Below are 72,089 nucleotides of genomic sequence, written 5' to 3'. Positions count from 1 at the left end.
CAACAGAATAAGCTGTAAGTGTATGACAGATTTGAGTTGGGGAACAGGGGGAGCTCTGTAAAGGTGGAAAAGAGGGAGTTTGTACAAAAAATAACAGATAATTGGGTTTAGCCATTGCAACTATTTAATTATAGGAGGTTAATCAGTGATGTAATATGTACCTTCTTGAGCCCTCCATCATGCTCCGTTGCTAAGACAGCTTCCGGGTTGGTGGTGAGGTGTGCAGGATATCAAGGCAGGTCTGTAAGTGAGGGTTCACGGTGGAATCAAGTTTGAGCTGCTGATTAGAGGGGTTAATGCCTGCAAACTTTGCAGCAGATAAGTAGGAGATTCGATGTGTATGTACACGCCAAACCCCGTGTGTGAATACACTAGACTATATGTTTTTTTTGCAACTAGCTTCAATTGTCGGTACGATATTGGAACCCAGTGCTCTCTGATTCCTGGCTTCTCATCAATTCAGTATGGTTAACAGACTCTCCCACAACTTTACTATTTTTTTTGCTTCCCCTCTGATGTGATCCTTAATCCTGTTTTCGCATTTTGGCAGAGTGCTTTGTGGTCTACATACACCCCTGGCCTTTTTCATTACCTGATATGCAGGGACTTAATGAAATATATTTATTCTTGTAGCAGCCTATCTCTGTTTAGTATATTGTTCCTCATACACATTCTCTTTAAAACAAAGGGCATTTATTTCCATGAGTCTGAAATTTGTGATATTCCATGGCACATTGGTAAGTTTGTATTAACGAGATGGGTTATGCCTAATTTTTGCCTCTTAAAAGATATTTATGTGCTTTTAAGAATCTGTTTCAACGGATTTTCTTTTATGTTGTGATATGTTTGTAACTTATTATTATTATTCTCTTTTTTTTTCTTCATTTCGGTGGATGTATATTTATGCATTTAGCAGTGCCTCATGCGCCCATCCATAATGGTCCTGATGATGATCCTCACAATTTGAAAGGATCAAAACTTCATCAACATTGCATGAAGACCCATTTTTTCCTTTCATTCAAAATGCATTGGTCTGCTTTGTTGATATTTTGATTGTGACATAAATCATACACTTTTAAGTTATGATCAAATCACATTTGTAATCTTATATATCAATACTTTCTGTCAAATATAAACTGATTTTGGTTATTCAAGACTAATTTATTGGAGACTGATGTTTCATAAACACATTATATATCCTAAGTCCTTATGACCCGTGGGTCTACCTTGTTACTGGATAAGTATGCACAGAGCACTTTGCAGCCGATTTGTGCCAAATCGCGAAATTGAGGTGCTTAATTTGCATTACTTTGTGTTACACTGGTAATTAATTGATAGAACATTTAAATGTTTGACCATCACTTGATCTAAGGGGCTGTAAGGGGCAGATTAAGGAGGCAAGAGTGGGATAAAGTCCGCTTTGGATACCATGGGTGGCTGCGGAGGTGGTTTGCATTTCAAAAAATGAAAAATAATTGAGCTGTAAAACTTTTGCACATCCTCCAAAGACATAACATATTCATACACTATAATATACTTTTGCAGAAAAAAGTGGATTACAAAAAAAGTCCAAATGTTGTATTTCATTTAATACCACCCATGACCTAAAAGAGGTTTTGTTTTAAAACAACATTTACCACAGAAACAGTTGTTTCATGTACCAGTGACCTGTACTGGGCCTACTGGTTGGATGACCTTTGGGCAGACTAGGCCACATAGTAAAATAAATGAATAGTGCAAATATGATGAATGGAGCAAATGTGCTGAACTGTGCAACCTTTTCCCCTTACATTAGATAAAAAAAAATGAAATAAAATAACTAGGCCCCTACTGAAACTCCAGGCCATCTACCACAATCAAATAAAAAAATGTAATAACAGTACAAATAAATACTGGTCTATGCCCTCTATCAAACAAACCGTACCCTTATACAGAGGTTTATCAACTTACTTGTGATATCACATAAACAAATTCCTTAAATACAATGGTATATAAGCAGCAGAGAAAGAGAGTAATCCTTCCACCTCGATATCTAAATGGAAAGCGACCAGGAGATGGACAAAGCATTGGGAGGAGCCTGTTGGACAGAAAGAGAAAGTTGGAGTCTCTGGGACACTTCCTTCTCCAGGAAAAAATAATTTAAATTAAAAAAAATGCATCACGCACTAAAAACAACCTGAATGGTCCGTTGGAGGAAAGTGTTTACCCAAAAATTTCTTTTTGACTAGATTTAGCTGCTTCTCGAGAAGACAATCTGCCCGAGATGTAGTCGCGGCAGCGCGTGCCCACCAGCGTCATGAAACTGGCACAGGAATGCTCAATGGTGATTGGAGGCCTCTCTAGCAGGCAGCAAATCTCATGTGTGCTCACTAGCATTCAGCACCTCTCATGGCACTTGCCAGCACATCAAAACAAGACTTGAGCATGCCAAAGAAAAAATTATTCTACCATGCGCCTTATGGCAAAATTTAGCGGGAACTCCGCCCAGAGTTTTCAAATTCCTCCACCTCTGCGATCGGAATTATATGTCTGCCCAAGCTTAAATAACATGTGAACAAAACATTCAGAATACTGTGCTTCAGACGGCATGGCAAATAAGGTCAGCTTGAGCTGCAATGTGAAAATCCAAGTGAACAGCTCCTCACAGGCAGTGATACAAGGCAGTCACCTTGCCCCTCTCAACCAGCCGGTAGACCCTCAAAACAAAACTCATGATCAGTAACTACCAGCTGTATCATCCATAACAACAATCATTTCCTCATCTATGAAAGCTGTTTCCACAGAATTAACGATGCCCAAGCAAAGGAAAAAGGCAATGAAAGCAGTTCATACCCCTCAAGTCCCAGACAAATGAAAAATTGGGATTTAATACTCTTCCCTCAAGGTCCAGTAGCTCACAAGGATACCAACCACAGATGCTGCACCAGCAGATACCATATATATGGCAACTTGCAAACATCATCGCTCCGCCAATAAGTGCAGCTCAATTCACCTTAATGCCTAAAGATATATTCACAGATCCATCCATGTCTTCTTCATCTGTGATAGCCCAGACTCTGCAACAAATCTTAGTGGAAATCCATGAAATAAAAGCCTCACAAGGAGTTCAGTGAGCAGCTAAGTACTACAAATGCACAACTATCGCAATTCAATGACTGAATGGAACAAGCTGAGCAAAGAATTTCAGACTTGGAAGATCATTAAAAATGTCTAACCTAACAACGAGATAAAATCCAACATAACAGAGTTGCAATTTAAATTGGAAGAGATGGAAAATAGATCTTGTTGATCCATTCTACAGTGTATATGGATTCCTGTGGGTAGTGAGAACAACATGGTGTGATCAAGCTTATAATGAATGTGATTAAAACATATGTAATTCCAGAGGAGCTCTAAAAAGACACAGATCTCACAATTAGACATGCCCATACAGTTCCTAGCCATCAGATTTCCAATGTAAAATATACTTGCACTATCCTGTTCAACTTTGTAGACTTTCATACAAAGGAGTGGATATTGACCAAAGGAAAGAAACCCAAATCCTTTCAAACCTCGGACAACTATTTAGTGAGAATTGTCTCTGATATGTCCTTGACCACGGCATGTAGACGAAAGGAATTTTAAACTATGATAAGTTCATTCAAGATGGCAGGCATCCAAGCCTGGCAGGTTAAAAAATGAAAGTAATCTTTCTGGACAATTTCAGATTTTCTTCTAAGTCAAGCAGGCCAATGAATTTCTGTATTCTATAAATTCATTCCACTATAGAAAATCGGAATTGTAGCTGCAAGAGAATATACATGGCCTTCCTGTGTGTTTCTTTCTTGCTAATTACTTATTTTAGCTTTCTGGGCATTCTTGCACTCTCTTATTTCTGCTTTGCCCTCTTTTTGCTACACCTTTGCTCAAGCTGTGTTCAAAATGCTTTATATTGCCATGTCCTGATGTTGGGAATAAGAGAGAGGACACTTATCAATATCACGCTTCCGCTGCACAATAAAGTAGTTGTGAGTGTGCTACCAAGATCCGCAATATGGGGTCCAAACAGAGGGCACTCTTTGGGTGGCTCTTTGAGGGTGGGCTAAGTAGATATACCACAAGTACCCATGACAGGTTAGAATCTGGGGACACCTACCCGAGCTAGGGAGGAGGCACAAGGTTTAGGGCGGGGTAGTGCACATTTGCAAAGAAAAAGTAGAAAAGTTTCATTAAGACATCTAGGGGCAATAGTTCGAATGGAAGTTAGAGGTTTTTTTCAAATGTTCATCAAAATCCATCTTTCAATGTCAAAGTGTCAAAGTTGTTAAGGTAGCTGTCCTTGTTTCAGCCCCCCAAAAGCTTCTATGGTGCTCCCATGTTTGTAGAGTGCATCTTTATGGTGCCAAAAGAAGAATCATGACTCCTAAACCTATAAAGGTAGTTTCATGTAATGCAAATGGCCTCAACAATAGGATCAAGTTTAGATCAATTATGGCTTGGTTAAAGGGATCTAATGCAAGTGGTTTCTTTTTTCAAGGCACTAATTTTAAAACTATCCCATTTCAGTCAAGACTTCCAGGTTATGTTACCCATGTCCTCTTTGCATCTGCAAATGCAGCAGTTAGGATCATGTCTGTTTCAATTTCAGTAGAATTCCACTGCTAAGTATAGGATGTTATAGGTGATCCAAGGGCAAGATGGATTGGGTCCGAACGTTGATGCAAAATCAGGTCATCGACTTTATAAGCTATTACAGCCCCATCGAAGATTCATCAATAGCGATGGAGGAAATATGTAATATTGCTTTGGGCACAACTATTTTTTTTTTTTAATGTAGATTTAAACCTTCTTCAAAATGTTATAATGGATTCTTTGTGAATAGATAAACAATAAAACAAACCAAAATCCATTATGATTTTAAAGAAGGTTAATACCCACGGTGAGTCAACCTAACACATGATAAACAATATACATGCTTTTTACAATGTTTTAAAAGCCTCCCAAATTGACCTTTTCTTAATTTCACGCTGATTTTGGCTAGTGCCTTTTCTGACAATTCAGCAGTAATGAATTAATTAATTATAGAAGAGTTTAATGTAATGCAGTATACATGCTGTCTCGATAAATCTCTATTAGCTAATTACACCTGTGTGGGAAGTACTCAGCTTGCTTTAGAGGAATTCCTGGTGTGAACTTTAAGTGTGGTCTCTTCCTCTTCCATTTAGGGTGCTTGGAAAGTGTCAGATGGGAGGAGATTTCCTTTAAAGTCAAGCAGAATCAACAAAAGAAGGTGAACCATAAGCAATTATAAATGTAATTAAATCTACCAACTCATTTTTTTATTATACAGAAAACTTCGGTAGCAAAGCTAGCATTAAGTCATGCAAGTCAGAACCTAAAAGACTACTTTACAGTAGCTGAAACAGGCAATCAAAATACCTATCTCCAAAAATGTTCAGAGGAAAGTTAACATATGGGCAAATACCTAGCCTGGTCTGTAAAACTAAAAAAATAATCAAAAATCGATAACATCTATTCTCAATGTAGACACAGTTTAAGTAGTTACTTTGACGGAATTATTTGCAGCGTTTTTTTATCACTATTCAAAACTTTATTCAGAATCTCAAAACTATTTACCAGGGACTATTAACTGGTTGGAAAGTATTACTCTACCACTCTGCACTAGTCTAAGTGAAACACAGAATTAATTCTTCCTCACATGCAAAAGCTTGTGGAAGTACGTAGGTCTGATGGCTTAGTGGACTAAACAGTCCATTGTGGGGACTTGTGTTTGGGATCATGTGGCCACAGTGACTGTGAATTTTTTTTCTTACATTCTAGCAAATAGATTGAACCCACTATCTTAAACGAAGATTCATGAAGATCAGAATGGATTTTTACAAATTAAATTGATATCTATTAACACCAATTATCAAGTGCAGGCAATTGTTTTCAATTCAGCCAATAACATTAAGGCAGCAATCATTATGTTCAACGCTGAAAAGCCTTTGCTTTGGTCCAGTGGGAAGGGCTATTCACAATTATGATTAAATATAAGTTTCCAACTAGCCTTGTACAATTACTAAGAAGCGTATATAAAAATACTGAAGCAAAAATCATAATCAATTGAAAACTAGCCGGAAACATTGTTGCTAGCAGTGGGACAAATTCTCTTTTCTTTACTTCTACTAATGTTTGTAATACAGTGCAATACATCAACACAGCTTCATTCTATCCCCAGTTGCAGGATCCACAAAATTGATATAGTTCGGACGATCTGATACCTTACTTTGGGCTGGAGGAACAGACCATTAAAATGCAATTTCCAAAATAGAAGAATTCTGTTGTATTGGGGGATATAAAATAAATTATTCAAAATCAAAGACCCTTTATTCAATTGTACCTCAAATGTCCTACCCATACAAATGTGAGCTTATTACTGTAGAGTCTTCCCAGCCTGGGTACTTGCCAATGAAAACCCCACACACAGTGTTTAGTATTACACATCTTAATTCTGCTGCATGTAACTGCGAGGTCAACATTGTAAAACTGACTTTCATGGCCTTGGGCATCTCCCCCTCTGTTAAATACATATTTTATTTTTTTACAAATAAATATATATTTATATGTCGAAACCAAATCGCGGGTGCTGGTGTGCTGCCCAAATGCTAGGGTGTCGTTAGCCAAGGCATTCGCCACGCCTAAAACAGAAAAGATTCCTGTTCATGTTCTGAAACAGAAATGGCACTCCACAGAGGTCTCCAAATTAAATTGTTTATTTTTCAAGAACTGAAATGTCCACGCATTTTGGATGCTGCCTGCAATTTTAATCACGACAACAAACACCATGTTCTATTTTCCTTAAATACATCATAGACATAGAGAAACGGTGTACATGTTGAGGTTCACTCCACATTTTCCAGTGTCATCTTTTAACCTGCACAAATGTATCATTCTTTAATCAATTCCCCTTATGGATTTCAGCACATTAGTGTATAACTGGATTGGTGTTGTTACCCCACAGTTCAGGAAACATAATATTTAAAGTAGAGCTCACTAGTGTGTTGTTCTACAAATCTTACAGTCGATTAATTACCATAATCCTAGGATAAACTGAAAAAAGAGAAATTTCCTGATGGTGGGAAAGCGTATCTTTGAAGCAGTATGTGCAGGTCAGACAGGTCCCTAAAGAGCTAAGGATCATGATTACCTCGACACATGAAAACCCCCAACCAGATCTCTTGAAGGAATGGGCGAAACATAATGCCCAAAGCTCCACGGGAATGATCCATAGCCTGATCAAATATGTGGAAATTGAGAGAGCAAATGTCCTATTAAAAATTTAAGATTTGAATACCAGTTTGGACAAAGAGTCTAACCAAACTAGGATATCCAAGTTTAAAGACGAGCTAAAGTAAAGGTTGTCGAAGTATGAACAAAGAATAAAAGAGAGGAAAGCAACAACATTTTTCTGCAATCGTTTGGACTACCAAAGAGGCCAAATATACACCTTTGTGAGAAGATCTGACGCAATAAGGTGGCAGAGAATACAAGACATCAACAAAACACAACAAGATGGGCCAGGCAACGAGTTAAACTCAGACACTGGTTCTGAAGTGGAACCTGGAAATCTTCTGAGAAGAGAAGAAGGAACATCATGCTTTACAGTTTCAGACAAGTGTTGATGTGAGACTCAAGGCTGTGGAAGGTAGGTTCAATTCTTTTATTTCTCACATCCGCCTCCACCACCACAGCTGCAATGAAGACAGGGCAACTGTCAACGCTAACTGACATGTGGAATGCTAGCAGCTCGCAAGGCCGGTGTGCGGCAGGAAAGAAGGGAGAATACATTAGGAAGGGAAAGGTGGGAGAAGGGACAAAAGGACATTACAAGAACAAGCTACATTTTTTACAAGTGGATCAGAGAACAGATCACTGAACGTTAAGAAGGCGAGGAAGACAACAAGGAGGAGACAACAAAGGGGGGAGACAAGGAAGGTGGTGGAACTCGAGAAGACACAACAGGGGGAGTAACTTAACAGAAGCAGAAATGATGGATCAGACTAGTACTATTATATATCTGCGCCAAATACAATTGACAGAGGAAGATACATCTACTTTGGAATTAGGACTATCCTATCACAATAGCAGATTTAACTATGCACAAATTAGAATAGATTTATGAAAATATGTGCAGAAGTTAAAGTTGACTAAAATACATAAAATAAAAGATGCGCATTTACAAACTTCCCCTAGAAGTCAGAAACTGAGATCTGGCATATTCTCAAATTTACAAGTAGCAGATATCGATCTGCTAGAAGATCTTTTGGCATTAGAAAGAGAGAGCGAACAAGCTCTGAGCCAACAAGAACCTTCAGGAAATCTAAATGAAGAACTGGCAAAAATAGATACTGAGCTAGGTGGCTCCATACCCTTTTGCCCAAAGTCCAGATACATACCACAGTTACCTGAGGATAACTTGGACATCTTCTCAGAAAGTGTTATTAAAGAATTGTGTCGTATAAATTGGACATCCATGAAAAAGAGTGAATGTATAAGCAATCGTACCAAGGCAATTTTTTCAGAAAAACAAAGGAATTCAGACAATGTTTTAGTAAGTCTTCAGATAAGGGGGCAACATAGTCCTGAGGGACAAATACATGTATAAAAATGAAGGATTATCACAACTTTGTGATAGTGGGTGTTATAAAAGTATTACAATTGAAAAATATATGAATGTGAAAGAAGAGTTTACTAGAAAACTGAACTCTTGCAAAGACCAGGAATTAATAAATTCGGAAAAATGTTGTTTTTTAAAGCAGAACCAACCCATTATTCCTGTGTCTTAAATGATACCAAAGTTTCACAAAGGTCTTGTTTGTCAGGGAGATTTATAGACAACCTGTTTGTGCTGTGGCAGGGCACTGAGACAGAAGCAAGTGACTTTATGTCTGATTTGAACAAGAATTACTTGAATTTAAAGTCATGGGCAAAACAAGCAAAACATTGATTGAATTTTTAAATGTCTCCATCAGGGTGGGAAATGAGAAATTGGAAATGACTAGTTTTAGAAAACCTACAGCGGGACACACCATCCTCCATGCCAAAAGTTTCCATCCAGCAACCTTGATAAAAAGTATTCCCTGTTGGAAATTTTACAGAGCAGCCTGGTTGAATGGAAAATGATGGAACGTTTTGTGCAAAGAGGAAATACCCAAGACATACTAAAAGCAGCCTCATGTAGAGCTAGATCATTAACTAGGGAAATGTCCCTTTTTAATCCCTCTAAGTCTATGATAAACAAAAAAAGATTGACCACACAGATTCCTCAGTAGATGGTCGGGGATGTTGCTATGTTGTTCGTGTCGTGAAACAGAGAACAAGCAAAAAAAAGGGGGAATATCGTGGGGCCTCTCTAGTAAATGTTGTGCTAAGCACAATCTTGTGCCAAGGAGAGAACCCTTTTTTCTTTTAATTACCCTCACACACCCTAGAGGTGTCATGCTTCATCATCGGGTCACTCCGACCCCTATTAGTCGGGGTGGGCTCGACCACAGTGTTGGGAGATCTTTTGATAGATAAAGATAGGGGGGTTAAAGATAAAATACTTCAGGCAGACCCCCGGTTTCCCTTTATTCTTGGGTCTGTCTGGGTCAGTAAAAAATCTAAAAAACAGGTCTTTATGGGGTATTATGGTCCTAAGACCCTAGTGCCGACATGTTTCAGTCCAGAGCGGCCAAAAAAGGTCCCGGACTTTCTTCAGGGCAGAAGGTAACCCCCAATGTGAGGGCTCTAACAGGAAGGGGACTCCCTATACTTTCTGTAAGGCGAGGGCAGAGTAGCTACTCCTCACTGTGTGTTTAGTGTATGTGTATCTGTATATAGCCAGTCTCCATCTGAAAAATTACAAAAGGGGATAGATACACCATAAAAACCATTAAAAAAGAGAGAACGTTCAATCAGTGTCATACCCATTAGGTGTATGGTGATTACATGCCGACCTTTATGTGCATGCCTCCGATGGAGGAGAAGTCCCCTCATTATACCACTCATCCTGTATAGCTCTGTGACATACTAATTATATGTGACAGATCTAGTGAGGTGGCGATTTTACTCGCATTCTAACACTATCTGCGTGTTAGTCGCAATTTCTTTATCAGTAACAGTATCGCACCAATGTAAAACAGTCTCAGATTGTTGTAGTAATTGCACCGTTTCTTAAAAATGGCTAGATAAACATCATTCATGTATAAATGACCAAATGAACACCATGCATATATAGGCACACTCATTCACTTGCGTTCACCATCTCTTCATACCATCATTCAGACTTACCAATTGCGGGAGGGCTGCGCGTTTCACATAGGACCGGAGCGATAATGTGGGTGGTCCTATTGTTAGTGTTTTAAGAAAATATGAAGGTGATGGTGATTGGGGAGCAGCATTGGGGAAGGATTCCCCGTTAGTAATAGCGTAAGATCGAGTATGCTGACACAGAGCGTGTCACAAGGCTGTTCGCGCACTTACTTCTATAGGAGTCCTCACCCAGCATTTCAACTTGTTGCGGTTCCGGTCCTCGGCTCGTGCGAATAAAGAGACGAGAGAGCCGGTATTTAAACATATTATTCACGCCATGGAGTGAGGGAGCGAAGTACGCCTACCCCGGGTGAACCGGAAGTGACGCTGACCCGCCGTGACCTTGCGTGGGGAGCGTCACAAAGCATGATGGGAAAAGTAGTTGAACGCTCAGCATTCGGCTTGAGCGTTGTAGTTTGAATGTCAATCTTCAATACTCACGCCGTGCCAGCAGTGTGGGGATCGAGCTAAAAATATATGATACTGACATTTAGTCTGGGGTGCCCGGGCAACCACATTTATTAATTAATTAAAACGGGCCAATTGCGGAGTTAATGATCAGCTTGAGGTAACAGAGGAAGTGGTGGGACTGAGATCTCGTAGTTAGTAGTTGGTTGAAGGGTGGTTTATGAATCAGATGATGTTCATTCAAAGTTACAAAAACACGAGAGATAGGAGATGATAGTGCAACGTGATTGAGCTATACGGTGCTCTCCTTTCTGTTCAAGATCAAGATCTGGAGTTCCTATCACACAACTAGCGAATGCCTCATTCAGACCATTGATTAAGCGGCATGAAGATGTATTTTTCAGATTCCATAGTGCTAGAGGTAGTGAACATGCCCCAGTTAATATCTAAGGAAAAAAGAGCTAATGGTATATCCCTAACGATAATTATATTTATTTTTCAGGGGAGGTTCGCTCTAGATTTTAATAATGTGCCAATGTGTGGATGGAATGTCTGATTCAATTGTTGAGTTGGCTCCACGGGATGCCGTTGTTCAGTCCCGTCTCATGGGTTTTCAAACGGTATACCCACCGTTGTTCTTTGTCTAGTAGTCTTTTTTGTAGGTTCCCACTCCCCTTCACTTTCTCAATTACTGTCCACCTTATGTCGGTGTCTTTGTGATGTTTTTCCACATAATGTGCTGTGAGTCTGGTTGTTGTGACAGCCCTCCTGATTGTACTTCTGTGTTCGCTTATGCGGCTCTTGACCTTGCGGCTGGTCATACCTACATAGAGTAGGTCACATGGACATTTTATCAGATAAATGACTGATTCTGTGTTGCAGTTGGTGTGGGATCTTTGTTCCCAAGGGGTGCGTAAGCCTAGGTCAATACTTTTGGTAGGTACAGTGAACTCACACACTACACATGTCGCACACGGGAAGTGGCCAGTGACTGGAACGGTATTCCACAGAGTCACTTGGCTGTCACTTCTTGGTTTGTCTGTGTCTGTATGGACAAGGGAGTCTTTTAGGGTCCTGTTTCTCTTGAATGAGAACATAGGTTTCTCATACGTTAACTTGTTAGATGTGAGTATTGTCCATTTCTTATTGATTAATTTTTTGATGATGTTTGATGAGGAGTTGAAGGTGGTAACACAAATCATTTGTTGTGGGTTTTTTTTTTCCGGGGTTTCCAAGAGAGCCTCTCTCGGGGTGTTTCGTGCTCTTTTCTTAGCGCTCTCGATTATTTTAGTAGGGTAGTTCTTTTGCTTCAGTTTTTCTGTAAGTACTTGAGCTTCCTTCCTGTAATCACGGAGTTCGGAGCAGTTCCTGCGAATGCGTAGAAATTGTCCCACCGGTAAATTCTCTCTCAGAGACCATGAGTGTGCACTATCAAACCTTAACAGGCTGTTTTTGTTGGTTGGTTTTGTGTAAAAGGAACTGCTCAATGTGCCGTTGGAGGCAATAATGTTGACGTCTAGGAAGGAGATCTTCTCCCTATCTTTGTTCAAAATGAACCGCAAATGCGGGTTCAGCTGATTGATCCAGTTCCCGAACTCTAACAGGGTCCCCTCTTCTCCAGACCATGAGGACGTCGTCTATGTAACGGTACCATTTGCAAATGTAATTGCTGTATGGGTTCAAGGCCCATATGTGTTGATCCTCGAAGTGGCTCATATACAGGCAGGCAATGCTAGGAGCAAATGTGCTGCCCATAGAAGAACCATGGACCTGAAGGTATAGTTGATCTTCAAATTTAAAAAAGTTTTCTATGAGTGCTAATCGTATCAGGGTGATGATCCACTCAACAGGGGCTGTCCATTGCCAGTCTTCTTTTCTGAGCACTTCTTCTATAACTGCAATGCTCTCATTCTGAGGTATACTGCTGTATAGGGCCTTGATATCAAGACAGACCAAGATGTTATCATTTGGATTGTACTCGCTATCTGTAAGGAGATTGAGTAAATGTTTGGTATCTTGTACAAATTATGTTATATGTTTCACTAATGGACGTAAGAACCAATCGGTGTATTTGGACAGTGGTTCGAGGATTGATCCGATACCGGACACTATCGGCCTGCCAGGTGGGGCTATTTTCCTTTTGTGAATTTTGGAGATAGTGTAGAAAAGGGGGGTCCGCGGTTCATCGTTGTTTAGGAAATCATGTTCTTTTTTGGAGATCCAACCTTTTTCAAGGGCATCTGTCTTCATGGAGGAGATGGTTTTCCTTAGTCTTTGTGTAGGGTCTCTATTGATCTTTGTGTAAAACTTGTCATCAGTCAGGAGAGTTAGACATGTAGTCCAATAGGTTTGAGTGTTTTGAATTACTGTGGCTCAACACACAGCGAGGAGTAGCTACTCTGCCCTCGCCTTACAGAAAGTATAGGGAATCCCCTTTCCTGTTAGAGCCCTCACATAGGGGGTTACCTTCTCCCCTGAAGAAAGTCCGGGACCTTTTTTGGCCGCTCTGGAGTGAAACATGTCGGCAATAGGGTCTTAGGGTCTTAGGACCATAATACCCCATAAAGACCCGTTTTTTAGAATTTTTACTGACCCAGACAGACCCAAGAATGAAGGGAAACCGGGGGTCTGCTGAGGTATTTTATCTTTAACCCCCCTATCTTCATTTATCAAACGAGCTCCCAACACTGTGGTCGAGCCCACCCCGACTCATAGGGGTCGGGGTGACCCGATGATGAAGCATGACACCACTAGGGTGTGTGAGGGTAACTAAAACAAGAAGCGTTCTCTCCTTGACACAAGATTGTGCTTAGCAAAACCTTTCACTAGAGAGGCCCCACGATATTCCCCCCTTTTTTTTGCTTGTTCTCTGTTTCACGACACAAACACCATAGCAACATCCCCGACCATCTACTGGTCAACTGGAGTATTTTTTGTGTGATAAATTTTGAAGGGAGGATATACTCCAAGTAAGGTTTCCTCTTTAGCCCCCCAGATACTGGGAATCGCTCCCGGTATCACAAAGGTGCCGATTCGGATCCTGGAAAAAATTTCCCCGTACGACTTGTATCCGGTCTTTTTACCGTACGAATCGTACAAGTGCCGTACAAACTGCCAAGTACGATTCGCATGGGAAAAAGTCCATACGAATCGCATTGGGAATAATTCCCCACACATCCTCGGGTCGCAAAATGTGTCCGACACGTCCCCGGACGATTTACCGTACAAATGTGAAAAGTGAAGTCCGACCGCGCAAGTACGATCCATCCCGTGCGTCCGATGTTACAACCGTATGGAAAAAACACTGTCCGCACCTAACTCCCATAGCAACCATGGAGACATGTGCCCACATACGCGCCGAACACTCCCCCAGCCCCTGTATGTACGCGCCGAACCACCCCCCAGCCCTCGTATGTACACGCCGAACCCCCACCTGTGCATGTACACCCCCGTACGTACGGACCGTACACCCACCCGTGTATATACACCCGTGTACGTACGGCCTGTACCCCCACCCGTGTATGTATGGAGCGTACCCCCACCCCAACAGTGGATGTACGGACCTCATCCCCAGCCACGTATGTATGGAACGTACCCCCACCCCAACAGTGGATGTACGGACCGTACCCCCACCCACGTATGTATGGAGCGTACCCCCACCCCAACAGTGGATGTACGGACCGTACCCCCACCCGTGTATGTACACCAGTGTATGTACGAACCGTACCCCCACCCGCGTATGTATGGAGCGTACCCCCACCCCAACAGTGTATGTATGGACCGTACCCCCACCCGCATATGTATGGAGCGTACCCCCACCCCAACAGTGTATGTACGGACCGTACCCCCACCCGCGTATGTATGGAGCGTACCCCCACCCCAACAGTGTATGTACGGACCGTACCCCCACCCGTGTATGTACACCAGTGTATGTACGAACCGTACCCCCACCCGCGTATGTATAGAGCGCACCCCCACCCCAACAGTGTATGTACGGACCGTACCCCCACCCGTGTATGTACGGAGCGAACACACACCCCACCAGTCTAAGTACGGAGTGCACCCCAGGCCCCAACACCAGCACCCTCACCCAACATCGCGCATGTGCGAGTCGTACCAAGCCAAAGACAAGGACAGCACTATACAACAAAATGGCCGATGTACGCACCGTACAGACGCTAAAAACACACGTACACAACCAGGACAAAGCAAAACAACACAAGAAGACTCCATTCGAATCGCACAAAGCCACAAAACATGTCCAACAAGCACAAATACAACCTATTCACTGACCTGCAACTGCCAAACTCCCAAACAGAGGCCCAAAACGCAACCACTCCTTATAACACACCCACCCAAAGTTCAAACACAGCCACACCCACCAATGGACCAATAAAAAGGCCCAACACACACAAACCATGATCCTTTGCAACAGACCCACTGCTGCCAGACCACACAGAGAAACAACTGCACCATACTTGAACCTTTACTACACCTTACACCTGCACACCTTCACACAACCACCTTCACAACCACCCCCTCATCACATTCACACACACACCTGCACAACCACACCCACACACCCACAACCATCCACACCCACACCCCCCACAACCATCCACACCCACACCCTTCACCATACCAACTAACAAGAATCCAAAGTTCACTAGCCGAGAGTTGGAGGTCCTTGTCGACGAAATCATCAGAGTCGAGCCACACCTCTTTGGAACATTGGTCAGACAGACCAGCATTTCCGAAAAATCAGCCATGTGGCAGACGATTGTCGATGCTGTGAATCCTGTTGGGTCCACCAGAAGGACCAGGCATGAATGCCAAGCCAGGTGGTACGATCTGCGGAGGACGGTCCGCCGCAAAATGACCGACGACCACAACCAGGCCAACACCACTGGAGGAGGGCCGCCCCGCAGGCGCGTACAATACCATCCCTGGGAGGAGAAGGTGATGGCCATGCTGCCGGTGGTGGCAGTGGAGGGAGTAGAAGGACTCCGAGAGCCTAGTGAGTACACAAACAACTCACCTCACATGGGGGGAACGTCATCCACAACCAAACTCACAATCATGCACGCAACCACCCCAAAGCTATCGCATGACTCAACCACACTCCATAAACACGCATATGCTACTAGCGCCACCATGCCCCATGCACCCAGCTAGACAATGCCAAGTCACAGGCCACAGAAAACACCAACACAAGACACGGTAACCCGGATGGAGGGAGTGTAGGCCTCAAAAATCACATAGTGCAACTCAGAAGCAGACAACAATGCCTTCAGCCCATATGGCCTAGGTCACAGCCAGACAAACAGTGTGTCCCCACACAGGAAAGACTTGCCTGCAAATGGCGGACGCCTTGCATGAAGACATGGGGGTGAAGGCACTTTTTGCACATGACAGCAGCTAATGAACAGCCAACACTGTGAAAGAGTGGCAGCACACACCACCATAGCAGCAGCACAGACACAGACACTACACCCAATGGTTGCCTGGAGATCAGAAACAAACTCACATGAACAAGCCAAGGGCCATTCAAAGATCTGCAAACAGTGTGTGCCTAGGAAGCTGGGCTGAGGTGACAGAGGGTGACACACAGAGGGAGGGAGAGGGGGAGAGAGAGGGAGGGAGACACAGGGAGACGGACAGAGGGAGGAGGCTGACACAGGGAGGGAGGGAGAGGGGGACAGAGAGGGAGTGAGAAAGGGAGACACAGGGAGACCAATTCAGCCTTGGGTGGTGTGGGAATGTCTGCTCGTCAGCAGGTGGACTGCGTGCATGTAGACAAGGGTGGCCAGTGCCTGAATCCCCCTCTCTTCTCCATGGCAAAACACTGGGCCATGTGTCAACCTGTGCACGAGTACAACGCCAGCTACCTGCATTATATAAGTGTGTGGAACAACTCCATTTGCCCACGTACAGTGCAACACGGAAGGCGCCAATGCATGGCTCGCCACACCTGCTCACTCCACTGCTGACTGCAGTCACAATTGACGCAGCAAGTAAGACTGTGTCACACATAGGTAAAGTCTCAAAAGCTGTGGCCAAGGGACATACCCATGCACAAGTGCACTGTGAGTAGAATGCAAGACATATCCAAATACCCAGAGGAAATGTGCCAACTTTGAAACGAATGAAACATGGATGTTGCATGGAACAAAAATAACATTGTCTCTCTCACACACAGGTCAACGTCGTGGATCACTCCCCAACACTGGGGGGGAAGACTCACAGGACCTGTCTCTGCGGGATGACGATCCCACCGGCAGCGATGACTCTCACCACTCTGTGGACGACCCCGACCAACCTGGCCCCTCTGGTGTCCAACCACCTGCAGCACCTGCGTCAGGTACAACTGGGCCAACCACCACCCCCACTCCTGCCACATCCCAGGAGACACCCAGGATCCCTGCCCCACCACCACAATGCAGCCAGGCTGACCAGGAAGGACACGGTGTACCGGGCACCCAGGAGGAGGCAGGCGACAACGCAAAGGCCACCCCTCAGGGGTCCCGGAGACCCGATGTGCCCACAAGGGCAGGCCAGGCGCAAGTGGGAGGGGTGGTGGGAGTGGAGGACAGCGGAGGCGCGAGCCTGACCAGTTGGCTGCGGAACCGGTATATTCCCATGTAAGAAACATCCTGGACACATACCGGCAGGACACCACGGGCATGAGCCAGGTTGTGTCCACCCTCAACGAGATGAAGGGGACCCTTGAGGAGATCAAGACCCAGCAGGCCCAGCAACATGCGGAGCAACATGCCTGTCAACAACGACACCAAGGACGGATGGAGGACAGACAGGCTGAGCTCGTGACGGTGCTCACGAGAATTAACCGTTCACTCCGTCGGATAGCCGACAACATGGGCAACCCTCCCTATGCCACCAGGCGAAGAACATCACCACCCACAGGGAGGGATCAGGCGGAGGAGGATACATCCGACGGAGCATCCCAAGCATCGTCACGGCCTGCTTCTGAGGGTTCCCGCATGAGGGCGGGTCGTCCACTGAAAAGACCGTGAGGGTCGGCGCAACAGCACCATCTCCCAGGACACCTGGCCTGGCACCTGGCCCACTGGTCCAACAGCAGCACATCAGCAAATGACATTCTCTGCCACATGGACTTGCTGGTCACTGTCTGACCAATGTTGACGAACACTGTGGCATGAACTCTGATGATTCCCAATGGCAAGGATACCAACTCCCCCTGTGAACTTTGGATTCCACACACCCGGAAAGCCCCTCTTGTCATACCCCCCAACACGTACCCCAACACAAATAAAAACTTACACGATCAAGAGATGATGCCTACATTTTGCATTATTACATTACATGTGTCTTGTAAAGTCTAACCATGCCTGAGTTCTCATATGACTTCAACCATCCATACCCTGGGGCCTGAGTCTGGCACAGGACACACATGGGTCACAATGTATTAGGCAAGACAGACATGGAGCACCATACACACCCGTGATGGGCCCAACCAGCTGAGGGGGTGGCCGCACAACCGTGCCGACAGACATATTGAGTACAGCAACAGTCATGCGCAGAGGTCAGGGATCATGTGGAGTGTCCTGGGGGGCACCCAGGTATGTGTAGACAGGTGGCAGAACCATGTCCTGCAAGCTTGAGTCAGGTGGATGCAGAGAATGGTGGCCTGGCCAACGTTGGATGCATGGGGATGGCACATGTCACAATACCCACACAGTCATGGACATCATGCACAATACAGAGTCTAATCCCAGACAAACAGCTTGCATCTTGCTACTCTACACATAGACACATAGCCACTATCACTGAGAACCATGCCAGACATGCCGTATGCACCGTGGCAACACACCAGCATTGACTGAGAAGAGGCACCTTGGAGGCATAGGGACACCTGTATTAGTCATGTATTCCGGAATGCAGAGGCAACTCGGAGTACACATACACAGGTCATGTGGAGTAACATGTGGGTCCAACACTGGCACCCCCCTTCTGCACCACAAATGCTTGATATCCATGGAACTGGCACACAAGTGTCGGGTAACAGCTAAACACCCCCTGCTGCTCACGGAGAGGCTGCCATACACCATTGATCCTCTGATGTGGAAGTCCCACACCATGTCAAGCCAATGCAAACCGTATGTGTCCGAGGGCAGTGTTACACACATTGATGGCTTCATCACAATCCACTATCCCATTACAGATGACTGTCAACAAGTCTGACCATCTATTCAGGTGAATCCAGCTACATGTCATGTGTCCCATGGTGATGCGACATGTCTGCAGAGGAACCAAACATCGACAGTGGCAGTGTGCACACATCGTAAACAACTGCCACACCCAATACACCCCTGATGCATCCCTTACCCTAAGGAGACTTCCAAACTTGTCCGTGCGTGTAACGCTGAGTCAGCACACGATGACGTGTCCATGAGGAATAGCAGTGCCACAACAATGCAACCAGCAGACGGCATGCGCAAGTACCTGGGAATGAGAGACACACAAGAAGTCAGCCACAAAAAGCTCATCCACTTGCATGTGCATGTACTCGACACATATAAGGATGACAACATGCTAGGTCACAATTATGACTGCGGAAATACACTCATCACTGGCACCATCACTCGAGTGACACATCCACACACACCTCTGACTCACGTGGCATACATGCAGATGGACACTAAGGGTGGGCGTAGTTCGCGAAGTAGCACTTCGCGAAGCTACGCAAAGTGAAGTTCGCACTACGCGAGCTACGCGTAGCACTTCGCGAACTGCGTAGTAACATGTTCGCACTGTGCAAGATGTTGTTTTCAATGATTGCACAGTGCGGACAAGCAACCGGCACTGTGCAATCATTGAAAATGGCATCTTGCACAGTGCGAGCTGTAGTTTTCTGCTGCTCGAGTAGATTTTTACTCGAGCGGCAGCTTTCTCAACGCGAACTGGTAGTTTCTCATCGCGAGCGGTCGCGAGCATACGCGATCCCTCGCAATGAGAAACTTGACCTCCTCGCGTTGGGAATCTCGCCGGGAGGTTTATTTTCCATGCTCGCGATCGCGAACAAGGAAAAAGTCTCGCCGGGATGTCATTTTGCTTGCTCGCGGTCGCCAACTTGACGTTGAGGACCGCGAGCAAGCAAAAAATGACCGCAGCACTACGCAATACTACGCTACCCGTGTTCGCACTGTGCTACGTGCAGTTCGCGTAGTGCGAAGTAGCGCGAACTTCGCAAACTACGCGAGCGTAGCGTAGTGCTTCGCCCAGGCCTAATGGACACACACATTGCAACACATGCCACACAAGGACCAATGCGTGCACACTCAGACACTGGTACTCACCACTAAGCAAAGAAGTCGCGTATGAGCCGACTCCGGATGTCCTCTTGCGGCTCCACATCCTCCACATCACTAGCCCCATTGTCAAGCCCTTCGTCCTCCACGGGTGGATGGTCCTGATCATCTTGATCCAGGATGAGTGGCACAGCTTTCTCAACTGCCATGTTGTGCAGCATGCAGCAGACCATGAAGATTTTGCAGACCTTCACCGGGGCATATGGGAGGGCGCCGCCGGTCTTGTGTAGGCACCTGAATTGGCTCTTCAGGAGGCCAAATGTCCTCTCTATCACTCGCATTGTCCGGCCATGGGCGGTGTTGTAGCGGAGCTGGGCCGGTGTGCTGGGGTTGCGGAGAGGTGTGATCAGCCATGGCATGTTGGGATAGCCAGCGACCCCTACATGGAAACCACATGGACAAAAGTAGGACAGGAGAAGCAGTCGGGCAGGAAGTCTACGCAAAATACAGGACAGACAGAGTGTACCCACCAACAACACATGCTCGTTCGTTGCGCAGCTGCGTCCTCATTTCAGGCACCCTGCTACGCCTCATGATGTAGGCATCGTGTGCTGATCCTGGAAAACGAGCACAGACATGTGAAATCACCATGTTGGACAGACACACCACAAGGGCATTGATGGCGTGGTAGTGCTTGCAATTCCTGTACGCTACCTCCTGTGCCTGTGGTGGTACCAAAGCCACATGTGTCCCATCTATGGACCCAATGACATGGGGCATCCCTCCCAGGGCATAGAATCCACGCTTGACACCTGTCAACTGTTCAGGAGTTGGGAAATGGATAAACTCATCCAGGTGAAGCACCATGGCCTCTAAAAAATCATGCAGCACACGGCTGAACATGGTCTGGGACATGCCACCAACATGAGCTAGGGTATATTGAAAGGTACCCGTGGCAAAAAAATGTAGGGCTGCCATTACCTTCAGCTTGGGTGTCAGTGCCGTAGGATACCTGTGCAGCGGTTGCAGATGTGGTGCCAGCCTTGCCGTCAACTCCTCAATCAACGGTTGGGGGAAGCGGTAGCAGCGTATACAGTCATTCTCCCGCATGTCAGCCAAGTCCGGAATTGGTCGGGGAAGAGGCGGCGCTCTGCAGTAATTTGGAAGTGACAAGGAAGAGTGAGTGCACCACAACAACAATTTATATGTACTGAGCACATGTTAATCTGTCAATACACATATGCTACATACGGAGTCAGGTATGTGCTACATGCCCTGGACACGTATGGCTGCCAGGTGACACTCCTACCAAGACCCAGCTACACACGGGGATTGTGAACCTCCACATCCCATGGCATGGGACTAGCTGTGTCCCAGTGTAAGTGAACAGCCAGACGCAATACAGGAGTGATATACATCAACATATCAGCAGATGTAGGATGTTGATTGCAGAGACAGGTAGCGGAACACTAGAGCCACAGGTCACATGACATAACACTAGGACAGCCCACACACCTTGCCATGAAGGTGTACATGTCATGACTGATCACACATACATTGAGAGTATGCAGACAGGTCCTTGTTACGCTACTCCGTGTCCCATGCATACATACACACCTTACATCCGATACCACATGTGGCCTGGTGTGCGTAACAGTGTGCCATGGCCATTTACACACAGACACATGTTGGTTGCAGCAACTGCAGATGCATTTGAGGGAACACCAACATCAAGCTAATGGGAACACACCACACATACATGACATAGTCACATCGTGCAACGTGGGTAGTCACATGTCAGGTGTGGTAACCCCTGTAGCGGGCATCAGGGCACAGTTGCGTGTGTTGTTGACTGTGCCATGCCAGTGACGCTTATCTCAAGTGTTCTGTACGACATGCACACATGTCAAAGGAGTGAAGGGCATGTCTGGCACATAGTGCACCATCACACATAACATCTGTACACATCTCATCATACATCTATTGCCTTCACAACTCAGGAGTAATGTGCCACGTCACAGCCTTTCACACCTGTGCCCCACACATGTAGTACTGCACAGACAATACCTTGATGTCCATCCATGGACAAGTATGTCAGCTCTATTCCTTTCTGTGTGCTGCCTGTCACCACTGTTATGTGTGAAAGGCACCGTACATTCGCTCTGAGGGCGTGTGTACGTTCCCTATCACTATGGGAGTGCTGCCATAGGCCTACCCATAGTGATAGTGAGCGTACACGCATGTGTATGGTCCGTATCACTATGGGTACGCATATGCGAGCACACCCATAGTGATAGTGAGCGTACATGCGTGTGTACGGTCCGTATCACTATGGGTACGCATACGCGAGCACACCCATAGTGATAGCGAGCGTACATGCGTGTGTACGGTCCGTATCACTATGGGTACGCATACGCGAGCACACCCATAGTGATAGTGAGCGTACATGCGTGTGTACGGTCCGTATCATTATGGGTTTGCTCGCGTATGCGTACCCATAGTGATACGGACCGTACACACGCCTGTACGGCCCGTTGCTATGCATTTGGGGTGCCCTAGGGCCCCGGAACGCACCGTACCTGTGTGTGAATCTCCAAATTACATAGGGGACACATGAGGGACAAGTATGAAGCCAGAGATGCATGCTGGTTGCCATGGAGACCGAGTTTAAACTTTGAATTTGTTGAATGAGGTGGCCTGCAAAAGTCGGTTTGAAATAATCTACTTTGTTGCAAAGTTGTTGTTGAAATGACATCATGCTGAATTCTAAAAACATCTAACCCCCTCACAGGGGTAGGTTTAAATGGATTGGAGGAAACATAGGATGCAAATGTGAGTGACCAATCACTCTGTACTCCTGTGCATGAAACAGGCCAGCAAGGCAGATATAAGGCAGCCAGGTCCCATGAGAGAGCACTTGCCTGCACATCTTTTGATTCCACAACACTGCTGCTGCTCGTGATTCCCTGGCACCATATCAAGGTCTGTGGAGAGGGCCCAGCCTTTCACCCTGGAGGAGAATGTGGCATTGCTGGATGTCATCCTCCCACAGTACCCCATGCTGTATGGCCGACCAGGGTTTCAGGTGAGTGCTGAGTCCACTAGCACAGACTGTGGCCCTTTTTTGTGACTGTGACTTCTGGCATTGTGTCCAGGTGTGACACACATGCATTGTACTGTAGGGTGGGTCCCAGGGGGGGAATGCCTAATGTCTCACAATAGACAGACGCACGGGGTATAGGGTAAAGACAGATTGCACCAAATCCTTTTAGTCAGGTCAAAAAAATATCAAGACTCTTTGGGTGCCCAGGATCATGAGGTTAAATACCCCTAAACCTCCTTAGGGCCAAAGACCCTATGACTTTCAAATAATTCACTGTGATCCAGCACTCCATAAAATTATATAATAAACGTAAAGTATGACTGTCCATACAGCAGGTGTTATTTTAAAAGATTGTTTCTTTATTAGATTCTTCTTTTCTTCACAAATAGCAAAGGTACATACAACGTAGCCGACGCGTTTCGTCCAAAAGGACTTCTTCAGGGCAATTAGAGTTGGTTTTTTAGATATGGGCCGGATAACTTTCTATTCTCCTCCACATTGGGACAAGTTAGTAAGTCTTCTTCTAATATGTCGTATTGTATCAAGCACCTTTATTATTCTGTATGGTTTGAGTTTCTTCCCGTTAATCAGATAATTGATCACCGAATGTAAAATCCCTAGAAATATCCACTGCACAATTTTTCTTTTCGTAAGTTACACCAGGTTTACTATCCTACCTGATTGTTCTACGTTTAAATATTGTGGTAATGTTGTAATTTCTTGTTCTTCAATTGTAATACACCCATTATACGGTTTATTTCTGTGAATTCAAAAATTCCAGGAGCCGATTCCCTCCATGCTAGGGTCCATGCAGTGGAATGCCTATTGTCTCCCAGCCAGAGCATGCTGTGGTGCATGTCTGCCGTCCTCACTTGCATTGTGTTTACTGTGACAATCATTGCATGGTGCATGCCACATTCTGCCTGTCTAATCCTCCTGGGAATGTTGCTTCTACAGTCCTCATGTGATTCTGTGGTCACCCCAGTGTGACAGGTGACTGTACCCACAGATGTGTGTTTGTTCAGTGTACCTGTGCTGAGAGTGTCCACATGATGTGTTCGTACCCTGGACATCGGTGTGTGTGTAAGTCCCCTGTCATGTGGGTGGGTGCATATGTGGAGTGTAGCACCCCAGCTGCATGAGGGATGGATATACCCTGCCCATCTGATGTGAGCAGGGAGCAGTGCTGTGTGTCTGACGTGCAGAGCCAGCCCCACACCTGTGAGCCCCCCCAGTCTAGTGGCTCATGTGCAGAGTGAGGTTTGTAGCTGCATTTGGCAATGGCAGGTGAATGTCCTGTGCCTGTGTGTGTCTGTGTGCTCTGCTGAGGTAGCGTCAGTGGCCTGTGGCATGTGACTGCTTTGAGGTGCTGCACATAATCCTGGTGTACCTTCTGATGCACAGTGTGAGTCTGGATCATTTATTGTGTTGTACCCCTCATGCCACCTGTGTACTTTCAATGGCACGTGGTGCATTTGCCCTTACACAGAGAAAAATGTCCCTATGACAAAGGTGCAATGCTTTGGCTGCATACTATGCCTTGTTGAAACCAGCAAAATTGTTCTAATGTGTGTCTCTGTGACATGTGGCAGGTGTATTGATGTAGTCTCACTTTTTCAACCCCACAGGTAGGCTCCTCTGCCAAGGAGCAGATCTGGAGGGACGCCGTCAGTGCCGTGAGGAGGACGGATGGTCGCAAGCGGCGCCTGGCCCAGGTGAGAAAACGCTGGCAGGATATCCGGTGCTGGACGCGGAGGATCGCACGGGTCCTACTGGGGGACTCACCTGTGGGCCCTAAGAACCATGGGCGTCGCCGTCTGACCCACATCCACAATCGTGTGCTGGCGGTGGTCTTTCCAGACATGGACAGGCGCTTACGGAAGAAGCAGCAGCAGGAAGGGGGTAGGTACATGTGTGTTTGTTGTGTGTCACCAGCATTTGTAAGTGCGCAGTTGCATGGATACACTGCCAGTGTTTAAATGTGCGGTGCAGGTCCTGTCACCCACAGTATAGCGGTGCTGTCCTTCCTCCCTTCCCCTCCTTGCCATGTGTTCCCTAGTCTGTGTGTAGTCACTCTTTCACAAGGTCATCTGGGCTGGCAGTTAATCCACGTGACCAATGCTTGCAGCATCATGTGTGGGGGTGGTGTGTAACAGGTTTTGGGACCTTGCCTGTGCCCTGTCCAGTTCAGTACTTGTGGGGTCCATGTCAATTGGCACTGATGCTGAGTCCAGATATAGGAGTATGTCTCTGAAGTGTAATGCCTTACAGCAAGCATGTCCTATGTTGTGGCCTGTGACATGATGTGCATGAGTGTGCGATACGCAGAGTGCAGGGATGGTGGCTTGTGTTGCAGTCATTACCATTCAGGACCATGGAATATTGTGGCCACTACTGTCCCCTGGGGCATATTTTGCTAGGTATCATGTGTGTCATCACAATATGTGGACACTCTCAGTGTCTACAGCATAGGATGTGCTCTGTGCATTGTCCCCTGGCACCATGTATATTTACGTAACGTGTTCTACAGGTGTCCACTGTACAGCCTGACCTAATTTTCCTCGTTCATACTCACGGTGGCCAGTGCCTGTGTGTCTTGTTACAATTATCTGATGATGGCCATTTGTAAATGAGATCGTTGTACAGGTGCACATGGGGTATTTTGGGTCCAATATGGGTTTCTGGCAGCCCATGTGTATTTCTCCCAGACTAAGAGATGCAAGTGCTTCCTGTGTCTCATCAAATTGTCTCATGTAGGGGGTGGTTGGTGCGGGCAAGGCCTACATGTCGACACCTGAAATCTCATTGCTTGGTCTGGCCAGTGTGTGATGTTTGTCTGGATATACACTCAAGGTGCAGTGACCCATTCATGTTGGGCATGTCTTTAAGTATTACCTTTGCAGCATGTGCCTCAAGTTCATGGAGATGGTCCCTGCTCATCCCTAGTTACGGCAACGCTGTGTGGTGCAGATGCAGTGCTGGATTGTCCCCAGAGCCTGGCTCCTCTGTCCAAATCCATATCATGTCATTTGCAAATGTGTCATACTCTCAATAGTTTCTCAGTGGCATGGTGGGTTAACCAACTGTGTGTTGCCTATATATGTACCTTGTATTGTAGATGTTACTCAACTTTCTTTTCAGGCTATGCACTGTAACCTATGTAGATTTGACTCATGTGACATATGTATACAGGTGTCTGATTAATTCCTGTTTATTCACCTTGCCCACAGCATCGTCGGGGGATACGGATGGAGACACCGGCATGGACCGTGCGGAGGGACCGAGCACCAGTGTCAGCAGTGACATCTTAGCTGGCACATCGAGTGGAACTGAGGCCGAGGGGAGTGAGCCGGAGGACCTGTCCACTGCCACCACAGAATAGGAAGCTGACGGGTCCGAGGCTGAGCTCTCCGAGGGGGCAGAGGCTGCTCCAACAGCTGACAGCAGCTCAACATCTCTCCCCGCCCCCTCCATTGCCATCACCGGTCTCCCACTTGCTCGTGTCACTTCCCGGCGTGCTAGGTCACCACGTGTCTCCTTCCTGCCAGGCACCGCACCCCCTGCCCCTGTCTCCACTGCTGCCGCCAATGCCGAGTCTGTGGACATCCTGCGGCAGTTGCAGGTTGGTCAGGCTGCGATGCTTAATGTCCTCCATGGCCACAGCCGAGTGCTCAACAACGTGGAGGCATACTTGGAGGGCATTTCAGCATTGCAGGCTGACCAACGCAACTTGCTGCGGTCTATTGACTCGACACTGACTGCAGCAGTGGGTCTCCTGCAGCACTTCGTCCCACCCCCTACCCATGCCCCATCCACACTTCCCACTCCCATGCCTGTCCCACGTACACCCAGACGTCAGCATGCACACACCCCACCAGACACAGGCACCACACCAGCAGGGAAGGACAAGCGCACACCTCCTGGCACGCAGACACAGGGTGAAGTAGGCACACCCACTGGGTCGGGGGGCAAACGTAAGACGCGCAGCCAGAGTGGGAGTCCGCATTCTGCAAAATCCACTCCCTCCAAATCCACTCCCCTCAGCTCTCCTGGCCACAAATCCAGCAAGGACTCCTTCATGGCCGCCCTGTCCCTGAGCCCCACAGTGACACCACCCCGCAAGTGGTCAAAGGAGTCCCCGGTCAGGGTGGTTGAGTCCCCCCCTGTCCACACCCTCCCCGGGTAGCGCTGCGACCCATCCCTGTGACCCCCCCTCCTTGGGGCCTGTGGTTCCTTCGGGTGCAGGGGAGATGCTGGGCGGCCTGGCAGTAGTGTGCAGCGCCGTGCTCCAATCCACCTTTGGCGCTGCCCCACCCCCTGTGTTGGGGTCGTCCGTCCCTGCACCCACAACACCTCCCCTTGCCCCTCCTGTCCCTGCGGTGCCTGGTCCTTCCCCCCAACATGATGCCCCCCCCCTGTGGAAGACAAAGGAGTCTGACTGTGCAGGCAAGCTAGGGGACACACGTACCACTGTGTCCCCATCCGGATTTGAGTCATGGACTGCCCTATGGGCCTTGTATATATTGACATTTATGATGATTATTACTTACATCCTGCTGAATAAAGCAATTTGTTTTTTCCATGGAACACTACTATTTATCTGGTATTGCTGTTGGTGGACCTGCTCCATAATTTTGGGTGGTGATAATGTGTTGGGTGTGTGGGAAATGTAGTCTTGTGCTGGTCATAGGGTGGACCCTGGTATCTGTGTGCCATCACAAGCTGTTGGCTAAATTACTTTGTTCATGTAAGCAGTTACTGCATGGTGACATCGTCCCAAGGTGTGTTCCTTCCTCTGTGTAACCTGACATCTTCCCTGCAGGGTGTTTCCAATATGTGGTGCTGAGCTGTGTCTACATCAGCTGGGTGTGTGACGGACTCCTTCAACTTTGCACATGCATGCTGAGCGATGTCTCCACCTGCATCATTCGTGGCATCCTTGGTGGTCACTGTACTTGTGTATGTAGACTGTTGACATGACTTCATGTGGACATGTTCTCTTTTAGGTGCTATGCATGTGTGTACTCCCAGCCTCGCACTCATGTGGTACATGTACTGCAGGGTCTTTGTGCACCTGACTGACATTTATGGGCATTGTATCTGTGGGTACTCCACCCTTTGCGTTCCATGGGCACTGCTGGGAGGACTCTACACCCACCCTTCCTGTGTCTGGGCACTGCTGGGAGGAATCTGCACACACCCCTCCTGTGTCTGGGCACTGCTGGGAGGACTCTGCACACACCCCTCCTGTGTCTGGGCACTGCTGGGAGTGATAGGCACCCACACCTCCTGCGTCTGGGCACTGCTGGGAGGACTCTGCACACACCCCTCCTGTGTCTGGGCACTGCTGGGAGTGATAGGCACCCACCCCTCCTGCGTCTGGGCACTGCTGGGAGGACTCTGCACCCACCCCTCCTGCGTCTGGCCATGTACGCTCCATACATACACGGGTGGGGGTACGGTCCGTACATACACTGTTGGGGTGGGGGTACGCTCCATACATACGCGGGTGGGGGTACGGTCCGTACATACACTGTTGGGGTGGGGGTACGCTCCATACATACGCGGGTGAGGGTACGGTCCGTACATACACTGTTGGGGTGGGGGTACGCTCCATACATACGCAGGTGGGGGTACGGTCCGTACATACACTGTTGGGGTGGGGGTACGCTCCATACATACGCAGGTGTGGGTACGGTCCGTACATACACTGTTGGGGTGGGGGTACACTCCATACATACGCGGGTGAGGGTACGGTCTGTACATACACTGTTGGGGTGGGAGTACGCTCCATACATACGCGGGTGGGGGTACGGTCCGTACATACACTGTTGGGGTGGGGGTACGCTCCATACATACGCGGGTGAGGGTACGGTCCGTATATACACTGTTGGGGTGGGGGTACGCTCCATACTTACGCGGGTGTGGGTACGGTCCGTACATACACTGTTGGGGTGGGGGTACGCTCCATACATACGCGGGTGAGGGTACGGTCTGTACATACACTGTTGGGGTGGGGGTACGCTTCATACATACGCGGGTGAGGGTACGGTCCGTACATACACTGTTGGGGTGGGGGTACGCTCCATACATACGCGGGTGAGGGTAAGGTCCGTACGTACCCGTGCCCACGCTGTGGAATGCTTGTGCGGCCCGTACCCAGGCCTTTGGCACATGGGTACGGGCCGTACCGCCATTGTTGGGGTGACGTGGGTGTGGGCGTGGTACGACTCGTACCCACGCTCTTAAGGCATGGGTACAGTACGTACCTGTATTGTTGTGTTGCCGGTTCGCGTCGTCGCCCACTTCCATTGTGGCGGACGCTGGTGTTGCTGGACACGCCCCCACCCCCTCGAAGTGACCAGGGCCTGGAGGTCAGGTATGTCCAGGGCATGTGTGCTGTGTGACTTGGGTGGGGGTTTTGTGTCCTGCCCCTGCCCCCCCCCCCTTTGCCCCTGGGTGTTGTTCTGACCTTCTGCGGCATCTGCGTCGGTACCTGTAGAGGAGGTCGACTGCTATGAGGGCCGGGATGACACGTAGGTTCGGGTCCATGTCTGTCCGTTGCGTACAGGTTCTCCTTGTGCGCGTCGTCCTGATTTCCCGGCAGTTTTTGGCTGCCGGAAAATATTCTCCGTGCGGGATGACATCGGTGCGAATCGTACTTCCTGGTTCGTGGAACGCAGGCTGCATGCGTCCCGACGTCACGTCGGCGCTTTTCCGGATGTCATTTGTATGTTTATTTTCCTCGGTTGGTGTTTTGAACGAATCGTACGGAAATAGTGTTTCCGTGCGAATCGTACTTGCATGTTTGTAAAGTTTTACAACCGGGTACGAGTCGGACGGAGAAAACCCTCCGACCGACGGTTCGTACCCGGTTTCTCCAGGATCCGAATCGGCACCTATGTGTTAACACACAGATTCATCCCCACGTATAACTCTGAACATGCAAGAGTATGCTAAGCAATACAAAAGAATTGGCATTTGCTGAGGGAGGATCCCATTATGGGCACTCTCATGACTAAGTGCCCACCGATTTTGTATCGTAAATCAAAATCATTGAGGGGCTATTAGGTCAGGAGTGATTTTAATGTGGATAATATGTCTAATGTGAAAGGCACTAGGAATACATGGCTTATACCTAGAACTTGGTTCAAGAAATGCTCTAAGTGTAAGGCATGCTAAAATGGGGAAACCCTGGCAACATTTTTTACACCCTTTCACAAAACCATCAAAGTCAAAAGCAGTGTTACCTGCAAATCGAGCTTTGTAGTGTACACTCTAAAATGTCCATGCAAGAAAATATATGTAGGCAGCACAGCCCTACCAGCACACAAAAGTATATTACAGCACATAACAGCCTTTGTGAACAATGACAGCTGCTATCCAATAGCTAGGCATTTTGAAAAACAACATTAAAGTGATCCCAGAAACCGGAGCTATAGCTGCATAACACAAGTCCCGAAAAGGATAAGAGGACGAGACATGGTAAGAAGAAACTCCGCAAATGTGAAACATTCTTCATTTTGGAATTAGCCAGCAAGGAGTCCAATGGCTTTAGCATTGATGGGGAAGTGTACACAAGCCTTTACTAAAAGTTTAGACTCCTGACCAGCACTTCTTCAAAGTGCCTTGATCAACATTGTGCTTTTTAATTAGTGTTGTGTTAGACCTGGCACTTTGGCGTGAGTCTCCCTTCCACTTTTTTGTCGCTGTGCCTCATGTGTTTTGCTGGTGTTAGCTGCTCAGAGCACTGTGCCACTGCCAACCAGTGCCACAGTGCAAGTGCTCCCTATTTAAAATGTATATGTTGGTTGGATTCCATGATTGGCTCATTTGGTTTACTGTCAGACCCCAGTAAAGTGCACCAGGAGTGCCCAGGGCTTGTAAATACAAATGCTGCTGGTGGGCTTGCAGCACTGGTTGTGCCACCCACAGAAGCAGCCTGGTAAAATGTATCCAAGGTCTGCCATTGCAGAACCTGCGTGCAGTCTGGTACTGTCATGCTGACTGGGCAAGTGCACCCACGTCCCAGTCCCTAAACCTTCTCTTAAACTTCATATTAGTCACCCCTATGGTAGGCCCAAGGGCAGGGTGCATTGTAAGCTTAAGGTAGGACAAGCCCTGATGTGTGTGGCATGTCCTAATAGTGAATTACAGCCATTTTCGTTTTTCACTACTGCAAGGCTACCTGTTCCCATAGGCCAGAATGGGCTGTCAGAATTGTTACATCCTATGATCCTAACAGACCCAGGGAACATGGTAGAAAATCGAGTTTAGTATGCCTGAACTCAGAATAATAAAATACATTTTTTAGTAACGTTTATTTTAATATTCTGTGTTTGCAAATACCACTTTTAGAGAGTTGGTATTTGTTTGCCTAACCATTTCAGCCCGCCTCTGCTATGATGTGTATCTGCCTGTCTGGTTTGTGTGAGTGACAGGGCTGGGGAAACCCAGAGGGGCAAGACTAGGTAGCCTGGTGGTGAATAGAGAGATTGACATCCAGATGGGTGAGAGGAGTGCACCTGGACTCTGAATAGGGTTGTGCTCTGCCACCACAATGCTGGCTCCACCTCCTGTGGAGCGGCTGATGTATCTACCCTGAATAGAAAGTCAGAGTCATGTCAACAAAGTGCTCAGGAACTGGTTTGGACTGGGCAAAGTCCCCTCTACCCCAGAGGAACAAAGGAATTAGGGGTATAAGTATTGGGACCCTGCTCCCAAGAAATTCGATCCTGCTTGACAAGAAGAACCTCTGCCTGAGGAGAAGGAACCGGGAAAGCTGTAAGGAGGAGTACTGTCCCTGACCTGGGGAATTGGCCTGCAGTGGTTGCCTTGCTGCTGAAAGGAGAGGAGAAAGACTACAAAGACTTTATTTCAACTTGTGCTTCAAAAGATCTCCAAGGGCTTGGAATAGAGCTTGCCTCCTGCTGAAGTCTCAGGAACAACAGACTTCACCCCCCAGCTCCCCAAAGTTCTTTGGAAGTGCCTGCTGCTGTTGTTGGGCCTTCTGAGGGACTGCGTGTCGCAAGGAGCTGGAAGCGCGACTCAAGAAGGAGAAGCGTGCCGCCGTCGGAGCTGCTGTCGTCGCATCTCGTAGAGTGTGTCGCCGCTGCAGCATCGCGCGGAAGCGTCTCGCATCATACAAGAAGTGTCTCGCAACGCCGAAGAAGCGTGTCGCCATCGCAGCCATCGTAGCTGATGCATCGCACCGCATCAAGAGAAGAGTCTTTCATCGAGGAAGAAGCGTGTCGCCATCGCAGCCATCATAGCTGTCGCATTGCACCGCATCAAGTAAAGCACCTCGCATCCATGGAGAAGCGTGCCGCCATCGGAGCTGCTGTCGTCGCATCGCGTAAAGGGGTGTCGCCGCTGCAACATCGCATCGAGCGGAAGCGTCTCGCAAACGTCGGAGAAGAGTGCCGCTGCCAAGGCCGCTGTAGCTGACACATCGAGTCGAGTCTTCTCGCAACATCGGAAAAGCGTAACGCATCTGGAAGATCTTCACGCCTTTATTTCTTTGCACCAAAAACTTCATCGCATCAGCATCGTTGCAACACTTTCGTTGCCCTGCGTGTCGCATTAAAAAGGTACATTGACTTAAAGTGTTGCATTTAAGAACTTAAGAGAACTAAGCAAAATTCTACCATCTAAAGTAACAGTATTGTGTATTTTTGTCGTTTAATGGTCTTGTGGTAACTCTGTATAAAGAATCCTTATTTTTAATATAAAACCTGTGTGGTGTCCATTTTTAGTGTTGTCACTTGGTTACTGTATGTGTTCACAAATGCTTAACCTATAACGCTCGGAGATAAGCCTTGTCTGCTCGCACCAAGCTACCTAGTGGGTGAACAGGGGTTATTTTAGGAGTGTACCCCCTTATCCTGACTAGAGGAAAGGTTCCCTGCTTGTCACAAGCACCTACCTGTGCCAACCAGAGAACCCGGATTCTAACAAAATGTATTTGTATTTGAATTTTTAACATAGTTATATATTTGTTAATTTATTTAGTTTTTTAGATATTTTTATTGTTGTTAAAATGTTGTTTGTTTTTAATTTTGAACTGACCTGAGTGTGAATATTAATTGTTATGGATGGAATAGTAATTTGTACCCCTCCGCTATCCAACACTTTCCCTACTTTTACACTCACTGGAGTGGGAAGTAATTTCTACCCCTCCGCTATCCAACACTTTCCCTACAGTTGCACTCACTGGAGTGGGAATAGTAATTTTTACCATTCCGCTATCCAACACTTTCCATACTGTTACAATCACTGGAGTGGGAATAATAATGTTTACCTCTCCGCTATCCAAGACTTTCCATACGGTTGCACTCATTGGAGTGGGAATGGTAATTTTTACCCTTCCGCTATCCAACAATTTCCCTACTGTTGCACTCACTGGAGTGGGACTAGTAATTTCTACCCCTCCGCTATCCAACACTTTCCCTACTGTTGCACTCACTGGAGTCGGAATAGTAATTTTTACCCCTCCGCTATCCAACACTGCCCCTACTGTTGCACTCACTGGAGTTGGAAATTTAAATTTGAAGGTTGTTACGTAGTTTAATGTTTTAATTTATAATAGAATGTTTTTTTAAATGTGATTTTATGTTATATGTACATATAAATGGTTCAAGTTTTTATTTGCTTTAGTTCTCTACTGAGAATAATCAGTTTTTAAAAATACATTTGTTATAAAACATTAATAGGGTGGTAATTTCAGAACAGTTTTATAAAGCTCTTTAAAAATGTGAACAAATTATGACACACAAATTCATCAGGCGGCGATTTGAGTAGCAAAATAAGGCCGTGGATTGAAATAATGCCATATCTGATTCGAATTGGTTTTAAATACCGGCATCAGGCCTCGACTAGTGTCGGGTCTTGGTATTCAAACAGAACGTGCGGTAAGTCTTGCACTCCTCTGTTGCATAAATCACAAATACTGGTGACATTTTCAATGAGGTTCCATCTGTAAGTAAGTGTTTTTAAAGGGAGAATCCAGAGCCGTAATAACATAATACAACGTAAGACTCCATGCCCTAAGGTAAAACAGATATACTGTTGCTGATATTTGTATTCTATTGACTCTGCAAATTGTTCAAAATGTTTCCAATCCAATCCAAAAAAACTTTATTTCGGCCACAAAGGCCATAAAAGCAAGAATACAATACAGCAATTATATATCAACAAAAGCAGATCACATTTTAACCACCATAACAGAATAAAATAATCAGATTAAAATATTCACATTATTAATAATTGGTGGAAAATTTCCTACGCTGGAACCATACAGCATTTAAAAAACGTGAAACTGCGAACACAATTGGGGGATGGGTGTCGTATTTTAAAACTCGCAGGGCATTAGCGCAGTCTCTAAAACCAAGGTTCCTACAAATTGATTTTACCCAACGTTTCCTGTGGGTGAGGTACGCAGGGCAAACAAAAAACATATGGATTTCATCCTCCAATTTGTAGCCACATGCTGGGCATGAAATGCTTTTGTTGGTGTCCCATCTAGAAGTAAAAGACCTGAGTGGTAAGGTACCCATTCTAAATTGAACATATAATTTCCTGGCAATGGGAGGGAAAATCAAATCCAAAAATAACTCCCTCCCATAGTTCGGTTTAATCTGAAGGAACTGCTCAGTCAGCCTGCCTATATTTGGATTCATGTGCAAGCGTGTTAGATGGAAATATCTTAATTCTTCAGCAAGATTGGTTTTGGAAACAGATAGACAGGAACCTTCTGGGGTATCCCAGAGTTCCTGGCGACCAATCTTGGAACAAGTATCCCTTATGTGGGTTAACCAGGGAATCTTCATATGTTTAAGTGTGGGCCAGAGTTCCAGAAATTCATCTCTAAAAATGTCCAGGTCTGGGTTAGACCATAATCTCTTCCAATAGTGGACAGGCCGTGCCGCCACCACCTCTTCAATAGGAAGCAGTCCCAAATCTAGTCTAATTGGGACCAACGGGGTGCTAGGGGGTAAACTTAATAATTTCCTAATAAAGGAGTTTTTAACCCTCGATAGACTATCTATTTTGGAATGACCCCATAGTTCTGCTCCATAGGTTGAGGCAGGTCTGGCTTGGGTTTTAAAGATTTCTACCACTGGAGCCGCTGGTTTGAAAACCGTGCCGCTAAACAATCTAGCCATACCTCCTGTTGTTTGGGTCAACTTGAGTGTGGAATTAACCACCTGACCTCCCCAGCCCAGATCTTCTTGGAGTGTAATCCCCAAGTAAGTGAACGTTTTCACCCTTTCAAGGGGGATACCATTCAGAACTGGGCTGGGGCGAGTACGTTTAGGAGGATTGAGGATCATAAATTTCGTTTTGGCTAGGTTGATCTCAAGACCCCTGTCACTACAGAAGTCAACAAAGCCATCTAATATTCGCTGGATTCCCATAGGAGTGAGTGACAACAACAAAGTGTCGTCAGCGAACATTAGGGCAGGAACCTTGCCCGAGGCGAGCCTAGGGACATCAATATCTTTTAGGGCTAAAAGGTGTTTTATAAGCCCATTGATGTATAGACAAAACAACGTAGGCGCTAAAACGCATCCTTGTCGGACTCCTCGGCTAACAGGAAACGTTCACCATACTTCCCACATCTAACCTGAGCGAAGTTGGTCTTGTGTAAATTCTTCAGAACATCTAAAAGATAGGGGGGAACATTGAGCATTTGCAGAACGGCCCAGAGCTTTTCTCTCGTGACCAGATCAAATGCTGACCTTAGGTCAACAAAAATGAGGTAGAGGCTGCCACCCTCTACACTCACAGTCTTCCAGAATATAACCTGGAGACGAAATATCTGATCAAGGGTTGAAGTACCCTTCCTGAAGCCAGCCTGCAAAATGCTCAGAGCGTTATTTTCTTCTTCCCAGGCCTGTAATCTGTTCAAAATTATACGCCCGAATAATTTTTGAGTCGTATCAATTAGACTTATCGGGCGATAATTCGAGGGCTGTAAAGGACAGCATTTTTTGTGAATAGGGACTATCTCAGCACCACGCCAGGTTACTGGCGGATCTGCGCCGTACAAGATGGAGTTAAAAAGGACACATAGGTAAGGAGCCCATACCGTTTCAATTGAGAGCAATGCTTGATATCGAGATCGCAACTTATTCTCGGTGTCAAGTGTTTTAAAAAAAGCCTCAAGTATGGAGGCGTTCAAGATTTCAAAAGTGTAGTTGTATAGTTGGATAAATTAAAAGCTGTAATTAATTTTGTCTGGAAGTGTGATGCGATGATTGGTTCCCAAAAGTCCCTCTTTTTAATAAAAATCTCAAGGTTCCTTGTTCAGCATGTATAAGATTGTAAGCCCATCATATGACATTGGTGATATCTCTGGCATGCGATCTAACTAGAGAGCGCTTGAGGTCCAGAGCTTGTGCAGGAACTGCTTGATGGACTTTAATCAATTTACGATGTATTTTTCCTTCTTTGATTTGTATGTGTTGCCACTGTTTTATTGGAATGAATTCCAATGCATATAATAAAATAGGTGGAATTTTAGAACTAAAAACCTCAAAACGTTAATGAAAGTGCTTGTGTCCTGAAGAGGAATATAAGCGTTGAAGTGTCCCAACGTGTACATCTGCTTTGCGGCCTAAGTGCTGATGATGAGGGGTATTTTGTAATGTTTTTGTCAAAATTTGCCCCGAATAAGTATATTCAATTACCAACACTAAAGATTTTCCCCCTAATGACCAGCTGAATGTTGTGTATTTCTTTCTTCCTCTTAACGGAACAATTTTTTTGGATGTGTTTAGAAGTATATCTGGTTAAAGCCTGTAAATTCCTCTGTAGGCCGAATGGTGTAAGTTCTAAAATAACTACGTCATAGGCGTACATCATAATGTGGATTTTACAGGATGATATTTTTTGGGGGAAATTAATAATTTGTGTAAGACAGTGCGGAAGATCACTTATGTATGAAGAGAATAGGAGAGGGGATAAAAGACAACCTTGCCTCAGGCCATTCGGTGTAGCTATTGTTCGAGTGAGTCCCTTCTCTCTCCCCATTTGTATTTTACACCATGTTGCTGTGTGTAGTGATATAATTATATTGAGAATTTTGTTAGACATTCCTAATTTTCTACATTTTTTCCAGAGTGTTGGTCTGTCTACTTTGTCAAACGCTGTTGTAAAGTCGACGAAAACACAATAGATTACATGTGATTTTGACACAATCTGTTTGTCTATAACTGTCTGTAGCACCACTATATTGTCAGTTACGGAGTGTTTTGGTCGAAACCCAGCTTGATTTATAGGGATCACTCCGCATGAGTAAGCCCAGTCCTTCAAATGTTCCAGGACGCTTACTGCAAAGATCTTCCCTGTAGCATCAAGCAAGGCAATTTGTCGATAGTTGCTGGGAAGCGACCTAGAGCCCTTTTTGAAAATTGGGATGACGATGCTCCCCAGCCATGAATTAGGCATTTCCCCTTTAGCATAATGATGAAAATATAGGGGAGCGTAAAACTTGCTCCAATCTTCTGGGTTGCTTTAGAGTACTTTTATCGTGTTCTGATCCCGACCCATTGCAGCAGAAGATCTGGCATTCTTTATGTGGTGTTCTATTTGCCGAACTGCAGGGGCGAGGATATCTTGGGAATTCTTTTCTTTTTTACTTATTGCTTGGTTCAAGTTTTCTTGCCTCATGTTTGATTTATATAGGTCATTGATATATTTTCCCCATTCAGAGGCTTGCAGATTTTCTTTGTTCCAGTGTCTTTGGCAATTAAGCTCCAGTATACCTGATGTTTTTTTGTTTGGTTACTATTTGGATATCAACCCAGTTTTGACCCTTTTTGTTTTTTTCTTTCACCCCCGGACAGAGATGATTTATGTTTTTGATTTCTTTGTGTCTAATCTCTGAAAAGTGTAGAAATTGCAATCAAATTAATTTATTCAATGAGATTGATCCTTGATCTAGGCTCTTTCATTTCAAAGTTCCCACATGCGTTTTCCGACATTTTGGAATATCTTGCAGGGATGCCACTACTTTGTTAAGGACTAATTCAAAATGTATTATTGGGTCTGAGGATTTGACACTCTGGAATACTTGGGCAATGATGATTGCAGAATTTTGGTTGTTAACTGTTGTTGAAATCCATATCAACCGCCCTTTAGCCTGGTTTACAACAGCAGTACCATGCAAGTGCGTAATGGACCATAAATAAATAGGTTGCAGTATTATTCCTGTTTTGAGATATAATATTGCATGATCACTTTCCTGTGTGAATTTACCACTTAATTTTAGAGTTCTCATGAATAAATCTTGGCAAGAGATCATTGTTGGACAGGCCTCACAGACGGTTTGCTCCCTCCCCGCACGACAGGGCCCGAACTCCGGCCCACCTGGCATACCCCCGCGACAAGCACCCGTACTCCGTCTTCCGACGGACCCTCTGCCCTCGGACCCCTACTCATCACGGGGTCCAGCCCCACCGGCTTCCCCGGCCGGGTCAAGCCGCCCTCTTGGGCCCTGCACCACGCGGCCGCATGGCCTCACCTCGACCCTAACCCCGGGCCTGGCCGGCCCCGACATCCCGGCACCACCATCCACCCAGGAGGTGAGCGGACCACTTGGCAGGTCAATGGGAGAAAGAAGTACCAAGGGCTCTCCCCCGCCAGGTGCCGATCACCCCCAGCTCCCCCAGGCACTGGCTCCACCCCCTGCTGGGTGTCTGGACACCTTCATCCCGGACCCTCCGACCTCCAAGTGCGAGGGTCCGGACATCAAAGGGCACCAGCCCTATAACTGAGGCAGCTCCGGAGCAGGAAGGCAGTTGTATCCTGGAGTCGAGAGACACCGAGTGAACTCAACCTTGACGGTCTACTGGCGCTGCCGTAGCCGCTCTTGTGAACCATCGTCCTGCCTGCTGGCGCTGCCGCGGCCTTCTGCAACATTCATCTTCCTGGGACCTGCTGGCGCTGCCGCGGCCCGTTGTAACGACCATCCTCACCGGGACCTGCTGGCGCTGCCGCGGCCTTCTGCAACCTTCATCTTCCTGGGACCTGCTGGCGCTGCCGCGGCCCGTTGTAACGACCATCCGCACCGGGACCTGCTGGCGCTGCCGCGGACCGTACCACCTAACCACCAAGCTCGAGGATTGTGAGCTCATCATCCTCTCATCCGAACTACCTGATTGGTAAATAGACTGTCCCGCTACCCCCTTCCCTACCTTGCGAGACTCTAATCGAGGGGACCCCTGAGTCCAGACCTCCTTGTACCCTTCAACCGTACCTTAAATAAGTGCTTATAAAGAACACTGAACCTTATCCGTGTGTGATATCTGTCTGTGGGGGGGAAGTTACTTGTCTGTACGATCACTGGAGATGGCTCTCCCCGGAGACCTCTCCCCCTGACCCCGGCCGGCCCTCCCGGTCCGTCTACCTTTTCTAACATTGGTGGCCAGTGGCGCGATCCGAATCAACGCGTAATCGTACAGAGAGTAGCTCACCCCACGACATAAGCACGATGTCGACCAAAGATAGCAGCTCCACCGAGAAATTCCAAATGGAGAAATTAGAAGAATACAACCACCGCGAACTGAGACAATTTTGCATAGAACTTGGCATTGCTACCACCGGCCTGAGTACCAAGGATGATCTAAAGCGCGCTCTTGAGTCATGGACAGAAACTGGGGTCACAGGACCCTCCGACCAAAACAGCGTCACACCAGAGGAGAACGCCACGGCTCCCGAGGAGCGGGGAACGGGCCTCCCACAGGAGGAGATCCGAGAAAGAGACAGAGTCAGATTACACGAGTTGGAGATGGCACGACTCAAGATGGATGGGGAACTCAAGTTAGCTGAACAGAAACTCAACCTCGAGCATATGCGGCTTCGAGAGGAACGAGAAGAAAAGCAGAGACAGAGAGAGCTGGAAGAGAAAAAAATAACGCTCGAGCACGAGCGCCGACTAGCGGAAATAGAACTGCGCAAACAGAATAAGGAACTGGGGGTGCCTGAGCGACCACACACCCCGGGGCCAAGTGAGAAAAAAGTTCACATCCCCAAGGATGTTGTCCGCGAATATGTCCGAGAGGACGACATACAACAGTGGTTTAAAGCCTATGAGATCGCCATGACCTCCCACCGGATCGACCGGAGTGATTGGGGAGCCGGACTTTGGGGGAGATTTATCAACGAGGGTCGCGATGCCCTGCTGCAGCTCCCCGATCACCAAATGTCGTCCTACGACCACATGAAGGCTGCCCTCCTCACCCGCTACGGCCTCACGCCCGAGATGTACCGCCAGAGGTTCAGAGATTGCACCCGGATCCCAGGTACAACTTGGGTGGAATACGTGAACTATTTCAGCCGGGCCTTCGAGGGTTGGATCAAGGGAAGTCAGGTCACCACCTACGAACAACTCTTCAACCTTATGGTATGGGAGCACCTGTCAAACAACTGTTTCGTCGAGCTCAGGCAGCACCTACTCAACAGTAAGCTGACTGACCCCCGGCAGCTCGCCGCCGAAGCTGACCGGTGGGAAAGCACCCGAGTGGGCCGGAGAGGGCCACACGACCAGAACAGGAGCAACCAAGGCCAGCACCGTCCTCGGGGAGGAGGAGGGGGCCCGGGGCGAGGGAGAGACGCCTTACCAGCAACACCCGTGGCCAGCACCCCGCCTCCGGCCGGCCGGGGCAACCCCCCGTTGCGGCCTGGGTACCGAGCCAACGTCACGTGCCACCGGTGCCAGCGACTAGGCCACTACGCCAACGACCCGAACTGCCCGCTAAACCAAACACCCAAGCCCCGCCAGGTAGCTGCCGCTGCCCTAGGGGAAGAGCAATCATCTGAGGGACCCGAAGAATACGAGCCGGCCCAGCAAGGGTGGGAACCGGCCGCCATGGTCCTGGCATGCTTAGGGGGAAGAGACATGGTTCCGCGGGCTCCCCTACCCGCCAACACCAGAAAATACGGTCAGTGGGTGACCATTAATGGACAGAGAGCCGAGGCCTTGCGTGACACCGGCGCCAGGGTAACGGCCGTCCGCTGTCATCTGGTGAAGCCCGAGCAGATCCTGCCGAACATTCTCTGCCCCGTCCGCTCGGCAGATAACTCTGAGAGTATGTGTAAGATGGCCTGCGTCCCGTTTGAATGTGGGGGGGTCTCCGGCCTACTGAAGGTGACGGTCCGGGACGATGCCCCCGTGGACTGCCTCCTGGGGAATGACCTCGAGAGTTCCCCGTGGGCCACCGTCGAGAAAAGAGAGCACCTGGGGATGCTGGGCCTCCCGGACTGGGCCTGCATAACCACCCGATCCATGGCCGCCCGTGCCGCCCCCCGATCCGAAGAAACCGAATGGCCAGCACCTCCGCCCCCGGTTGCCCCCGTAGAGGACAACGGCGAGTCCGACCTCCCGGACCCGACTACCGAAGAAGACGCGCAACACCAGGACCTTCCGGATCTGGCTCAGGGGCGTCAAGAAGGGGGGCCCACCCAAGAACAGTTCCGCCAGGAACAAAAGACCTGTCCCTCCCTCGAGGGACTCCGCCAACAAGCCAGTACCCAAAACGCCGGGGACACCACCGGAACCCACTGGGTCTACTGGGATAACGACCTGCTCTACAGCGAGCAAAGAATCGCCGAGCTGGGGGCCGGTCGAGTTCTGGTGGTACCGCTCCGCTTCCGAGACTTTCTGCTCAACTTAGCCCACGATGTCCCCCTGGCTGGACACCTGGGCCAGGACAAAACGTACAGTCGCCTGGTGACCCACTTTTTCTGGCTGAAAATGAGGAATGACGTCCTGAACCACTGCCGATCTTGCCCCACATGCCAAGCCAGCGGGAAGAGTGGTCGGAAGCTGAAGGCCCTTCTGCAACCCTTCCCGGTGGTCGCCACCCCGTTCGAGAGGGTGGGGATAGACATTGTGGGGCCTTTGGACCCCCGCACGGCACAAGGACACAGGTTCATCTTGGTACTAGTGGACCATGCCACCCGCTACCCCGAGGCGGTACCCCTACGGACAGTGACAGCTCCGGTGGTTGGCCGGGCCCTGATGGGGATCTTCTCCCGGGTAGGCTTCCCCCGAGAAGTCGTCAGCGACCGAGGTACGAATTTCATATCTAAATACATGAAGTCCCTCTGGCAACAATGCGGGGTCACCTACAGATTCACGACCCCCTATCATCCCCAAGGGAACGGACTAGTGGAGCGTTTTAACCGCACCCTCAAGGGGATGATTGGGGGATTGGAAGAGCCTCTCCGTCGCCAGTGGGATGTACTGCTCCCGTGCCTCCTCTTCGCCTACCGGGAAGTTCCCCAGAAGTCCCTCGGTTTTAGCCCCTTCGAACTCCTGTACGGACACCCTGTGCGAGGGCCCCTCAGCCTAGTCAAGGAAGGTTGGGAGATGGCCCCCTTAACGACCCCTCCAGACGTCTTCAAATACATCCTGGCCTTACGAAACCAGACCCGGCGCTTCAGGGAGATGGCCAAGACGAACCTCGAGGCCAGCCAGGAGGACATGAAGAGGTGGTATGATCACAATGCCTCCTCCGTTGAATTCGAGCCTGGGCAGCAAGTATGGGTGATGTCCCCCACCGAACCATGTGCCCTGCAAGATAAGTGGACGGGGCCCTTCAAAGTGGTCGAGCGTAAAAGCCCCGTCACTTACCTCATCGACATGAGGTCCCCCCGGAACCCCCTTCGGGTCCTCCACACCAACCGGCTCAAACCACACTTTGTGCGCTCCGAACTAAGCCTCTTGATGGCTACAGACAGTGGTACAGAAGAAGACTCCGAGCCCCTCCCGGATCTCCTGAAGACTCAGGAGAAGGACGGCTCCGTGGACGGGGTCCGGCTCTCTGACGCCCTCACCTCGGAGCAACGCCAGGACTGCCGGGACCTCCTGCTGCAGTTCGCTGCCCTGTTCTCCCTCACCCCCGGGGTCACCCCTTGGTGTTTGCACGACATAGACACCGGGGACAGTCCCCCTGTCCGGCACCGGGCCTACCGCGTACCAGATCGGGTACGGGCCTGCATACAGGCGGAAGTGGCCAAGATGCTCACGATCGGGGTCATCGAGCCCTCGGACAGTCCCTGGGCCAGTCCGGTTGTATTAGTTCCCAAGGCCGCTGCCCCCGGCACCGCACCTGAACTAAGATTCTGCGTCGACTACCGGGGCGTGAACGCTGTCACCCGGACCGACGCTCATCCCATCCCCCGAGCAGACGAGCTGATCGACCGGCTGGGGGCCGCCCGCTACCTTAGTATCTTCGACCTAACGGCGGGCTACTGGCAGATCGGCCTCACACCCAGGGCTCAGGAACGGTCAGCCTTCTCCACCCCCGATGGCCACTATCAATTTAAGGTCATGCCCTTTGGCATGAAGAATGCCCCCGCCACGTTCCAACGCCTTGTGAACCAGGTCTTGGCGGGGCTCGAAGAATTCAGCGCTGCCTACCTGGACGATATCGCTGTATACAGCCGCCACTGGTCCGACCACCTCCGTCACCTCCAAGAGGTCCTACAAGCCCTCCAGCGGGCCGGCCTCACCATTAAGGCCGGCAAGTGCCAAATTGGCCAAGGGTCTGTGACCTACCTTGGGCACCAAGTGGGAAGCGGGCTAGTGGCCCCACTACAACTTAAGATTGCGGCCATCCAGTCCTGGCAGCCCCCCGTCACCCAGACCGAGGTCCGAGCCTTCTTGGGGCTCACCGGCTACTACCGGCGGTTCGTGAAGGACTACGGCAGCATCATGGGGCCCCTCACGGGTCTCACATCCAAGAACCAACCGAAGCGGGTCAACTGGACTCCTGATTGTCAAGCGGCCTTCGAGAAGCTGAAGGCCGCCCTGTGCACCGCCCCGGTGCTCCAGGCCCCCGATTACAGTCGGGAATTTGTGGTGCAGACCGACGCCTCCGACCACGGCATCGGAGCCGTCCTCTCTCAGTTGAACCCCGAAGGTCATGACCAGCCAGTGGCCTTCATCAGTCGACGTCTCCTGGCCCGAGAACAGCGTTGGAGCACCATCGAGAGGGAGGCATTTGCAGTAGTGTGGGCCCTCAAAAAGCTCCGACCCTATCTCTTCGGTACCCACTTCCGGGTACAAACCGACCATCGACCCCTGCAATGGCTGATGCAGATGCGGGGGGAGAACCCAAAACTCTTGCGCTGGTCCATTTCCCTGCAGGGAATGGACTTCACCGTGGAGCACCGACCAGGCCAAGACCACGCCAACGCGGATGGCCTGTCCCGCTTTTTCCGCCTCGACGAAGAGAGTCCCCAAGGAGATGGGTGACTCTCCCCGCCTTCAGCTGGGGGGGACGCATGTTGGACAGGCCTCACAGACGGTTTGCTCCCTCCCCGCACGACAGGGCCCGAACTCCGGCCTACCTGGCATACCCCCGTGACAAGCACCCGTACTCCGTCTTCCGACGGACCCTCTGCCCTCGGACCCCTACTCATCACGGGGTCCAGCCCCACCGGCTTCCCCGGCCGGGTCAAGCCGCCCTCTTGGGCCCTGCACCACGCGGCTGCATGGCCTCACCTCGACCCTAACCCCGGGCCTGGCCGGCCCCGACATCCCGGCACCACCATCCACCCAGGAGGTGAGCGGACCACTTGGCAGGTCAATGGGAGAAAGAAGTACCAAGGGCTCTCCCCCGCCAGGTGCCGATCGCCCCCAGCTCCCCCAGGCACTGGCTCCACCCCCTGCTGGGTGTCTGGACACCTTCATCCCGGACCCTCCGACCTCCAAGTGCGAGGGTCCGGACATCAAAGGGCACCAGCCCTATAACTGAGGCAGCTCCGGAGCAGGAAGGCAGTTGTATCCTGGAGTCGAGAGACACCGAGTGAACTCAACCTTGACGGTCTACTGGCGCTGCCGTAGCCGCTCTTGTGAACCATCGTCCTGCCTGCTGGCGCTGCCGCGGCCTTCTGCAACATTCATCTTCCTGGGACCTGCTGGCGCTGCCGCGGCCCGTTGTAACGACCATCCTCACCGGGACCTGCTGGCGCTGCCGCGGCCTTCTGCAACCTTCATCTTCCTGGGACCTGCTGGCGCTGCCGCGGCCCGTTGTAACAACCATCCGCACCGGGACCTGCTGGCGCTGCCGCGGACCGTACCACCTAACCACCAAGCTCGAGGATTGTGAGCTCATCATCCTCTCATCCGAACTACCTGATTGGTAAATAGACTGTCCCGCTACCCCCTTCCCTACCTTGCGAGACTCTAATCGAGGGGACCCCTGAGTCCAGACCTCCTTGTACCCTTCAACCGTACCTTAAATAAGTGCTTATAAAGAACACTGAACCTTATCCGTGTGTGATATCTGTCTGTGGGGGGGAAGTTACTTGTCTGTACGATCACTGGAGACGGCTCTCCCCGGAGACCTCTCCCCCTGACCCCGGCCGGCCCTCCCGGTCCGTCTACCTTTTCTAACAATCATGTTGTCTAAGATCGATGAGCTAGAGTTTCCTCTTCTCATGCAAGCCGCTGGAATATCTCCTTCTGTGCATCCATTTAGGATAACTTCATTTAGTGCTAGTAGAGAGGAGAGTAATATTTTCCCTCGTTTATCTGCTTTTATCACTGAGGGAAATAGTGGTAATGAGATTGGCAAAGCTTTCTCTTGTTCGCCATACGCCCATTTTTCTAGGAGTGCGTTTGTTATTTTCCCCTTAAAGTCTCCTGTTGGAATAACGGAGGGGAATCCTTTTCCTTCTTCTACTGTTTCGATTTCCTCGAACATTTTGATCATAAGAACATCTTTTTGGGAACCTGGGGGGATATAGACATTAAAAATTATTAGATCTTGAGAGATGCCCATATTTTTATTCCAGTGCTTGACCTTAATACATTGTATGTTCATCAGACGCATATTGATAACTTCCTGGTCCCAATAAAAATCTTCGCGTAGAAGATTTGCAAGTCCGCCTTTAGCGTGACCCTTGCTTACAGGTTTTGCTAGTAAATCATAAACAAAGTAATCATTTTGATTAAAACTTTTTGTTGTCCAGGTTTCTTGTAAGGTCACCATCGCCGAAGTGTTTTCCAGAATTAGTGCTAACTTCTCTGTGTTTTTCCCTGCTACATTCCAAGACTCGATGCTCAAGCTTCTGTTAAAAAGGTAGTTTATTTTCCCTTCCTTATTTGTGACTATTTAGGTTCTCCAAGATCCAGGACCAGCGATTTTCCTTTGGTGTTAAATCCTTTTTTTATTGAATTCTTATTCCAGATCTGTCTCTTTCCATTCTTTATCAAGATGGTTACGTTTTCGTTAATGGCTTTGGCGAGATTTGCAGTGCTGCAGGGTATTTGGTTACAGTGGAGGGTTTTCATACCATTCTTCTCCTTGAAGTTTTCCTGTACTTGATTTTCTATGTTGTTTACAGCTGCGATGTCATATCCTTTTTTATGGAGGATCTTGCGTTCTTTTAGCATTATGTCAGGAATCACATGAGACCAGAATTCAACAATGGCCACTGTGGTTTTAGGTCTGATCGGAAAGACCACTAGTTTTATTTACAAGATTGTTAGGGAGTGTAATGCATGGATCTTACGGATGAGATTCGCTATTCTCCCTCGGTTCAATGGATCATTTCCTGTGGGAAATAAGTCAGTGATATCTAGAAAGCATGTGTGGACCTGCTGTTCTTGTAGGAGTGTGGCCCCAGAGATTTGCTCGGTTGGTTGTTCAAGACACAATAAATATGATTGTTAATCGAAGCCTTGGAGAAACTTAGGGCCAGAGGATTTAGTTGTTTGTATTTCTCTCTTCCTTCGATTATTGAATGACTATGGCTATCATTGTGTGAAGTTTTTAACATTGAATAGTTTGCTCTTTTTATGGAATTTTCTGTTCTGGAGATAAAGGATTTGGAAATGTTCACTTCTGCACCTTCTGTTTCAAGAATCTTCTGATGGTACTTTTCTTAGTTCTTTTCCACTTTATAAGGTTGTTTCTCTTTTCCTTTCTTGCTAAAACCAAGTCAGGTGCATCTGTGACAAAAATGTTCATGTTTGGTGTTTCTTCTTTACTTATAAATAATTATTAGATGGATCCGTAGGTCTATGCTGGTTAAAAATTTGGATAATACGGGATACCCTAATGTAAGTCATTAACAGTGTTGGAATCTTTGAATAGATTTCTAAGAGAATAGATTTTATCGTCCTTGAGCTTCTTACTTTTTCATTTTTGTGTGATCTGGCCTGTTTGGGTCGCCATTTGTTTCTTAACTGGGGATAGATTGTCAGTTACTAGGGAATCTTTAAGGATTTGCTGTTTCCCAGTGACATTTTCTTCTCACTTTGTTAAAAAATTGATGATTTTGTTTGAGTTGTTGTTTCCTTTTTTTGTGGACTAGGTATTGCAAAATACCTTGTTGTGTTTCCAAGATCGGGTCGGAATTTTCCATTGGATTATCTAAAAGAGCCAATACTGATTCCATGATCCTTTGGAGAGTAAACAAAGAACAGGAGACAGGGTTTTGTCCATTCAGAGATTGTGTAGTCTTAAACTGCGGATATTCCAGTGAGTGAGAGAGATCTCCCGCTGAATCAGATGTTTTACGTGGGGTGCTGTTGTATAATTTCAGTGACTCCGTTGTTTTTTTGGGGACCTGGAGAGGGAGGATATCATTTGGGTTTATGTCTGTGTTAGCCCTGGCACCTTGGCGTGAGTTTCCCTTCCACTTTTTGCTGATGTGCCTCATGTGTTTTGTTGGTGTTGGCTGCTCAGAGCACTGTGCCACTGCCAATCAGTGCCACAGTGCAAGTGCTCCCTTATGAAAAATGTATACATTGATTGGTGTCCATGTTTGGCTTATTTGGTTTACTATCAGCCCCTAGTAAAGTGCACTAGGAGTGCCAGGGCTTGTAAATACAAATGCTGCTGGTGGGCTTGCAGCACTGGTTGTGCCACCCACAGAAGCGGCCTAGTAAAATGTGTCTAAGGTCTGCCACTGCAGAACCTGCGTGCAGTCTGGTACTGTTGCGCTGACTGCGCAAGTGCACCCACTTGCCAGTCCCTAAACCTTCCCTTAACTACATATTAGTCACCCCTCTGGTAGGCCCAAGGGCAGGGTGCATTGTAGGCATAAGGTAGGACATGCCCTGATGTGTGTGGCATGTCTTAATAGTGAATTACAGCCATTTTCGTTTTTCACTATTGAAGGCTACCTGCTCTCCATAGGCCAGAATGGGCTGCTGGAATTACTACATGCTGTAATCCCAGTGGACTCATAGAGCATGGTAGAAAGTCAAGTTTAGTATGCCTGAACTCAGAATAATAAAATACTTCCTTTAGTAAAGTTTATTTTAATATCCTGTGTTTGTAAATACTACTTTTAGAAAGTTAGTATTTACTTGCTTAGCCATTTCAGTCCGCCTCTGCTGTGTGTGTGTGCTGCCTAGTTTCAGTGAGGGGCAGGGCTGGGGAATTCCAGGAGACAGGCTGGCTGCCAGGTGGTGGGTAGAGAGATTACACCAGGATGGGTGGGAGGAGTACACCTTGACTCTGAATAGACCTGTGCTCTGCCACCACAATGCCGGCTCCGCCCCCTGTGGAGCGGCTGATGTCCCTGCCCTGCTGCTGAAAGGAAAGAGCAGAGTCACCACAACAAAGTGCTCAAAAACCGGACTGAGCCAGGCCCAGGCCCCCTGGCGACAAAGAACAAAAGAATTGCCGTATAAAAGAAGGAGCCCTGCTCCTAAGAAATCAGATCCTGTTTGCGCCAAGAAGAAACTCTGCCTGAAGAGAAGGACCTGGGAAAGCTGCATGGAGGAGTACTGTCTCTAAGCTTGAGAGACTGGCCTGTGGTGGGTGCCTTGCTGCTGAAGGAGAGGAAAAGACTGAAGAAAAGACTTTTATTCAACTTGTGCTTTACAAACAATCTCCAAGGGCTTGCGTGTGAACTTGCCCCCTGAACTGCGCCCCAGGAACAGTGGGCGCTACCTTTCCCTGGAAGAAGAGGAAGCTGCTGTGGGTGACCCTGCAACGCCGACCCCAGAGAACCTGTGTGGCCCATCTCGCTGAGCACCGCGACTTCTGGCTGCCCGGGCTGCTGTGAGCACCACGATGACCAGCCCGCCTGGTCTGACCAAAGCAAGCAACTGCCCCCTCGAGCCGTAGCTCGCAACGTGAAGGGAGATGACCTGCGTCCAAGCGCCGAGCCTCTGTGACCCTGAGCCGCCGAGACCACTGTGAGGACCCCAGGTGCACTGTTCGCCGATCCTGGTGTCTGCCGATAGCGCGATGTGCTGAGAATCACCCCCAGCTGCCCCTTCTGCTTCCGACCTCCGTGGTGTGTCGAGACATCCCCGAGCGCCCCACGAAGCATCGCCGTCCACTAAAGAGCTGGGACTGCAACGCGACGCGGGACGCCCTTTGCGGGACTGCTGAGGCCGCCACGAACTTCCCACAAAGATCCCAGGTACTGTGCATTGAAAGCGCCCTCGTACGAACCGCACTTGCATTTGTACGGTCTGTACCAGCGCTGGCGTCGCGCTATGCTGTTCACGCGTGAAGCGTGAGCCTTGGTACGGGTCTCACCAGCTGTACGGAGCGTCCCAGCGAAGGTACGGTCCGTCCCGTTAGAAATATATAGACGTTGCTCACTCGGGAAGCGTGAGGTTTGGCAAGAGGCGTACCGGACTTGTACGACGCGTACCTACGAGGGTACGGTCCTTACGGCTTCAGTCCTCATACGCGTGCTCACGTGAGAAGCATGAGAAACGGCACAACATGTCTAAAAACTCGTACGGAGCGTACCGACGGCCCTACGAAGCGCACGGACCTCACAGAAGTGTATTTTTAATCGAGACTTGCCATTTTAAGAACTGTGAACTGCTGAAAATTCATTACACGTAACTGGAACCTCATTTGAAGTGCAGAACTGTATTTTTAAAGCCTGCTTGAAGAAACCTTTTATATAAAGAGTTTATTTTTAAAAAATACAGCCTTGTGTCTCTGTGTGGTGGGTTGGTGGTTGTTGTGTGGGACATCTTGAATGCTTAACCTAATGCTCTCTGGAATCTAGCCTGACTGCTCGCACCACGTTTCCTAGAGGGTGAGCAGGGGTTATTTTCCCAGAGTAATCCTTCGCCCTGACTTAGAGGAAAGGGTCCCTGCTTGTCGCAAGTGCATACCTGAGCCAACCAGAGACCCCGGATTCTAACAGTCTGGTAAGGTGAAATCTGTTTCTGGGATTTGAAATAGCATGGATTCTGATGGATGAGAAAGGGGATCAAGGCGCTCTCTGTAATCATCGTTTTTTGCGGATGCTGATTTTGTGATATCAGTTGCCTGTTCTCCAGCATGACCTTTATTGTTTTGAGGAGTGCTGATATCCTCTTCTTTGTCTGCTCCTGTTTTCTGTACTTCTTCCTGCTCAATTTGTGAATTTACTTGATCCGTTTTAGGAGTTTTTGAAAAAGAAATGTGTTATTTTTGCACTTCCAGAGAGAAGTCCAATATGGGCCGCCTTGCCCGAGCTCTTTCGCATTGATTGTTGTGTGCCCAATCTTTTCATGTGGATTGTTCACAATCTTAGTTTCTTATAAGCCATAGTGAGAAAAAGAAGCAGACAGGGGGACGCCTGAATGGCTTTAACTAGATAGTTGGCGTTGTGCTGAATCACCATTTTTACACCGAGAGTGCGCTGTTCTTTTATTGGTAGGAATTGACCTTGGAGTAGGAGTTGCTCTCTGTAGAGGTAATGATGGAAGGAACTGGACAGGGGTGGTAAAAGGCTCCCAGACTGTAACAGTCCTTGTTGACTACCCCATGGCCTACTGCTCACACTCTCCGGTCCGGTCTCCCCCTATCTCACCCTGGTCCTTCCCCTGCCTTACCACTGACCACTGGCTGCACCACGGGTACCAGGACAGGGGAGCTGGGAGTCAAGGCCAGCTTACCTCTGAGGGAAATGCTGAGTAGAGTGGAGCGGAGCTAGCCTGGCAAGGCACTTTACGCGCTGCTACCGATGCTGCCTCTACCACCGGTGTCACACAGACGTCCTTCTTCCTTATTTCCAGAATGCCAGAGAGTCAGACCGCAGCAGGAGGAGTGTCATGATCCAGGGGCGAGCGGGGCAAATGGGGCTCAACAGGTGGGCACAGGCTGCACTTGGGATTTTACTGGCCCACCTCCGCAAGTACCTGGGAAACGCTCTCGACAGATGACCTCTAACGGCGGCCGCACTCGCACGTGAAACCAAGTGCACTCACGCTTGCTGGTAAAACCAGGGGAGCCTCAGCTGGCCACAGGCTTGTGATGGAGCCACCACTGTTTTTTCTATGTGCACGGCCATCAACAGCGCCAGCGGTGGGCCCCAAGCAGAAGAAAAACAAAGACCGGGTGAAGCTGCGGGTAGAGAAAAGCTTTCGCGACTCTGCTTCTCCTGCGGCCCCTCCTCCTTTTTTGTGCTGGGTTGTGCTGCATAGCTGCTTTGAACTCCCTTCCAATGCTGGAGTACATATATATATATATTTACATTGTTATATAATTATCAAATAAATTAAAATTAATAGTTTATTAGTTGTTTTCCAAGTAAATATATAGGAATTATTATGTATGTGTGTTTAACTTTGTTTATTAAGTTTATTTATTATATTTTTTTAAATTTATAATAAATCTGCTTTATTTATCTATATTCATTTTATTATTTAACATATTCAACATTTAGGTGCCAATTCCGATGCTGTAAAAGCCGGGTACGAATGGTCGTACGGAGCGTATTCTCCGTCCGACTCGTCCCCGGGTAAAACACCTTACAAACCCGCAAGTACGATTCGTACAGAAATACAATTTCCGTACGAGTCGTACAAAAGACCGACCGACAAAAAAATACCCACAATTCCGATCCGTGCCTACGTCACTCCGCACGGATACTATTTTACAGCAGCCAAAAACTCCCGGGAAATTGAGGACAACGCGAACAAGGAGCACCGGTAAGTGACGGACAGCCATGGACCCCATCCTACGTGTCATCCCGGCCCTCATAGCCTACGACCTTGTGTAGAGAAACCGCCGCAGATGCCGCAGAAGGTCAGAACAACCCCCAGGGGCAAAGGGGGGGCAAGGGGCAGGAAACATAACCCACACCCCACAAAAACCAAATATATCCTGCACATTAATTACCTCCATGGTCTGGTCACTTCGGGGGGCGTGTCCACCAATCCCACGTCCCACCACAACAGAAGTGGACGTGGACGCGTACCCGTCACCACCACAATGGTGGTACGGGATGTACCCACCGCCCTCGGAGCGTGGGTACGGTCCGTACCACCATTGCAGTGGTGATATAGGGGTACGCGTGTACGGACCGTACCCACGCCCCCCAGAGCATGGGTATGGTCCGTACACGCGTACACCTACATCACCACTACAATGGTGGTACGGACCATACCCACGCCCCCCAGAGCGTGGGTACGGTCCGTACCACCATTGCAGTGGTGATGTAGGGGTATGCGTGTACAGACCGTACCCACGCCCCCAGAGCGTGGGTACGGTCCGTACCACCATTGCAGTGGTGATGTAGGGGTACGCGTGTACGGACCGTACCCATGCCCCCCAGAGCGTGGGTACGGTCCGTACCACCATTGCAGTGGTGATGTAGGGGTACGCGTGTAAGGACCGTACCCACGCCCCCCAGAGCGTGGGTATGGTCTGTACACGCGTAACCCCACATCACCACTACAATGGTGGTACAGACCATACCCACGCCCCCCAGAGCGTGGGTACGGTCCGTACACACGTACCCCTACATCACCACTACAATGGTGGTACGGACCGTACCCACGCCCCCCAGAGTGTGGGTATGGTCCGTTCACGCGTACCCCTACATCACCACTACAATGGTGGTATGGGACGTACCCACACACCTCAGAGCATGGGTACGGGCCGTACCACCATTGTAGAGGTGACGTAGGGGTACGCGTGGTACGACCCGTGCACACCCTATGAATGCAGGGGTACGGGCCGTACCACCCGTACCCCTACGGCCCCATTACATGATGGATACAAGGCGTACACACGCCACGAATGTTGGTCTACCGCTTGGTGCAGCACATCAGCTGTAAATTGGGGGTGGTGTATGCCCAGGACAGCAGTGCACCACAGCAAGGGGGCAAGTGGGTGTGTGGGTGCAGAGGAATACCAGCAGTGGACACAGACATGTGAGGGGTGGGTGCAGAGGAATACCAGCAGTGGACACAGACATGGGGGTGGGTGCCTATCCCTCCGAGCAGTGGTTACAGACATAGGGGTGGGTGCCTATCACTCCCAGCAGTGGACAGAGACATGGGAGTGAGTGCCTATCACTCCCAGCAGTGGACAGAGACATGGGGGTGGGTGCCTATCACTCCCAGCAGTGTACACAGACATGGGGTGGGTGCAGAGGAATACCAGCAGTGGACAGAGACATGGGGATGGGTGCCTATCACTCCCAGCAGTGGACAGAGACATGTGAGGGATGGGTGCCTATCACTCCCAGCAGTGGACACAGACATGGGGGTGGGTGCCTATCACTCCCAGCAGTGGACAGAGACATGGGGGTGGGTGCCTATCACTCCCAGCAGTGGACAGAGACATGGGAGTGGGTGCAGAGGAATACCAGCAGTGGACACAGACATGGGGGTGTGTACATCCTTATCAGATGATCCCAATTCCATGGGTGTATGTACGCATCCCGATATTTGGACTATGTTGATAGTGCCATAACAACACATCACTGACAGCAGTGTCCCACTCCCATGAGGATGGATGTCTTTCCCCCACTGCGTGACACACCACATGTGGGTGTGAGGACAAATCACACATGCATACCCACCCCTAGCGGATGCAGCACAATACACACACAGAGATCATGCCACAAAACTGTATGGTCATGTCAATGCCTACTAAACTAAGAGAGACAAAGGGAACACACACGTTCACGCACATCCCAGGACTGATAGGAATGTACAGGTGCTGGGACAGCCACCAAGATGTTGTCTGTCATGGAAGGAATAGGGTGGAGTTCCCACAGATACAAAGCCCACAATTGTGAGTCAGGTGTTCAAATACCCAGCAGAACAAGTACCATATGTGTGCTAGGCTGAGATTACACACATGCATTGTGCGGAAAAGGGACAATTTCTCCATGAAGGCATGGCAAAATACTCTATACACAAGAACAGTGAGTACCAAGGATGGCACAGACGATGCAGCCGGAGACATTTCTGAGCAGGCATGGCCAGAGTTGAAGGGATCCATCACCAACAAAGGAAATGTAGACACAGGGCAACACAACAATTGTGCAACCCTTTGCAGGGGAGATGTCAGGTGCCACAGAGGAAGGAACACTCCTAGGGACAATGTCTCCAAACACAAAGAGCAGACACGACCAAAGATTCTTTGCAGAGACCTTGTGAGGGCACGCAGATACCAGGTTCCACCCCATGAGATGCAGACTACAACATTTCCATGAAACATAACACATTCCCACAACCCCAACTCCTGGAGCCTCAGCATCAACATCAATACATGAAATGCAAGACTTTTCAAAACCGAAAAGAAAATGCTTTATTCAGCATGAAAAAATAAGATGTAGTAAAGGACACTATGTACAAAGGCCAATGGCCAGTCCAGATATGAAGTCCTTGGGGGGGACACATGGCCACGCGTCTCCCCTAGCTTGCCTGCACATACTAAACCTCTGGTTCAGCGACTGGGGGGGGCATCAGGACCAGGCACCGCAGGGACAGGAGGGGGAAGGGTAGGTGTGGTGGGTGCAGGGACGGACAACTCCAACCCAGGGGGTGGGGCAGCGCCAAAGGTGGAGGCGAGCTCGGCGCTGCACACTTCTGCCAGATCTTCAAGTGTCTCCCCTGCACCCGGAGAAACAACAGGCCCCAAGAAGGGGGGGGGGGTCAGAGGGATGGCCTGCAGCGCTACTGGGGGAGGTGGTGGACAGGCTGGGGGACTTAACTCCCCTACCCGTGGAGTGCCTTGACAGTTTGCGGCCAGGTGAACTAGTGGGCTGAGGCCCAGCCCAGCGAAGTAGGCCTCCTCCGATTCTGGGGCAGGGGAGCCAAGGGGAGTGACATCGGAGGGACTGGGTAGTGAGTCATGTGGACGAGGACTGTGGCTGCGTGCCTGCCTGTGTGCCCCAGACCCAGTGGGTGTGCCTGCTTCCCCCTGAGTGTGCGTGTCAGGAGGAGTGCGCTTGCCCTTACGTGGTGGTGTGCTGCTTGTGTCTGGTGGGGTGGGTGTGTGTGGATGTCTCGGTGTGCTTGGGTCTGGCATGGGTGTGGGACTTGTGGATGGTGCAGGGGTAGGGGGGGATGCAACGCTGCAGGTGACTCACTACTGCCGTCAGTGACGAATCCAGGGACCTCAGCAACATGCGTTGGTCAGACATCGCTGATGACATGCCCTCCATGTACGACACCATCTGGGTCAGCAGTCTGGTGTGGCCATGGAGGACAGTCAGGATCGATGTCTGCCCAACCTGCAACTGTCGCTGAATGTCCACAGACTCGGCAGTGAGGGCAGCCGGGGGGACAGGGGCAGGGGGTGCGGTGCCTGGCACGAAGGAGACATGTGGTCGCCTAGCACGGACAGAAGGGACCCGAGCAAGTGGGAGGGCGGTGATGGGAATGGAGGGGGCGGTGACGAATGGAGTGCTGCTGCCAGCTGTTGGAGCAGCCTCCGCCCCCTCAGGGAGTTCAGCCTCGGACCCGTCAGCCTCGTAGTCAGTGTTGGTACTGGGCAGGTCCTCCGCCTCACTCCCCTCGCCCTCCATGCCACTAGATTCCGCCGACTCCTCAGCAGTGGTGGCACCAGTGCTCTATCCCCCATCCCCGTCCATGCCAGTGTCTCCCTCAGGGTGCTATGATGATGCTGTGGGCAAGGTGAAGAGACAGGAAAAAATCTGTCACCTGTATACATCTGACACATGAGTCCAAACAAAATAGGCAACAGTGCATAACAGGAAAGGCATCATGAGTAACATCTACAATACTCCCCACATATGTAAGCCCTGCACTCCCCAGTTGGTTGACCCACCATGCCACTTGGAAAAAATGAAAATTAGGACACAACAGCAAATAACTTGAAATCCCAAGATCCTGAGAAGCTAGTGTCTGGGATCAGTTGAGCACAGTCAGACTATGAAGGCATGCCACCTCTTCTTCACTGTGAACCCAACAGTAATGTCGCACCCATGGCCAAATACCACATGCCAATGCAGAAGGTGTCCCCACACTCAGAGACCTGTGAGTACTTAGGAAACCCCAAAGAAATACATTGTTATTCCTGGAGAATCACAACCCTTTACACAATGGACATGTCTAGAATGTGTGAATGTGCCACTTTGTGAACAGAACACACACGTGTCTGTATAACAGAAGTCACACAAGGAGGTGCACACCAAACAACATGTACACAGTCATTGTCTGAGCTGCCAGACTCATTCAAATAAGCCACTGTTAGGCAGAAATGGAGTATCAGTAAGTACATCTACATGGCACCACAGTGGTCTGGAAGACTTCACACTCGTAAGTTGGTATCGGCAACAACCAAGGACTAACCCAAATGCAACCACACTGTGGGAACATGTATATGTATGAACTCTAAACAAGTTTTGTTCAAACTGTGCCTTACTTTAAAATGTGCCAGAGGGTCCCACGAAAGTGTAAAGGTGGTGTCTTGTGCACTTCCTTGGGAGACATCTGTCATGCAGGCACATTATTGTCCTTCACAACAAAACAACAAGGTCAAGCATATGAAACATCGAGACATGTTGATAGGTGTAGTGATTGCTAAGGGACAATTTCTCTTAGCAACACCTTGAATAATGTCATTTGTCACATGGCTATCCGTCACCTGATTACACAGTTGGCTACACATATGACCTACTGACTGTCATCTGGAGTGGCACACATGTCCACACCCAGGACAATGAATAAGCTAATGGGCCTGCAATTGTTTTGTAAAAAAGCCTAGCTGTACTGTGGGGACACCCTCATGGCAAGCTAGAATGTACCCACAGATGTCAGCACACAAAGTCACAACTGTGTAGCATCTGACAGAGGCTACGAAGCACATTAAACACTGGCCAACATCACGGGGGCACTGCACGGTGACTTTCTGTACTGCGAATTATTACACACAAGTCAGAACTGGCAATGAAAAATCAGGGTTGAACATGTACGCCCCTCCCGCACACACCCACCCATACCTGAGTCAATGTGACTGATACCGATCAAGAAGTGACACCTCTTATTCATGGTTACAATAACTGTGCTTGAAAACTCGCTTCATTAACACAACATCACCTTGTAGGGCTGGCAAAACATATTTGTCACAAACAACCATCAACAGATTGTTGTGAATAGCCACACAGGCACTGCCAAGTGTGAGTATGCACAAGCAAACTGGTGTATCCCTGTCCAGTGGACACATGTAGCACACATGTGAAAAATACAACCTAGGCCAGGGAAGAATGCCACAGAGGCAGGGCCATGCTGAACCCACAGTGAATGTGCACAGTGTTGGATGACACACATGATTAGGAGGGCAGGCTGTGTCAGGGGACTGTAGTGGGCACACTGCTCCATGGTCCTGGAATGAGCTGACTGTAACAGGAGCAACCGTCCCGGAACTATGCATATCTCCCACTCATGCACATCATGTCTGAGGCCACAACATTGGTAATGCATGCTGCAAGTCTGTTCTTTTGAAACCTCACACTCCTATGTTGAGACTCAGCATCAGTGCCAACAATTATGCACCCCCAAATGACTGAACAGGAAAGGGCACAGGCAGACCACCCCCACACATGATGCTGAATGCAGTGTGCACCTTGATTAACTGGCAGCCTAGATGACCATGTGCAATAGTGATATCACACAGACCAGGTAACACATGTCAAGGAGGGGAAGGGAGGAAGAACAGCACAGGTTGACTTGGGGGAACAGGATATGCCCTGCACATATATACCCTGGCAGTGTCTCCAGGCGACTGAGCAGCAACAAAAGCTGGCGACACACAACAAACACACATGTACCTACCCCCTTCCTGCTGCTGTAACTCCTGTATCCGCCTATCCAGGTCAGGGAAGACCACCGCCAGGACACGCTTCATTTGGTGGGTCAGGTGCCGACACTCGCCATGCTTGCGGGGAGCCTCCTCCTTCAGCATGACCCGGGCGATCCTCCGGGTCCAGCACCGCATGTCCTGCCATCTCTTCCTCACTTGTGGCAGGCGCCGACTGTGACCCTCCACCAATTGAACGGCCTTGACGGCCTCCTTCCAGATCTTCCACTTATGGTAGGCAGTTACCTGTGAGGATGACAAAGTGGGACAACATCACTACACCTGCACCATGTCACAGAGACACACATTTTAACATCTTTGAATTGTTGAACAGGGCATAGTATGCTGGCAAGTAATAGCACCTTAGTCATAGGGACATTTGCCACTGTGGACGCACCAATGCACTACATGGCATAGTAAGTGCACAGGTGGCATGAGGGGTGCGAACCAATTCCTGATCATGGCACACGCTGTGCATCCCAAGCAACACAAGGCTGATGGCCAGCACCGCAAAGCAGTCACATGCCCCAGGCCACTGACGAAACCGCAGCAGAGTACACAGACACACACAGGCACAGATCAATCACCTGCCATTGTCAACAGCGGATATAAAGCTCACTCTGCACATGTGCCACTTGCCAGGGGGGTGTCACAGGTGTGGGGCTAGCTCAGCAAGTCAGACACATAGCACGGCTTCCTTCTCACATCAGATGGGTCGAGCAGTTGCCGCCTCCATGCAGCTGTGGTGCAACACTCCACATAGACACTCACCCACATGACAAGGAACATTCACACACATCAATGTCCAGGGGGCGTACACATCATTTGGACACTCTCACCACTCTCACCACAGCTCCACTCAACTCACACACATCTGTGGGTGCAGTCACCTGTCACACCGGGGTGACCACTGAATCACCGCAGGACAATAGAACAAGAATGCCCAAGAGGATTAGCCAGGCTGAATGTGCCATACACTATGCAGTGAATGTCACAGTAAGCACAATGCAAGTGAGGAGTGCACACATGAACTACATCAAGCCCTGCATGAGAGACATAAGCCATCCACCCTCCCCTGGGACCCACTCTAAACAACATTGCATGTCTGTCACACCTGGACACAATGCCAGAAGTGACAGACACAAAAAAGGTGCACAGGCAAAGGTAGTGGAGTCAGCACTCACCTGCTCCCCCGGTCGACCATACAGCATGGGGTACCGTGGGAGGATCACATCCAGCAGGGCCTCATTCTCCTCCTTGGTGAAAGGCTGGGCCCTCTCCACAGTCCTTGACATGGTGCCAGAGGGTGACAATACAGCAGCAGTGGTATCGACTGACATGTTGTGCAGGCAAGTGCCCTCTCATGGGTTCTGCCTGCCTTATATCTGCATTGCTGGCCTATTTCATTTACAGGAGTACAGAGTGATTGGTCAGACTCATTTGCATCCTACGTTTCCTCCAATCCATTTAAACATACACCAGTGACAGCCTTAGCATCTTTCGAATTTGCAGCATCATGTCAAGTCAACAACCACTTGGCAACAATGTATAATGTGGCCAACTGCTTTTTCCAGACCACATGATGTAAAGTTTTGAACTTGAAACTCGGTATCCATGACAACCAGAATTCATTTATGCTCTAATACTTGTCCCTCATGTGTCCCCATTGTAATTTTTAAATCCCCACACAGGTACGGTGCGTTTCACATGTACCCCTAGGGCACCATCACTACAGTGCTACGGCCCGTACTCACCCGTGTACGGGCCGTACACGCGTGAGTACGGCCCCTATCACTATAGTTGTGTTACCGTAGGCCATAGTGATAGGGGCCGTACTCACGCGTGTACGGGCCGTACACGCGTGAGTACGGTCCCTATCACTATAGTTGTGTTACCGTAGGCCATTGTGATAGGGGCCGTACTCACGCGTGTACGGCCCGTACACGCGTGAGTACGGGCCGTACACGCGCGTGTACGGCCCGTACACACGTGAGTACGGCCCCTATCACAATGGCCTACGGTGACACAACTATAGTGATAGGGGCCGTACTCACGCGTGTACGGGCTGTACACGCGTGAGTACGGCCCGTACTCACGCGTGTACGGCCCGTACACGCGTGAGTATGGCCCCTATCACAATGGCCTACGGTAACACAACTATAGTGATAGGGGCCGTACTCACGCGTGTACGGCCTGTACATGCGTGAGTATGGGCCGTACTCACGCATGTACGGCCCGTACACACGGCCTCAGACCGTGTGTACTGCGTTTCACAGCTTACACTGGTGATAGGAGGCGCACACGAAAGGAATGGAGGTGTCAGACTCGCACAAGGCTGTACATCAAGTCATTGTCAGTGCAGTCCTTCATGTGCAGGGCCTAGGTGTGTCAGGCAGTGATGTAGCACATGTCTCCTCATGTTGTGGCACAATAGATGTGTGATGAGCTGTTTACACATGTCATGTGTGATGTGGCACTACGTGGCACACTTCCCCTTCACACTTTGCACATGTGTGCATGTAGTACAAATGTGTCAAGCACTACATCACTGGTATGCCACAGTCACCAACACCCGCAACTGTCCCCTGATGGCAGGTACACAGATAATTTCACCTGACATGTGACTACCAGCGTGCCACGATGTGACTATGTCATGCGTGTGTCATGTGTTCCCAAGAGCTTGCAGTTGGTGTTCCGTCAACTCCATCTGCTGTTGCAGCATCCAACATGTGTCTGTGTGCATATGTGCATGGCACACAATTACGCACACCATGCCACATGTGCAATACCACGTGACATGTGTCTGCATGCATCAAACATGGTATTGCGACCTGAGGACATATCTGCCTTGTCTCAATGTCTGGGTTATCAGCATTTGACATGTACTCCTTCATGGAAAGGTGTGTGATCTGCCCTTTTTAAATGACATCTGACCTGTTCGTCTATCTTCCCGCCTGCTGTCTGTATGAGATTACATCCTTCAAATGCAGATATATGGATGTTTGTCACTCCTGTAATGTGTCTGGCTGTTCACTTACACTGGCACACAGCTCGTTTCATGGCATGTCACGTCGACCTTGCAAATAAACTATTGTAGCTGGCTCTTCGTAGGAGTATCACCTTGCTGGCATACGTGTGCTGGATGTATTGCACAGACCAGACTCTGTATTTAGCAGATGTGTATTAGCTGTTGAACATGTGCTCATTTCATTGACCTTGTTGTTGTGATGTACTCGCTCATCGTTATTCCTTCCAAATCTCTGCAGGGCACCGCCTCTCCCCCTTCCAATGCCAGACCTGGGTTCCATGGGTGAACATGACTGCATCCGAAGATACCGCTTCTCGCAAGAGTTGATTGAGCGCTTGACCACCCGGCTGGAACCACACCTCCAACCGTGACACAGGTATCCTACTGCTCTGACCCCCAAGATGAAGGTGATGGCAGCCCTACATTTTTTTGCCACCAGTACCTTTCAATTCACCATAGCTGATGTCAGTGGCATGTCCCAGACAATGTTCAGCCGTGTCCTGCATGATGATTTAGAAGCCATGTTGGAGCACCTGGATGAATTCATCCATTTTGCCACTCGTGAGCAGTTGACAGGTGTCAAGGGTGAGTTCTATGCCCTGGGAGGGATGCCTCATGTAATAGGGGCCATTGATGGGACACATGTGGCTTTGGTACCACCACAGGCACAGGAGGTAGCCTTTCAGAACTGCAAACATTATCACTCTATTAATGCCCTTGTGGTGTGTCTACCTAACATGTGGATTTCCCATGTCTGTGCCTGTTTTCCAGGGTCAGCACACGATGCCTACATCATGAGGCGTAGCAGGGTGCCAGAAATGATGCTGCACGATGAACGAGCATGTCTTGTTGGTGGGTACACTCTGTTTGTCCTCTTTTTAGCGGTATCTTTGTATCTTACGGCATCTCCTGTCCCACTTCTTCACATGATGTTTCCATGTAGGGGACTCTGGCTATCCCAACATGCCATGGCTGATGACGCCTCTCCGCAATCGCAGAACAGCCGCAGAACACCGTTCCAACGACGCCCATGGGCAGACCAGGCGCGTGATTGAGAGGACGTTTGGACTCCTGAAGAGCCGATTCCGGTGCCTCCACAAGACCGGCGGGCCCCTCCCATATGCCCCGGTGAAGGTCTGCAAAATTTTCCTTGTGTGCTGCATGCTGCACAACATGGCAGTGTAGAAGGCAGTGCCACTCATCCTGGATCCCGATGAGCAGGAACATCCACCCATGGAGGATGAAGGGCTTGGGCACGAGGAAAGTGAGGAGGAGGAGGAGGAGGAGGAGGACATCCGGAGTCAGCTCATCCGCAACTTCTTCTCATAATGGTGAGTCCCTGTGTCTGAGTGTGCACGCTTTGAGCCTTGTGTGGCATGTGTTTCAATGTGTGTGTCCAGCTGACTGTGTGCTAAGTGACTTGGAGGTGTGTTCTGATGTGTCATTCAAGTGATGATGTCATTTCACACATTTTAGCATGGACACTAATTTGTTAAATTAGCATGGTGACAAAATCATTCCTGTCGAGTACATGTCCATGTTTGCCGATAACTAGCTCTTTGCTGACTTGTGGTGTGTCTGTCATCCACAGTTTCTTGCGCATGTCTGCTCGTGTCTTCATTGGCCTCCAGCTATTCCTCATGAGTATTGCAACGTGTGCTGAATCAGCGTTCCATGCACGGACATGGTGAAGTCATTTTGGGTAAGGAGTGCAGCAAGGCATTTTGTGTGTGGTACGTGTTTGGTTTAAGTTGGGACTGCTCCTGTGCATGTTGTGTTACCGTGCATACCCGTCGACTCACCATGGGGCACATGACATGTGGCATGGCTCCCATGACTTGATATTCACCCTTCCTGACAGTCATCTGTAATGTTTTGTGGAATGTGATGAAGGCATCAATGTGTGTAAAACGTCCCTCAGGAACATACAGGATGCTGATGGTGGACATAGTGTGGGACATCCCCATAAGAGGCTCAATGGTGAATTGCAGACCCTCCGTGTGGAGCAAGGGGTGCTTGGCTCACACACTTCACTTGTGTGCCAGCTCAGTAGGATTTTACACATCTGTGTGTTGCAGGGGGTGTCCAGTGTAGGTCCCACATGGTCAGAGGAATGACCAGTGAGTCTGTTCAAAAGGATGCATTTCCCTTAGTGTGAGCCTGAGTAATAAAGGTGTTCCTCACACTCCAAGGTGCCTTATCTCTGTCAATGCTGGTCTCTTGCCACTTTGCATGCAGCATCTCTGGCATAGTTGTGAAAGATTGTGCAGAGGAGTCCATGTGTAGTTTAGCAACATGCATTCAGTTCCTCATGGATTATGATCCCTATTGTGCATGAAGTCCATGGTTGTGTATGTATTTTGGCATGTTGGTCCACACAATGGGCCATCAACACCTGCTGAGGGTGTGTCTCCTGTGCGCAGCTCTGCCTTCAGTTCCCTGTTCATTCATCTTTGGTGTTTGTGCCATGTAAAACCGGACACTCCTTCCTTTACACACGCCTGTTGCAGTAGTCCTTCAGACATCCTATTCTTTGTGTGCAAATTGTGGAATATTTTCAAGGACATGCCACCTGCTGCTGCAGACCCTGCAGCAAGGGCCCACAGAGTATCCTGATTTGGCAACACACACGCCTCAAAGATGCTCCTCCCTTCCTCCCTCCATCCATTCATTTGGCTGTCCTCAGCTTGTCTATGCCTCAGTTGGCGCCACGCGGTGGCAAAGGCTGGACCATCAGCACATGCAACGTGCACATTGCACGACCCTCATGTCCTTGCATGACACACATCACACTACAGTCTGATGTAGCAGCCACACTCCAAGCAATGTCCATCCGCAAATCTACTGCATGCTGTCAGACATACCCTAAGCGCACACACAACACCTTTGAATGCTGAGTGTGCTACTCAAACTGCCTACACAGTGCTGCCACGCCTTCCAGGCCCTGTCACACCAACCAGGTCATGTCCCTCCTACTCCACACCGGCTCTGTACCCCAGCAAGTCCATGGGAGTGGGACTCAAGGCATCTGCATATAGGATGGTGTCGTCGTCTGGTATGGTATGGTGTCCAGGACCCCCCTCTCCACCATCACATGCACACAGCACCTCATCAGCTGGTATGCCATTGACAGCCAGGTGCTCCTCACCCTCACCAAAGACGCAGACATTGCCAGTTCCATTATTCCTGAATGCATGAGATCCATTGATGAATGGCTGGACATGAGCCACCTGAGGCTGGACTTGTACAGGACTGAGGTGATCATCTGAGCATTGTCCCCTTACAGCTGGGTCAAGTGCTTGTGTCCCACCCGCAAGAGCCCTGCCCCGGCACCCAGTGGCCACACACACAAGATGGTGTGCATCATGTATTGCTCGCACACATTTGGCATGTCAGTCCACAGCATCTGTACCTCATGCTGCAACGCCCTCTGCATTATGCACATGATCCACAGATAGATCCACTCCAAGGAAAGACAGACCATCCCACATGCCCACGACAACATCCATGTCAAATACTGGCCTGCCCTCTACGGAGCACGTACATCCAAACTCCCGGGAAACTTATACACATCCAGGGTGCATCTGCACACCTCAGCTTCAACATACTGCGTCCCAGCCACATCACCGTCCACCATAGATAGCTGCAATGGATCACTGTCTGCTGCAGGATGACCTCAACACTCCCCACCCACACTCAGGAGGCAGTCCACAACCCCGACACAAAACCAACCTTGTACGTCTTGTCATATGAGACCCCGTTGGGCCATATCCGTGCATCCGACCTTGCCCTGGCCACCATTCTTCACATCCACCGTACTCCAGCATGCAGGACATAGTTCTCCCACCTACCAACACATACCTGGGACTCCCTCCCCGGGAACCTCCACATGAGCCATGACCTCTACGCCTTAATGATAATCTTTCAAATAGGTCTGTCCGCTCAGTATTGCAAGCCCCCCCTCAGCAGCTTATGGCCATCACAGGTGAGTGTTCTGCTCAATGCCTGCTTTGAATGATACCTTGTGACCCATGTGTGTCATGTACCAGACTCAGATCCCAGGGTATGGATGGCTGGAGTTAGTTTAACACTCAGGCATAGTTTGACATTTACACACACATATGTTGTGGAATTAAGCAACATGACAGCAACGTCTCATGAACCAAATATTATTTTTATTTGCGGTGGGGTACGTGTTTTGGTAGGTGAAATTAGGTGCTCTACCGGGGGAATAGAATCCAAAGTTCACAGGGGGAGATGGTATCCTTGGCATTGGAACTCATCAGAGTCCAGAGCACAGTGTTGGTCATCATTGGTCAGACTGTGACCAACAAGTCCATGTGGCAGAGAATGTCATTGGATGAGGTGCTGCTGTTGCGCCAGAGGACCAGGTGCCAGGCCAGGTCACCTGGGAGATGTTGATGGTCCGCTGACTCCAACGGTCTTTTCCGTGGACGACCCACCTTTCTCCGGGGACCCTCAGATGCAGGCCTTGACGATGTTTGGGAAGCTCCGTCGGATGAATCCTCCTCCTCCTCCCTCCCTGTGGCTGGTGCTGGTATGCGCCTGCTGTCACAGGGAGGGTTGCCCATGTTGTCAGCAATCCGACGGAGTGAATGGCTCATGTCCCTTTGCACCGCCGGGAGCTCAGCCTGTCTTGCCTCCATCCGTCCTTGGTGTTGTTGTTGACTGGCATGTTGCTCGGCCTGCATGTTCTTGATCTCGTTGAGGGTCCCCTGCATCTCTCTGAGTCTTGACACTACCTGGCTGATGCCCCTGGTGTCACGCCGGTATGTGTCCAGGATGTGGCGTATGTGGGACATACCGGTCCCCTCAGCTGGCTGGTCAGGTACGCACCTCCGCCTGCCTCCACTCCCACCACCCCTGTCCACTTGAGCCTGGCCTGCCGTTGTGGGCACATCGGGTCTACGGGACCCCTGAGGGATGGCATTTGCAGGGTTGCCTGCCTCCTCCTGGGTGCCCGGAGAACCTTGTCCCTCCTGGTCAGACTGGCTCTGTTGTTCAGTGCGAGCAGAGCTCCTGGGTGTCTCCTGGGATGTGGCAGCAATGGGGGTGGTGGTTGGCACAGATGTACCTGATGCAGGTGCTGCAGGGGCTTGGGCACCAGAGGGGCCAGGTTGGTCGGGGTCACCCACGGAGTGGTGAGAGTCGTCGCTGCCGGTGGGATCATCTTCACGACGAGCCGGGGACTGTGATTGTTCCCCCCCAGTGTTGGGGGGAGATCCACGACGTTGCCCTGTGTGTGAGAGAGAGACAATGTTTCATACGACATCCATGTTTCATACATATTCAAGTTGTCACAGTTCCTCCAGGTAGTTGGATGTGCCTAGCATTCCTCTCAATGTCCACTTGGGGATGGGTATGTTGCGGGGGACAGATTGATATGTTCTCCTGAGTGTTTGACCTGTAGAACTTTGGCTAGGATGCTTATTTGGCTATGGATTGGTCTTGTGTCACATGTCCATTGTGAGAGAGTGTAAATCCGTTGCCTGCCCCGGGGGTGTGTGCTTGTGTGAGGGGGGTGTGTGTGACCGGGACTGCTGTTGGGTGTAGTGTGAGTTGGCATTGTGTCTCCCAGGTGATGTGTCTGTCCCCTCATGGTGAATGCTGGCATGATAGTGAGTGTGAGTTCCTGTGCTAGTTACCTGAGCTTGTGGAGTTGGTGTTTGAGTGTGCAGTGGTCCCAGGAAGGCCTTGTGCTGCATACAGCAGGGCCAAGTGTCAGCGACCTTGTCAGTACTTTGCCAGTCCCTGTGCATTGTGCATGGGTATGTACCTATGCCATATGGGCTGAGGGCATTGGTATCTGCTTCTCATTTTCACAATGTGTTGTGTGAGGCCCACCCTCCCAGCCTCCCGGACATCCAGTCTTGGGTTTGTGGTTGGTGTAGCCTGGGACATGGCATTGGCTTGATTTGTGAATGGTGCATGGAGACGTTGGTGGCATGAGCGTGGTTTTTGAGTGTGGTTGTGTGCGGTGAGTGCTTGGGGGAAGTTGCGTGCATTTGGTGTATTTGTGCTGTGGACCCCATTGCCCACATGTTACATAAGTTGTTTGTGTACTCACAAGGCTCTGCGACTCCTTCAACTCCGTGCACTCCCACCGGCAGAAGCAGGGCCATCACCTTCTCCTCCCAGGGATGGTAGTGTACGGGTCTGCGGGGCAGCCCGCCTCCAGTGATGTTACTCTGGGCGTATTCCTCATTCATCTTCCTCTTGACTGCCCTGCGCAGATCGTACCACCTGACTTGGCATTCATGCCTGGTCCTTCGGATGGGCGCAACAGCATTCACCTTATCGACGATCCTCTGCCACAGGCTGGTTTTTGGGGCTATGCTGGTCTGTCTGACCAATGTTCCAAACAGCTGTGGCTCGACTCTGATGACTTCGTTGACAAGGAGCTCCAGCTCCGCCCTTGTGAACTTTGGATTCTTGTCTGTGGGTATGGTGTGGGGTGTGGGTGTGGATGGTTGTGGGTGTGTGGGTGTGAATGTGATGGTGTGTGTGTGAATGTGAGTGGGGGTGTTTGTGAAGGAGGTTGTGTGAAGGTGTGTGAGTTAAGGTGTAGTTAAGGGGTCAGTAAGGTGCAGTTGTTTGTGTGTGGGGTCTGGCAGCAGTGGGTCTGTTGCAAAGGCTCATGGGTTGTGTGTGTGGGCCCTTTTTATTGGTCCATTTTTGGGTGTGGCTGTGTTTAAATTTTGGTGGGTGTGTTATAAGAGGTGGTTGTGAGTTTGGGCCTCTGTTTGCCTGTTTGGATGTGCCAGGTCAGTCTTTGAGATGTATTTTGTCATGTAGACGTGTTTTGTGGTGTTGTGCGAATCGAATTGACCCTCCTTGTGCTGTTTTACAGTGTCCTGGTTCTGTACGAGTATTTTTCGCGTATGTACGGTTCGTACATACGCAATGCTGGGTGAGGGTGCTGGGGTACGGGGTTGGGGTGTTGCGCGTACATGCGGTGGGGGTACGGTGCGTACAGGTGCCGGCCTGTGACGGTGGGGGTACGGTGCATACAGGTACGGCCCTGGGGCGGTGGGGGTACGGCGCGTACAGGTGCGGGCCTGGGGTACCCGCGTACATGGGGGGTACGGCGCATACATGCGGGGGTACGGCGCATACAGGTGCGGGCCTGGGGCGGTGGGGGTACAGTGCGTACAGGTGTGGGCCTGGGGCGGTGGGGGTACGGCACGTACAGGTGCGGGTCTGGGGTAACCGCGTACATGGGGGTTACGGCGCATACATACGGGGGTAAGGCGTGTACAGGTGCAGGCCAGGAGTACCTGTGTACATGGGGGGTACGGCGCATACATGCGGGGGTACGGAGCGTACATGTGGGGGTACGGCGCATACAGGTGCGGGCGAGGGGGACCCGCATACATGGGGGTATGGCACATACATGCGGGGGTACGGCACATACATGTGGGGGTACGACGTGTACAGGTGCGGGCCAGGGGTACCCGCATACATGGGGGGTACGGCGCATACATGCGAGGGTACGGTGCGTACATGCGGGGGTACGGCGCATACAGGTGCGGGCCAGGGGTACCCACGTACATGGGGGGCACGGCGTGTACATGCGGGGGTACGGCACGTACAGGTGCGGGCCTGGAGTACCCACGTACATGGGGTGGGGGTACGGCGCGTACATGCGGGGGTACGGCGCGTACTGGGGGGTAGGGCACGTAAACATGCGGGCTTGGGGTACAGTGCTGACAGGGGGGTGTACGGTGCTGACATATTGGGGGTGGGGGGCTGTACACGGGCACAAGTTTACCCGTGTACATGTGTGCTACTGCGTTGGCTCCGTACGGGGCCTTTTACATGCGGTTGTGTATTCGGACGGGCGGTACGAATCGTACTTGCGCGTTCGGACTTTTGTTTTGCACGTAAAAATGTCCGGCTCCCTCTCGTACACTTTTCACGAGGCCATTCGGACGTAAAAGATTCCGACTCCCTCTCGTAGACATTTCCCGACGCTATTCGTAGGTATTTTTCACGTCCGAATCGTACTTGGCCATTTGTACGGTACTTCTAAGATTCGTACGTAAAAAAATACGGATACAAGTCGTATGGTAATTTTTTTTAACGGATCGGAATCGGCACCTTAATATTTCATATACATATATGTATAAAATTAGATATTTTGTGCAAATATATTTTTTTAAATCAATATTTTTTTCTCGATATTTTTGTAGTTACCTGTTTAAGTATAGGGAGCCAATATTTTTGCATTCTATATTTTTGCATCGATATTTTTTACTTCTATATTTATAACATTGATATTTTGTCAGTGAACCATCTTCACCTTGTTTCTCTTCATCTTTTCTAATGTTGTGGTTAAATTTCAGCAGTCTTTTTTTAACTAGATAAAATATTTTGACATTTCATATGGCAGGGAAAGAAATTATAGATCCATTTGAAGACTGCACAATTACATAGAGAAAAGGGGAGTTGGCAATTCCTATAAAGAAAATGTACTATCAGGCAGCCCTTTTGAATATGTTAATCCGTGCCGCTACTACCAGACATTTTCATAATATTTTCTACTTAAATATGATGATTAGAGAAGCAGGACCCAAACTTTTAACATTTTTAAACATACCCAGACTCCTGAAAGGGATCAGATATTAGTCCCAACGTACGATATTTAATAGATTTAAGGTAAGAGCGAGTAGTTGTGTCCCCTAAATAGGGAAAACCACACCTCTAATTTAAGAAAACAGTATCAAATCATAAGTAGCAAGCGTGATATATATATATTGTTGCAATATTAACAACTGGGTGCTATTATAGCCTCAGACACCTACTACCCAAAGGTATCACATACACATCAAAAGATGGTGTGCAAACTAAGGAGAAAAAGAGGGAAGCTATTGCAGCACAACCACATGATCAAGTTAAGTACACCCGAATGGTGCTATTCTTCAATCAAGGTCATCAGCAGTCTGATTATTTAGAGTACTATGGCCAAATGAGGACAACAGAGAAACAACAATAGAATACAATTAATCAAATATGATCAACCGATAAAGTTTTTCTTTCGAGTTTTATTGTGATCCAAGCAAAAGATTAAAACATTTTTCCAAGCACACGATTAGCCGACACGTGTTTTGTCCGATCAGCAGACTTTTTCAAGGCAGTTCATGGGAATATTGAGGAAATATTAATAGATGATAACGAGAACACAATCTGTCACAGTAACGCATCAATGTGCCAAAGGAGCCAAGATCCAGGATGATGAGATGCTAGAGTGTGTGATCCAAAAATAATTGGACAACCCTAATGGTCACGCTATCCTTATGGCACTGGGTGTAATCTGCCCCTGTGGCCGATCAAAACTTCCAAAGTTTCGATGAGAAAAGACACCAGAGTAAAAAAGCTACTGTGTGCTCTGCTAAGCTGTAGTATATAAATCTCAAATGTAGAAAGCAGCCAGGACTGTAAAAGATTGCAACTATGATATGTTGCCTCCTGCAGTTAAGGAGCCGCAAGTTCAAGAGAAACACAGTCCTGAATAATCACGGAATCGGTGTAAGCAATTTGAGATTGATATACTACGTGTGTGATTAATTGTATTCTATTGTTGTTTCTCTGTTGTCCTCATTTGGCCATAGTACTCTAAATAGTCAGACTGCTGATGACCTTGATTGAAGAATATCACCATTCAGGTGTACTTAACTTGATCGTGTGGTTGTGCTGCAATAACTTCCCTCTTTTTCTCCTATGATATTTAAGAGATTAAATATGATTTTGCAGGTTTTAAAAAAGCAAGGGCTTCACTGATGAGTCTCTTTGCGCCGCTGTAACGTCACTTTTTGTAATGTCACATGGTGGAGGAGCCTGCTCCATATTTAAGGGGCAGCACTAAGCCACTTTTTTGGGCTTAATACTGTCTCATAAATATTGTTCCCTTTAAACCAGTTTTCTGCGTTAAAGGGGCGTGCAGTGGGTGTTGCTGGGGGCACTCCTAGCAACAGCCATGGCTTTTTGACACTGCTCCAGATTTACGAGAAATCGTAAATCTGAGGCAGCGCCAACATTTATGCCTCCCCAAGTGGGGGGTAAGGGAGGCACAATGAGGAAAATTATATTTATTTCTCTACGTTTTTCCTTTATCTATGTGTGCGTGCAGGAAGATTTCCCTTCCTGCACAAAAGTTATCATCCCTTCAATGCACGACAGCACATTGTGCACCAGCGCAAGGGAAAAGGACAAGAATGTGCTGTATCTGATAGATACAGCATATTCCTGCCCTTTTGCTGTAGGGCAGCGCAGCAGGAAAGCTGATCCTCTGATGTTCCTGTCCTGCCGAATGCGTTCTGTGAGGAGTTCGATCACGCAGATGAACAGAAGGGGGGAGAGTGGGCAGCCCTGCCTCACCCCATACAGGATGGGGAACGGGTCAGTTCTCTAGCCATTTACCAATGCCGTACTGGAGATGTCTCTATACATTGTTTTCACCACGTCACCGAAGAAGTCCCCTAGTCCCAGTGCTCTGAGTGTCCAGTACATTAACTTATGGGAAACGCGGTTGGACGCCTTTTCCTGGTCCAGGCTGACCAAGGCCGTCAGACCTTGTGGCCCTTGATGTACTCGATCATGTCCCGTACCAGGGCCAGGCTGTCCGCGATTTGCTGACCCGGTATCCCACAGGACTGGTCAGGGTGGACTATCTTCGCTATCACTTTCTTTAGGATGTTGGCCATTACCTTCGCGAGAATCTTGTAGTCCACATTGAGAAGAGAGATGGGCCTCCTGTTCTTGAGGTCTTCTCTTTCTCCCTTCTGTTTGTACAAGAGTGTTATCATCCCTTCCCGCAGGGATTGCGGCATACTGCCCTTGCACACCATTTCCTGGTA

The sequence above is a fragment of the Triturus cristatus genome, chromosome 6 (genome assembly GCF_964204655.1).
Source record: "Triturus cristatus chromosome 6, aTriCri1.1, whole genome shotgun sequence".
Classification (NCBI taxonomy): Eukaryota; Metazoa; Chordata; class Amphibia; order Caudata; family Salamandridae; genus Triturus; species Triturus cristatus.
This window is presented reverse-complemented; position numbering follows the sequence as displayed.